General features: G+C 36.9%; 3 protein-coding genes across 3 annotated transcripts; 1 reads left to right on the top strand and 2 right to left on the bottom strand.

The window, feature by feature from the left end:
• The first annotated feature begins 43,962 nt into the window (after window positions 1–43,962).
• On the top strand, window positions 43,963–59,288 carry LOC110928585 (ent-copalyl diphosphate synthase, chloroplastic). The gene is made up of 14 exons (XM_022171606.2): window positions 43,963–44,081; window positions 44,522–44,584; window positions 50,676–50,761; window positions 50,853–51,159; window positions 53,179–53,362; window positions 53,475–53,689; window positions 53,802–54,035; window positions 54,251–54,477; window positions 54,556–54,671; window positions 56,031–56,129; window positions 58,114–58,362; window positions 58,456–58,567; window positions 58,660–58,851; window positions 59,009–59,288. The coding sequence occupies exons 1-14, from the start codon at window positions 43,991–43,993 to the stop codon at window positions 59,228–59,230; spliced, it is 2,397 nt and encodes a 798-aa protein (XP_022027298.1). The 5' UTR covers window positions 43,963–43,990; the 3' UTR covers window positions 59,231–59,288.
• Window positions 59,289–60,075: 787 nt separating this feature from the next.
• Window positions 60,076–60,934, bottom strand: LOC118490363. Its single transcript, XM_035987950.1, has 3 exons — window positions 60,627–60,934; window positions 60,393–60,519; window positions 60,076–60,319 (listed from the first exon to the last, which is right to left on the bottom strand). The coding sequence occupies exons 1-3, from the start codon at window positions 60,932–60,934 to the stop codon at window positions 60,083–60,085; spliced, it is 672 nt and encodes a 223-aa protein (XP_035843843.1). The 3' UTR covers window positions 60,076–60,082.
• Window positions 60,935–70,874: 9,940 nt separating this feature from the next.
• LOC110931175 lies at window positions 70,875–71,502 on the bottom strand. Its single transcript, XM_022174582.1, has 2 exons — window positions 71,406–71,502; window positions 70,875–71,320 (listed from the first exon to the last, which is right to left on the bottom strand). Exons 1-2 carry the CDS (start codon window positions 71,500–71,502, stop codon window positions 70,875–70,877), a joined length of 543 nt encoding a protein of 180 aa, XP_022030274.1.
• Between the last annotated feature and the right edge of the window lie 587 nt (window positions 71,503–72,089).

Raw genomic sequence — 72,089 nt, 5'->3', positions numbered from 1 at the left:
TTTCATGTTTAGGGTTTGGAGTTCTTGAGAGCTCCTGAAGCTCCACGAACACACACGTATGTGTGTTTGTGTGTGTGTGTTGATCTTTTAATTAGTAAACAACTTTCATTTGTTTCCACTTTAGCCCCTCGGGTTTTCCTTTAAAACATAAATGACACTACCTTTCATTACTTAATACTTTTGACCATATCCTTAACTATGTTAAATAGCCTAGTTATTTATTTCATGACGTGTCATAAAGGAACATCCGACAAATATTAACATTCAGATTTTGGGGCGTTACAGATGAATTCATTTGTCATCATGGTATCCCCATTGACATCATTTCAGACCGCGATGGTCGCATCACTTCTCGTCTTTGGAAAACGTTTCAATCTACGATGGGTACTCATCTCAATCTTAGTACCATTTTTCATCCTCAATCCGACGGTCAAACCGAGCGTACTATCCAAACTTTAGAGGATATGCTTTGTTCTTGCGTAATCGATTTTGGTGGCAACTGGGATATGCACTTTCCTTTGATCGAATTCTCGTATAATAACAGTTACCACACGAGTATTCAAATGGCACCATTCGAGGCATTGTATGGTCGTAAGTGTCTTTCGCCTATTTTTTGGCTCGAGATCGGAGAAGCTCAAATCACTGGTACCGAGCTTATAGAAGAGACGACTGACAAGATTTTACAGATTCGAGACAACTTGCTTAAAGACAAGAGCCAACAAAAGAGTTACGCTGACAAGCGTCGCAAACCTTTGGAATTCAATGTTGGTGACTTTGTACTTCTCAAGGTATCCCCTTGGAAGGGCATAGATCGATTTGGTAAGAAAAGGAAACTCGCACCACGCTACATAGGTCCTTTGAAGATTCTCGAAGGGATTGGCAACGTAGCATATCGACTGGACGTACCTCAAGAGCTCAACAATGTTCATCCTACCTTCCACGTCTCCAACTTAAAGAAATGTCTAGTTGAAGAAGGACTTCAAGTTCCGCTCGAAGATCTTCAAATCAACGAGAGCTTGCACTTCACAGAGAAACCTGTCGAGATAATGGATCGAGGTGTCTAGCAATTGAGGCATAGTCGAATTCCTATTGTTAAGGTTCGATGGAAAGGAAAATGTTGCGCTGAGTTTACTTGGGAACTCGAAAGTAAAATGAAGACTAAGTATCTGCATCTGTTCATTGCATCTTCCTAGATTTCGGGATGAAATTTCCTAAAGGAGGGGAGACTGTAACGCCTCGCTTTTTGTAACTTTCCGTATTTAGAAAGCTTGTCTTGTATTCTATTTTCAGAAACTTGATTCGTATTCCATTTTGAACAATTGTAATCCGAGACTTCGATCGTAACAAAATTGATTATTTCATACGAATTATACTTGTTTGTTTATACATGATTATACCTTTGATCCATATATACAATTGATACACATCCATGAAACTCGTAAACACGTGTTAAACCTACAAACAACTAACTTAAAAACACAAATACATACGCTTATTATGTGCAAACTCTTGGTCATTAATTCACAATACTTAAAATTATGTTTTTATACTTGATTTATACTAAAAATATGTTTATTATACATAATATACCATAAATCATACCTAATACCAAACATCAGGGGTCATTTGTGTCAAAAAATGAAAGATTCACGGCTGGTCACTTCAGGCGACAGGCGCACGGGGTCTAACCGCCTTCCGCAACGCGTGGCCTGCTTCGATCCGTAGCCAGCCATAACAAGCCTGCGCATTGGTCAATCTTTGGCCTTCAACTCCCAACCAACTCACTTTAATCCACTCCCAACTACTAACCCTAATCCCCAACTCTATATATAGACCCTTCCCCACACTCATTTTCACTTTCAAATCTCTCAAACACTCCCAAATACTCTCAAGAATCCTCTAAACTTTCTGATTTTTGGCAGAAAACATTCAAGACTCAAAGTGAGTTCTAGCTCAGTTCCTTATCTATTTTCTACTTGTTTCTTCTTCCATATCACTTGGATAACATCTAGGAAGGTTTTCACATGATTACCATGGTGATCTAAGGTGAAACCTCACCACATTTGAAGTCCAAAAATGAGTGGTATTTTCTGTTTTGTTTAAAGTTCTTGTAACATCATTTTCTTTGCTAAAACTTGGTAGAATCTTAAATCCACCAAGCTCACAACTTAACCTATAGTTATGGGTTTATGTTGAGATTGATTCCCACCAAGTTATGAGTTCAAAACTCCTTATTTTCAGTTTATACATATCATAATCCAAGTGACGAAAACAAGCATGATTCATCATCTTCCATATGATGAACTTGTGACTTGTGAAGTGTGAACCATGGGAGCTTGGGCTTTCCAATCCATTTCCACTCCTTCACTTGTGAACTTTGTGTATAAACAATCAAGTGGTTTCCTAGTATTAAAGTAACATAACCCCGCCTAACCTCTGACAGTTAGAATTACCTTTCCATGTCGTGTTGGTTCACCCGGGTTAAAGACTTACTTGGCAAGTTGTGAATGTATTAGTTAGTTTATTTCTTGTTATTCATGACCCCCCGAATCATCCTCTTGATCGTTTATTTCTTGTTATAATGAGGTTAAAACCTCCATGCTTGACTTACATGATAATCTATGATATCTATGATGGACTTAGCTTAGGTTAATATTATAACTATATAAATACATACATATATATATATACACACAAGATGTGGCTATATTTATGATGATAATCGGACCATGATTATTCATCCTAAACTTAGGCTACTTTATCTACAATCTAAGTCTCTCGTTAACGATTCTAATGGCCAAACTAGGACCCATGAAACCACATACAACATAATATTTTTATACATATATACTTTTCATACTTTAAATTCCAACCGAATCTTCCATTCAAAGTCATTACTCACACACCTTCATTTTCCCCCATGTATGGTGACTTTGGTGTTCCATCATCCAACTAACAAAACTATTCACGGGATTTCAAAGGAAGCTTTCAAAACAGTGAGTACACTCGAATACCCCTTTTACATTTTACACATTTTGGGTGCAATATGTTTATCTTATTAAAATCACAAACACATTATACTTTATGCAATGCAAAAACAATCCAAATACATGCATACTTGTTCGTTATACTTGATTCATATCCTTGGGTGATTCTTATGTGATAAACATGTCATTAACTTCGTACGAGCCTCCATTTAACATGTATAGCGCTACAGGAGTAACGCACCACCCGTGAACGAGAGGTCATGTTAAATTCAATTCTTGCGGTAATCAGAGGGTTGACTTAAATATTGCATGCCAAAGATATGTTAATCTTGATAACTTAGGTTGTCATGTGGATTCGTTTAAGCATTTTTATCTTATGCTATGTATTAAAACTTGTGTACTTGCTAATGCATTTTGTGTTGAACTATACTTTTAAACATGTTGCAGGTTAATGATGATGATTATGACGAAATCAAGTAGGGGTTGACCTAGAAACACACTTAGAAATGCTAGATTTCATTATCGCATTTGTTATTAAACATTGTCGTGTTTGCCTTTCCAAATGTTGTACTTTGAATTTCCATGTTGTACTTGACAATTTATGCTATGAAATGAAATCGTTTTGAATTAATTATTGTCACAAGTAGTGTTATGTTTGATGAGCAATCTATTTCGTCTCACTCCGATGTTTCCGCCATCGGTTGGGTTGTGACATCATGATTTAGAACTTGTAGTCTGAGGAGCGATGAGTGTCCTGGAATGTGTTGCTTGATGAAATATTAATGTTACGGTTATACTTTTAAACAATTTGGTTTCGACTGTTTAACAATTACAATTACTTCCGCTGAACGTATACTTTGTTGAAACATTTATTTACGAAATGCACTTTTCATGTTAGACATGATGGTTGTGTTAATATTATCTACTGTTAGTTCGACCTGATTAGTGGCTAGATCCTAGTACGTCACATGCCTCGCGGTGTGTAACACCCCAAAATATTTATATATGTTATTGTATAAAAATAACTAGGATTATGAACCTAGTTAGAATAAAAACAAGTTTTAAATTAACATAAAAAGGAATGAGCCAAAAATATAAATGACCAAGCTTGAGGGACCAATATTGAAAAGGTTGAAAGATGATTTAATAAAACTAAATTTAAACACAAACACACACACACACACACATCAGTTGTGTGTGTGTCGACTAGAGCTAGGAGAATAACAAGCAAAACCCATAACATCACAAATCTACAAAATTAGAAGGGAAATTGAAGTTTAAATGTATGCATGAACAAAGATTTATGATGACCTAAGTATTCTTAACACCAATTAAGTCAAATTTAATGTTATAGTGATGTTTGATGAAATGGGTTATGTATAAAATGTGAATGTTACATGGAACTAAACATGAATGCTAATTAAAATCAATGTGTAGAAGTTGTAATGGGCTTAATTTTGATTATAATGATGATTTGGGGTCAAACCTACTTGTATTTGTAGAATAATGAAGTTTAGTGAAGTTTATGTATGAATTGGTGTAATGTTGATCTTTGTGGTAGTGTTGTAGAAGGAATTTTGATAGATAGTTTGTTATAGAACAAAAATTATACAAGGTTATGATGATGATTTGTGAAAATTGAATGATTATGTTAATCTATGGATGAACTAGAAAAAATGTGCTTTAACTACTTGTATATTATGCTTTATTGATGGTACGCACACCAGATGTTTGATGAAAAGCCTTGATTTGATTTATTTGGGTTTTGACACCAAAACTTGTTGAATTGATGTATTAATATGGGAATGGAATTGTATGCGGTTGATTAACGCCATAATAGATAGTTGAAGTGTACGTATGCAATGGATAATGTGAAAGCTAAATGTGAAATGTTTCACCTTATTGGGGTGAAGAAAGAGGAAGGTACAAGTCAAACCAAGGTGCTAGGAACGCAAGATCCCGGTAAGTTCATGTGAACTTCAATCTATCCTATTATAGATTATGAAATATGTTTTGTTATATTATTGCAAGATTGTAACTATTAGTTTAGAATTATGGCATATGCGATATGTAGAATATCAAAGAATGTGAAGCAAGCATGATCACCCATTATGAACGGGTCAAAATGAATGAATAACAAGAAATAAAAATGGGTATGTATCAATTCGTTGTAAACGGGTCAAACTGGGTGAAGTTTCATGATGACGAAATGATAACATTGGTCCGTTACGAACGGGTCAGAAAAATTTTGAGAAGGAACGGCAAATGTAATATCCGTTTTCAACGGATTTGCTAGTAAGAAAGGAATGAATGGTAAATGGTTGAATCACCATTTTGACCTTATGAATGGGTCAAATACGAGGTGGAATGATGGATGAAATTGTTATTCTTAAAGAACTATACTAATGTATGTTTCTATTTTTGGATGATAGGAAAATCTCACACTTGATGATGGCGAGCTTGGATCGAACACGTCTCACCGCCCTTCACGCACTTCTAGTTTATGTTCGCCACTCATGGGTCAAAACACTTTTAGATTGTAAATGCTACTTTAAAAAAAGCCTAGAACTTTTGTAAGAAGATTTTAAGTTTGTATGTTGATGTAGTAGTTCGGGCTAAAACTTGTGACAAAACTTGATGGTTGTGTTTTTATTTCAACCCACCTTAAGGGTATTTTGGTAAAATATAAATTGGAAGGAAAGTTCAAATTCTTGACGTCTTCGTTTGTGGTTTTGACCTTATGTTTATATGGGCGTTAGAAGTTGGTATCAGAGCCTAGGTTTGAGAGATTCAAGCAATTAGAGTGCTCGGACTCAAACCGAAAGCTCGCAAGAAGTTGTGTGTTCGCTCCAAGACGCAAGAAGAGGTAAACTTGTAAGATTAGCAATAATTGAAGACAAATAAATATTGAATAGGAGCAAGTTTGGAAGTCTCAAGGCTGGCTTAATCGAAAAATATTCGAAACGGGTCAAAAGAATTGCAAATGAATAAAAATCAAGTAGCTGTACTGGGCTCTACCGTAGCTTACGGTAGCTACCGTAAGCTAAGCTACGGTAGGTGTTGATGGCCAGTATATTCACCGTAAGACAGTTTGTTTGCAACGTAACTACTTTAATACCACCGTAAGCTATGGTGGCCACCTTATTTATATTCCCACATAAATTATTCCTTGTAACACAAACACGTGACATACTTAAGTTCATAAAATCTCATTATGTATTATGCTACTTCTGGAGTTTATTGGGGCCCTTGTGTAAATCTTAGGAAGTATCGAGGTTCAGGACTCAATAACACATTAAATTGGAAATTTCTTTTGTTGCCTAAACCACACCGTAATCTACGGTAGCCACCGTAGCTTACGGTGGAGACCAGATGCAAAAGATGTTACCGTAAGCTACGGTAGAACAACCATAGCTTACGGTGGGGTTTAGGCAACAAACAAAATTTCCAATTTAATGTGTTATTGAGTCCCGAACCTCGATATTTCCTAAGATTTACACAAGGGCCCCAATAAACTCCCGAAAGTAGCATAATACATAATGAGATTGTGCGAACTTAAGTATGTCATGTGTTTGTGTTACAAGGAATAATTGATGAGAGAATGTAAATAAGGAAGGGTAGAGATTTTAATCACTATGATCAGAAATTATGCATAGTATAACCCATCGTGACCATTGATGATGATAATGAATAAGAAATGAAATGTCAATAGAATGTAATCACGATGGCATGAATTAACATGTAATGAAGTAAAGTATATAAATTAACAAATGTGATAAATGTTTATGTAGATGAAGGACGAAATAAATGTGAACGATAACGAAGTGGCACGACAAGAAGCAATGAACGAAAAGATTGCGGAAGAAGTTGGTAAGGCGATTGAGGCTAGTATTCCCCAGCTAGCCCAACAAGTAGAAAGTCATGTAGTAGAAGTCGTAGAAACAATGATGAGAACAAAGATGGAAGAGTTGAAAGGGATGATTAGCGAATTGCAAGGGAAGAAAGGGGCCTGTAGATGCACCTACAAGGAGTTCATGGCTTGTAACCCCTTACCATATAAAGGAGAGATTGATACAATAGCGTGCCAAAGATGGATCTCGAGTACGGAAGCAGTGTTTACAAGAAGTTGATGCGAGAAAGAAGGTCAAGTGATGTTTGCAACCGGCATACTCCAGCTCCAAGCTTAGGATTGGTGAGATGCCTATTGTAAAGAGGTGGGAGAAGGTAAGATTCAATCTTTAACATGGCAAGAATTTAAGGAACCCTTCTTAAAGTATCATTGCCCGCAATCCGCTATTGATAGAATCCAAGAAGACTTTCTACATTTTTGCTAAAAGATGAATCAATCGATGAGATCACGAATATTTTCCTCGACAAGCTAAAGTTTTGTCAAGAAATAGTGGGAACAAAAAGGATGAAGATTATCCGATATCAATATGGTTGTAAAACAAGGTTTCCAAGGCCGAGTACTCCCCGAGTAGTCGCTACAAGGTAGGCTGCCGAGGCGACGTTCTCTAACTCCGCCTAATTACTCGGAATCGATCAAACGCGGTCAAACTCGGCCAAAATCGGATCTAATAGGTCAATTTGGGCCGAGTTTGATTTAAAAAATAATAAAACATAATTTATATGACTATCATATTAAATAATAAATAATGAATATCATTTTCACATATTTTGTTAAAAATATTAGTAAATTTGTGTTATTAGACTTATATTTAATTTCTGAAAACTAATTTCTTTATAATTTAACATGCCCGAGTACTCCCTGAGTACTCTCTGCCTATGCCGAGTACTCTCAACTCCCCGGTCGACCGACTAGGGAGCGCCTAGCGACTTTTACAACCATGGATATCATGACATGTTGGAGGCTGAGTATCGAGAGTTCATAACTCCCTCCAAATGTGAAACGTTGAATGAGCTCATAAATTGGGCAAGGGATAGGGAGATTGAGCTAAAGAGACAAGTGGAACGAGGGGAGAAAAGGCCAATGGAGAAACCTACCAACCCAAGCCCATCAAAGAAGTTAACGTTCCAAGACCATGGCAAAAAGGAGAAGTCGAAGAGTGGAATCCCGAGTTGTAAAACTTGCGGGAAACATCACACGGGTAAATGCTTACTTGGTAAGAAGGGGTGTTACAATTGCGGACAAGAAGGGCACCCATACTACAAGTGTCCCAATAGCCTGAAGACATGTTATAATTGTCACCAACCGGGGCATGTTAAAGCCGAATGCCCAAAACTTCAACTAGGAGCAAAAAGGGAAGGAAAGAAAGAGGAATCGCCTAAGGCACGTGGAAGGATGTTCCAAATGACATCCATGAAGCAAAAAAACTCACCCGGATGTGGTCTCAGGCAGTGGCGGACCCAGGATTTTTTTCCAATGGGGTCCATTTTTTCGGTGTTCAAAATTTCATAACAAGACATTAAAATTTTTGGGTCGGTCCTCATTCGATTCGGGTCAGACCGAGGTTTGAACTAGATTTAAAAAAAAAATAGGCTATACAAGGATTGAACCCATGACCTCTTGTTGTTAAAGAGGGAGGTTTACCACTACACCAGCTTTCCTTTTCTTTCTATGGTGTCCACCTAATTATAATTATGGGGTCCTTATAAAAATTAATATACTGGATCTACTATTTTTTTTAAAAACATTGGTGTCCGGGGACCCCGACCCGTTCAATGTGGGCCTGCCCTGGTCTCAGGTATATTTTTGGTTAATTATATACCTACGTATGCGTTGTTTGATTCTGGGGCTAGTAAATCATTTGTTTAAAATGAACTATTACATCACCCTTCCTTTATGATTGAAAAGATGATAACGCCCCTAGAAGTGGAAATAATTGATAGTAAAAGTTATCTATTGCATGAAGTATGTAGAAATTGTAAGATTTTAATAGAGAACGAAGAGTTTTATATTGACCTTGTTCCATGATCTTGGGGGAATTCAAAGTCATGGTGGGTATGGACTAGTTAACTCGGCATAGTGCTGAAATCCAATGTGAAAGCAAGACCATTCATGTATGGTCGCCTAGTGGTAAACAAGTAACTATATACGGTGAAAGGGAGATTAAACCTACATTGTGCACTCTTTTACAAACGGTCAAATATGTCCGAAACGGGAATAAGGCATACTTAGCTTAAGTGGTGGATACTCACCATGAGGCCCCAAGTTTGGAAGATGTGAAAATTGTTAATGAATATCCGGAGGTTTTTCCGGACGATCTACCGGGGCTTCCACCCGAACGCGAAGTAGAATTTCAGATTGAATTAAATCCGGGTGCGAAGCCGGTGGCTAAAGCACCTTATCGGTTAGCTCCAATTGTAAGAATTACTTGATAAAGATATTATACGACTGAGTGTATCACCATGGGGGAGCACCCATTCTTTTTGTGAGGAAGAAGGATGGCGTGATGCGCATGTGTATCGATTATCAAGAATTAAACAAATTAATGGTCAAGAACCGATACCCATTGCCTAGAATTCACGATCTTTTCGATCAATTGTAAGGAGCAGTTGGTTTTTGAAAATCGATTTACGATCGGGGTATCACCAACTTCGGGTACGAGAAGAAGACGTAGCAAAGACTGCGTTTAGAACCCGCTATGGACATTACGAGTTCTTGGTAATGTCCTTTGGGTTGACAAATGCACCAGCCGCGTTCATGGATTTAATGAATTAGGTATGTCGAAACATGTTAGACAAATTCGTGATAGTCTTCATAGATGATATATTGGTATACTCCCGAAATGAGTCCGATCATGCTTGCCCTTTGCGTGAAGTGTTAAAAACGCTTCGTAAAGAAAAGTTGTATGCTAAATTTTCCAAGTGCGCATTCTAGCTAAGAGATGTGCAATTTCTCAGCCATGTGATAAATGAAGAAGGTTTTTTAGTGGACCCCTCGAAGGTAGAGGCCGTAACACAATGGGTTCCTCCAAGGAACCCATGTGAAGTAAGAAGTTTCCTAGGCTTAGCCGGCTACTATAGAAGATTCATTCAGGATTTTTCTAAGATAGCCTTGCCCATGACTAAGCTAACGAAGAAGAACAAAAAATTTGTTTGGGGTACGGATCAAGAGAAGGCCTTTCAGACTTGAAGGAAAAACTTTCAAGTTCACCGGTGCTAGTATTACCTGATGGTGCGGAAGATTTGGGATGCGTTTTGAAGAAAAGGGGTAAGGTCATCGCTTATGCCTCTAGACAACTAAAACAACATGAGAGTAACTACCCAACTCATGACTTAGAGTTAGCGGTAGTAGTATTCGCCCTGAAGATATGGAGGCATTACTTGTATGGAACGAAGTGCGTGATCTACTCAGATCATAAAAGCCTCAAGTATTTCTTTGAGCAAAAAGATCTGAATATGAGGCTTCGTAGATGGTTAGAACTTATCAAGGATTACAATTGTGATATTCATTGTCATCCCGGGAAGGCTAATTAGGTGGCAGACGCTCTAAGTCGAAAAGAATACCTGCCCCCAATTCGGGTAAAATCAGTGAAGATGGTAGTCACACCCAATCTCTTCCAAAGTATACAAGAAGCTCAATTCATGTCGCTAAATGCGGATGTTCCCAAGAAAGAAAGAACTAAGGGATTTGCACATAAGTTAGAGAAGAGTGCTAATGGGATTAAAACAAGGTATGCCTGAAGCTGGATACCTTGGTGTTGTGATGTAAAAGAGTTGCTCTTTGAGGAAGCCCATAAATCCCGGTACTTGGTTCACCCGGGAGCTACAAAAATGTATTGAGATTTAAGAAAGAATTATTAGTGGCCGGGAATGAAGCGGGATATTGTTAAGTACGTTGCGAAATGTTTGACGTGTTCTCAAGTAAAGGCGGAACATCAAAATTTGTACGTGAAATTACAACCTTTGGAAATCCCAGTATGGAAGTGGGAAGACGTGACCATGGATCTCGTAACTAAGCTTCTGAGGACAAGGAAGGGGCACGATGCTATATGGTTCATTATTGACCGCCTCACTAAAAGTGCCCATTTCTGACCTATTCGAGAAACTTATTCCTCGAAAAAGATGGCAAAATTTTTTATGAATGAAACTATATCCCGTCACGGTGTGTCTGTGTCCATAGTATCAGATCAGGACACGCGGTTTACTTCTTGTTATTGGCATAAGTTTCATAAAGGGATGGGCACTCAGTTGCACATAAGCACCGCTTATCATCTGCAAATGGATGGTCAGTTCGAAAGGACCATCCAAATGCTTGTGGATATGTTAAGAGCATGCGTTATGGATTTTGGAGGAAGTTGGGATGAACATTTACCATTAGTGGAATTCTCTTACAACAACAGTTATCACAATAGCATCCAAATGGCACCGTATGAAATGTTGTATGGGCGTAAATGTAGAACACCCGTGTGTTGGGGAGAGGTTGGACAAAGGGAACTTGCATCAAAGGATGTGGTAGCTAAAACAAATGAAAAGATCGACCTTGTATGGGCACGTATAAAGGCGGCTCAGGATCGGCAGAAAACATACGCGGACCATAGGAGGCATTCTATTGAATTTAAGTGGGAGACCGTGTTTTTCTAAAAGTCTCCCCTTGGAAGGGTATAATCCGTTTTCGCAAATGGGGTAAGTTGGGACCACGTTATATAGGACCTTTCAAGGTCCTAGCACGAGTTGGGAAAGTAGCTTACCAGATTGAATTGCCCTCAGCATTAGATGGGATTCATAACACCTTTCACGTGTCATAATTACGAAAGTGCCTTGCGCACGAAACGGCATGCGTGCCCTTGGATGACATCGAAGTGGATGAAAGATTGAATTATATTGAAAGGCCCATGGCAATAAAAGATTACAAAGTGAAACAACTTCGCAACAAAGCCATTGGACAAGTTTTGGTCCAATGGCAACATCGAAAAGGATCGGAACTCACAGGGGAAACGGAAGATGATATACGGGAAGACTACCCAGAATTATTTGGAACTTATCCAGGTTTCGAGGACGAAACCTTCTTTAAGGGGGATAGACTTGTAATGCCTCAAAATATGTATATATGTTATTGTATAAAAATAACCAGGATTATGAACCTAGTTAGAATGAAAACAACTTTTAACTTAAGATAAAAAGGAATGAGCAAAAAATATAAATGACCAAGCTTGAGGGACCAATACTGAAAAGGTTGAAAGATGATTTAATAAAACTAAATTTAAACACAAACACACACATATTAGTGGTGTGTATGTCGACTAGAGCTAGGAGAAGAACAAGCAAAACCCTTAACATCACAAATCTGCAAAACTGGAAGGGAAATTGAAGTTTAAATGTATGTATGAACTAAGATTCATGATCACCTAAGTGTTCTTACAATCAACTAAGACGAATTTTATGTTTTAGTGATGTTTGATGAAATGGATTATGTATAATATGTGAATATTACATGGAATTGAAAATGAATGTTAATTAAAATCAATGTGTAGAAGTTGTAATGTGCTTAATTTTGACTATAATGATGATTTGGGGTAAAACCCACTTGTATTTGTAGAATAATGAAGTTTAGTGAAGTTTATGTATGAATTGGTGTAATGTTGATGTTTGTGGTAGTGTTGTAGAATGAATTTTGATAGATAGTTTGTTATAGAACAAAAATTATACAAGGTTATGATGATGATTTGTGAAAATTGAATGATTATGTTAATCTATGGATGAACTAGGAAAAATGTGCTTTAACTACTTGTACATTATGCTTTATTGATGGTACGCACACCACATATTTGATGAAATGCCTTGGTTTGATTTATTTAGGTTTTGACACCAACTTGTTGAATTGATGTATTAATATGGTTGATTAACGCCAAAATAGTTAGTTGAAGTGTACGTATGCAATGGATAATGTGAAAGCTAAACGTGAAATGTTGCACCTTATAGGGGTGAAGAAAGAGGAAGATACAAGTCAAACCAAGGCGCTAGGAACGCAAGATCCCAGTAAGTTCATGTGAACTACAATCTATCCTTTTATAGATTATGAAATATGTTTCCTTATATTATTGCAAGATTGTAAATATTAGTTTAGAATTATGGCATATGCGATATGTAGAATATCAAAAAAAAAATGTGAAGCAAGCATGATGACCCGTTATGAACGGGTTAAAATGAATGAATAACAAGAACTAAAAATGGGTATGTATCGATAAGTTGTAAACGGGTCAAACTGGGTGAAGTTTCATGATGACGAAATGATAACATTGGTTCGTTACGAACGGATCATATAAATTTTGAGATGTTAACGATGAAGGAATGGCAAATGTAATATCCATTTCAACGGATTTGCTAGTAAGAAAGGAATGAATGGTAATGGTTGAATCACCATTTTGACCTTATGAATGGGTCAAATACGAGGTGGAATGATGGATGAAATTGCTATGCTTAAAGAACTATACTAATGTATGTTTGTGTTTTTGGATGATAGGAGAACCTCACACTTGATGATGGCAAGCTTGGATCGAACACACATCACCGCCCTTTACGCGCTTCCGGTTTATGTTAGTCACTAATGGGTCAAAACACTTTTGGATTGTAAATACTACTTAAAAAAAGCCTAGGACTTTTGTAAGAAGGTTTTAAGTTTGTTTGTTGATCTAGTAGTTCAGGCTAAAACTTGTAACAAAACTTGATGGTTGTGTTTTTATTTCGAACCACCTTAAGGGTATTTTGGTAAAATATAAATTGGAAGGAAAGTTCAAATTATTGACGTCTTTGTTTGTGGTTTTACCTTATGTTTATATGGGCGTTAGACGGTGAAATTTGCATATTGTATTTTGGGAGTGTGACAATGTAAATGATATGTCCTAAGATTGATAGACTTTATAAGTCTTAATCATTCACAAATTAAGTCCAAATGTACATAATTAAATGTATAAATATTGATTAAGTTGTACGGAATTACTTTTTTTCGAATGTCAAAATATATGTATACATATAATTATAAGATAATCCATTTACTCAATCACAATATTTTGGGGACCTGTATTCTATCTTATTGGGTCATCTTCTCAAAAATCTACTACCTAATAAACTGAATATAAAATTATTTCACCTCACTATTTTTTTCTAGTCTAAACCCTCCATAACATTAAATACAGGAATATTTTATAAAACGTGAAAGACTAGCTTAACCCTATTTTATTATTTTATTAGTTGTATATTTTAAAAATCAGAATTAGTAATAAATTCAATGGAAATAGATCAGATGCTTATTTTTCGATACATACATCCAGACACTTAGAAAGTCTTTTAGAATTATTTATTATTATTATTATTATTATTATTATTATTATTATTATTATACTCTACCTAATAAATGAATACAAAGTTGAACATGTGTCACCACCTTATTTCACATCACTAAGTTTTTTCTTTCATGATTCTAAATAAAGAAATATATAATAAAGTCTAAAATTGTAACTTAATCCTCTTTTGATATTATTATTAATACTTAATCATTTATAACATGTTAAATTAAACTTTAGTTATGAAAATATTTTCTTTATTATATACAAACCGTTAACTTAGATCATAATTTTATAATAATTAATTATTAAATTCGGATAGCAATTCTTAATAAGAATAACAATAATATTATTTTTATTTATTTCAAATATAATTCTTATTTAAAAGATACACAATTATAAAAATAATATTATTATATGTATTGTTATATAAAATTTAATACGTGATTTCAGTCATATAAAGAATATATATATATATATATATATATATATATATATATATATATTTGTGTATTACATATTTTCCAATATTCAACACGTCTTATACAAAGGCTATAAGGACATTTCAGAGTAAACAATTAACATAGGCCGGTTTTTTGATAAATTAAAGTCATCTGTGTGAACTATTAAATGGTAATAAAAAATATGTCCGCTATATTAAGGTTTTTTACGTCTCATAGAATTATATCATTTATATTATACAATCCTGCATAATACACGAGTCTATAACTTAGACTGTCTCCAACGCGTCCGAACCCTCCTCGCCTGTGCCACGCTAGAGCAGCCCTTTGCATTGGAGATCCGTGTCAGATGTTGTCTGAAGATGTGGTTCCTGTGTAGAAGGGCATGGATTTTGTAGGATCTTTGTTTGACCCGACTGAGTCGTTCAGAAGAGCTTTGTATCTGTATCAAAGGCGGAATCAGTGAAACGGACGTGGAAACAGCTTGATACTATAATATCTATCACTTATATTGATTATAACACTGTTTACAACCTGAACAGATTTTGGCAGCACTTCGTTACAAATCCTGAAGCGTCGTACCAAATGAAATGTCAAATGCCCTATTTATAGTGTTGGGATTCCGCTCGAAATGACATGGTGCATTTTGGAGCGGAATCAGAACTTTCTGATTTCCCACGAAATGGCACCTTGCACTTTCGAGCGAAATCAGCACTTAAGATCTGAAAAACTGTTTCTCGAACCTCGGGCACTAATAATCCTATTCTATCCTATTACATGATACAAGACGAAGTCAATAGACGTAATGCACTAACAGACACCCCCTCGGATATTGACGAAGTCTTTAGTGTCTAATCTTCAACATGACACAATTTCAGTCATGATCATTCTGCCTTCTCATTTAAGTTGTAACATTATAAGCATCCATTAATCTTTCCCTTCTTCCATCAGCTTTAGGCTCCCCCTTTCGTCAAGCTTCCGTGCTTTCGGATCGACACCTAGCTTTTCTTCCACAAGCTCCCCCTTGCTTCAAGCTTGTCTTCAGACTCCCCCTTAGATTCTGCTCTCGGGATCGTAGTCTGGACTATCTGCAATCACTCAAACATTTATAAATATGAAGTTTTCAAATTCAATTACCCAGAAATTGTAAACTTGCTCTTTTAAACTCTTTAACTACTTCCCCTATCAACAAACTAAATGATTTAGCAGTATTAAAGAATCCAACTCCCTCACAGTTAATCATCCAAGTCCAAATTAATGACCTTGGAGATATCACCAAACTGTTTTTGATTTTTTTTTATAAAGAATTTCAAGTTTCAAATTAATGAACTTGTTTTATTTTCAGAAACACAATCAGCTTACTCAGATTTTGAAACTCAGCATTTCAGACATCGGTTGTCGAAAATAAAGCATAATCAAAAATCTTTTTGTATTTTCTGAAATATAAAGCAGTAAAGAAATATGTACAAACATATTTACAGACAATATTTTTGTTTGAGTATGCGTCAGAGGATCATATCAGTTTATGAAAAGTCACAAGTACCGTTGAGCTTAGTTATACATTAAGAATTAAACAATTCACTTAGATTGTCGATATATTGATCCACTTAAATTTTCACATAAATTTCAACTAATTCAGGATACGAATTAGATGTTTTAAGAACTTAAACTCATTCATGTGTCCCACCTCTTGAATATACTCCCATATCCAGATCCCAATATTCAGTCTTACAGGTGAGTATACCACAGATGATATCTGTCAGGGGTTAAATGCGAGGGCCGTGAGAGCTCAGGTCGATACTTCCGTATACGCAGAGAGATGACGGCTTCGACTTTTCAGTGTGTCCCCTTTAGAGGATCTTTTTGTTTCAACAGCACACGATTAGCATTTTGCAATGTTTCATCGTTTTTTATGCTGAGGGCGATGCTATGTTTCAAGCAATGTGGAAAGTATTATTCGGGGACTAGGTCAGAACTTCCATTCAGCAGAAGTCCCGGAATAATACCCCAGATATCACTGAGTATAAAGACCAAGTATTTCAGAAAGAGGGGTCCTTCAAACGAGATTTCAGGGGTTACCTATATATCCAAGTAGTGTTCCCCACGAAATAAGCAAATTTGAATTTAGGTTTATATCCCGAAAAAGTTTACTAAATGTATAAAAACCTATCGGCATATCATCAGTGAGACTTTTTAACGCTATTTAATCATTACATTTCTTTAGCATACTGTAACTGTCTACTGATGTACTATCATTTCCTCTTTTTACACAAAAACTCAATTTTTGTATTTTATCATGTTTTTGGCTTTTTTCAAATTTTCTAATGTTTTTGTATTTTCTGACAATTTTCTCCCCCTAAAATGCAAAACCATTAAAAGAAAAATTTGACAACACGATACTGATAGCTTTGTCTCGCCATCCATTTTCTGCTTCTCGTGTACTGAATTACAGAAAATATAACATACCCCCATGATTTACAACCCATTGATTTTCGACAGTTTGAAAACCGTTTTTCAATCTGATGAAAGTAATCATGTTTGTTCAGCCGTGAGGGTTTCGGCGTATTCAATCAACACAAATTTTTGTAATTTTCTATTTTTGACAAACATTAAAAGCAAACATATTTTTGGTTTTTCAAATTTTAACAAACTAAAAACATATTTTTGGTTTTTAATTTTTCAAATTTTTAGGATTTTTGAAATATTGTTTATTTATGTACAGAAAAACAAATAAACTCCCTGTTCAACCAAACCAGGGTCCAGCAGCAGCCTCTTCCTCCTCTCCATGTGCCAGGCTGCTCCAGTTTCCATTTTCACAGTCTTTGGTATTCTTGAGCATCTGCACATTCAACTAACTAAATTACCTGAACAATTTAGCCCAGGTCTGTTGGACCTTAGGCATTTCAACACAATAATTCTCAATTAATGCTGGAAACTCTTTGTCATCATTCACAATTATTTTATCAATTTTGACTTCAGCTTTCTCATCTTTTACCGAAGTCACTTGTTTCTTAATAGACCATGTTTGACCTTTCGGAGTACCACATTTGTAAAGATGTGAATCTTTTTGAACACTTTGATTTTGAACAACAACTTTTGGTTTCCAAAACTGTTGGGGTTTTGTCATATCAACTGAGGTTTTCCAACTTTGTGTTGTTCTGAATCTGGGTGTGTGAGAATTCCAGGTTTGTCTTAAATCGAACCTGTTCTGGTTTGATTTCCAATTTTGATTCGAAGCAAACTTGTTTGTGTTGTGCCTCCAAGTTTGTTTTGAATCAAATCTGGTTGACCTTTGTCTCACATTCTCAGATTTTTGTTTCTCAGCATCAATCTTCTTTTTGTCAACATCCATAGGTTTTAGATTTGGACACTTGCGTGCAAGATGTCCTTTTTGATCACATTTGAAACATGTTCTCCTGGACACATCTTTGACCTGTGGTTGTTGCTTTTTCTTTTTAACAAAGAACTCATCATTGGACTATCTCATTTTGAGTTCCTTTTCTTTAGCTAAACTATTTCCTTGAACAAAACTCATTTTTGCCTGATAATTTCGCGTTTCAATTTTGTTTCGATTTTGTTTCTTTTTATAACCCAACCCAGCCTTCATGTTTTTCTTCTTGAAACCAGGTTTGTTATACGAACCTTTACGACTCTTACCAACAAACTTTGAAATATCAGACTTTTCAATCTCAACCATTCTGAAAACTTTATCAACCTTTTCTAAAATCACATTCTGAATCGGAAATACAACAATAATTTGTCTGATCCAATCATGGTATAAACCAATCCCTTTGAATCATCATTCAAATTTTTCTCGGATTTTGTGTTCTTCAGATATCCATCATGAAGATTTCCTTCATCTTCATCCTGTGATTCAGATTTACTTGTATCAGCCGACTCTTCTTTCAGCACACTTTCAACGACTTTACCTACCACCTCTGAATCATGAGAATCATCAGATTTGGAATAGGTTATGTCAATGTTGTCTGGCAATTGGTCTACCATGTTGAAAGCTTTTTCGACCTTTTCCTCATCATAAAATACAAACTTTTCCGGTGGTGGAATTTGATGAAACTCTGAGCCAATGCCTTTCTTGTTTTGCTCAGACTCACCATCTCCCGATTTTATATTAAAAATTCGTTCAAGCACATATGACGACACGTGATAACTTTTTAACTTGTTGTTATCCTGTTCTAAATCAGCAATCTGTCGCTTTAGCTTAGCAACATCCTCAATATAGGAATTAACAACATCTTGTTTTATAGAATACATTCGTTTAAGCTCTTTAGTTGTTTCAGAAAGATAATTCATTCTTGATTGAGCATATTTCATTTCATCTTTCACTTTCTCATATGACTCTTTTGTAATGTGATATGCTAATTTCATTGAGTCATATTCCTTTTCATTTCTTGACAAGCAATTTCTTTTTGAGAACATTCTTCTGTCATTTTAGAAACATTTTCTTTCAAAACTTCATTTTCTTTTTCTATCTTTTTACATTTTTCATAAAGTTTTTCATCATTTTCTTTAAAAACTTTTTCTTTTTCTAGCATTTCTTTGCATTTTTCTTTGAAAATGTTTTCACTTTTAGTGAATTCAAGATCTCTTGTTCTGAATTGCTCATCTCTTTCAGTACAAGCTCTGCACGGTTCCATGCATTTCTTGCACTGATCAATCAGTTTCAAGTTTTCGGAATCAGAATGTAGCTCAGTGATTGGCACTTCGGTGTTTGATGCAGTTGCCTCAGTTTGCTTCTGATCAGCATCATCTTGCTTCTTTTCAATACTGACTTCATCACCAGCTTCCAAATTCTCATTCTTTTCTTCTTTTTCTTCTTTCTTCAACTCTTCTTCAGTCTGCTGTTCTTCAGTAACAGCTTTCTCTACTTCTTCATTTTTGATTTCCTTCACAACCTCCACTTCAACAACTTCTGTGTTAACCTCTTCAGCAACCTTCTTCAGATTGTTCACCATCTCTTCAACACTCTTCTTCATTCTCTCTTCATCCCTTTTTCTTAGACACGATGTCATGGCATATCTGATCTCCTTTTCAAACCTTTTAGCATATGTGTCATCTTTCATCACATTTCTATAGTATTCGGCTCTCAACGGAACTATGAGAAGAACATCATCAAAGATTATGTCTTTCTTTGGAACAACCGGTTCTCCTTCTCTATTGTAGTAACACTCTCTCTTCTTATCCCATCTTCTGTTGCTGACAGCACTCTCATACTCTTCCTGCATGTCATCCATTCTGTTGTAAACCACATTTCTTTCTCTGTAAGTCTTCTCACTCAAAATCTCTTCTCGAGTTTTCTCTTTGACCTCAACTTTTTCTTCACGGATTTCAGCAGTTTCTTTGTGTTTGTTTTCATCTTGAATCTCAGCAACAAAAACAAACTTTCTTTCCTCTGTCATAGCTCTCCCATGAGCTATTTTTTGAACATTCTCCAAACGATCTTCTTCTGAACAAATCGAGCTCCAGTCAAAACCTTCATCATCGTGAATTACAGCACAAGCTCTTGATTTTTCTCTTGGTTTATCTTCAATCATCTTTGGCTCTTCTCTGCTTCGGTGGTAGATTGCCTTTCGATAGTAATCATCATTGAACGGATGTTCATTTCCACCAACTGCAGAATTAGTGCATTCTCTCTTGAAATGACCTTTCTGCTTACATTTGAAGCAGATCACTTTGGATTTGTCGAATCCAAGCTTCGTTGACGCTCCTCCAAGAGATTGTTTCCCAGTAATTTCCATATACCTCTGCGCTCTTCGAATGCAACTTGCTAAACACCAATGAATGTCAATGAGCTCCATCTCTTCCGGATCAATCTGGTCGTAGTCTTCTTTGGTCAATTCTGAGTTTCCAATTTTGCCAGCTACAAGACCTTCATATGATTCCAGAACAGACGCACAAAAACTCATTTGCTGCTTAGCTGCATTAATGCTCATTGCAGGAGAATTCTTCAGTTTGAGAGCAATGTTGCACAATATCTCCTCTGCATCTTCAGAACTAGCTTTTGAAGCTGATGAATGATAACCTGGATCATAACTTGATGAGCTCTTCTCGGGTTGTTTTGTTCTCTCACCACTGAATGTTGTCTTAGGTGAACTCACAACTTTCTCTGAATGTAAAATGCCTTTGTAGTACAAGCCAACATTCTGTTGTTGTGAAGAACTGCTCATCTTGTTTTGTTTCTGCAATTCAAGCTCATGAGTTTCAATCTTTTCAAACAATTTATCAAGAGAGATTGTTTCATACAAAACATCATTTTTCAGAATAAAAACAAACGTTTGCCACTGATCAGCTCGTGGTAACGCTTCAATCACATTGTCTATAAGTTCCTCTCTCGTTTTCATTATCTCAAATCTCTCAAGTTCAATTTTAAGATGACAAAATCTTTCTATCATTTGCCTCACCGACTCTCCTTTAAAACTGTCAAATAAATTGAATTCCTTTTAAGCAATGCAATTTTGTTCTTTCTAATCTGTTTCCCCCCCCCCCTCAGCTTTAACACGTAAAGTTTCCCAAACAGAGTTTGATGACCCATCATGAGTAAGCAATGCAAATATATCATTCCTAATTGTTGACTGGATCAACGCAATCATTCTTTGTTCGGCAGCAAACTTAGATTTATCTTCTCTAGAAAATCTCTTGAACGGTAGTTCTTCGCCTTTATCATCTTTTGGCCGTTCGTATCCAAACTCTAGACAGAACCAGCTTTCATGAGCATACGCTTTCGCCCAATTAAGAAAACGTTCTTTCCACCATGTATAATCCTCAATGCTCTCCTGGCTTTGAGTGCGTTCCGTAAAAGTTATCATGCTTGATGTTCTCACTGATAGCTTTTGTGATGGTCTTTGGTGTAACATTTGTAATCTCGGACGATTCAGATGTGAATGCGTTGAAAAACGTGTTGTAGAATTCTTCAGCCATGATGTTAATTGCAAATAGCCTGAACAGATTCAAACAAACAATCAGTACACTAATATCAAATAATCTGAAAACAAACTGGTAGTCGGTTGACATGAAATGTGCTCGACACAAAATATCCAATTTCAAGCGAAATAATGATTTCAAGCGAAATCACTTTTGGAGTGGAATCAGAAATTTGCACTTTGGAGTGGGATCAGAAATTTGCACTTTGGAGCGTAATCAGAAGTTTGCACTTTGGAGCGGAATCAGAAGTTTGCACTTTGGACCGGAATTAGAAATTTGCACTTTGGAGCGGAATTAGAAATTTGCACTCTGGAGCAGAATCAGACCCAAATTTCGAGCGGAATAGCTGTTTCGAGCGGAATCTAGTGCTAATTTCAGGGGGAACTAAAAGTGTTCGTTCGAGCGGAATCAGGTTTTTGTCCAATTTTTGTCATTTTTAGTCCGTATTTTGATCCCAAACTTTTAAGGCTTTGTTATTATACAATTATGCACATTCGGTGAAAGTTTCATTCCATTTTGACCGTAGGAACTTGTCTAGATTGAAAAAGAAGGTGTAGAAGTCAGAATAAAGATGATATCAAGCTAAACTCTTCTTCCTGAGCTCTGATACCACTTGTAGGATCGTTGTTTGACCCGACTGAGTCGTTTAGAAGAGCTTTATATCCATATCAAAGGCGGAATCAGTGAAACGGACGTGGAAACAGCTTGATACTATAATATCTGTCACTTATATTGATTATAACATTGTTTACAACCTGAACAGATTTTGGCAGCACTTGGTTACAAATCCTGAAGCGTCGTACCAAATGAAATGTCAAATGCCCTATTTATAGTGTTGGGATTCCGCTCGAAATGACATGGTGCATTTTGGAGCGGAATCAGAACTTTCTGATTTCCCACGAAATGGCACCTTGCACTTTCGAGCGGAATCAGTACTTAAGATCTGAAAAACTGTTTCTCGAACCTCGGGCACTGATAATCCTATTCTATCATATTACATGATACAAGACGAAGTCAATAGACGTAATGCACTAACAGATTTGCCTTAGTCCAAATGAATGGGTGGGCCCAATAGATCGGTCAAAGTCTGTATCCCTTTCGTTGACATCCGGGTTGGCGAGTTCAGGTCTTGAATAACGGAAATTTAATGGTTGCTGGTCTTGAACGGTTGCTGGCCTTGAACGGCGACGGTTCCATCTAAAGGTGATTGATGCGCGTGTGGTGTTATAGATTTTTATATATACTTTTAGCCCTTTTTACACGTTAGTTAAGTATTAAATTTATAAAACACGATATTTTACTAACACCAAACACACATATGGGCAAGTGCACCCATCGTGAGCGTAGTATAGTGTTGGTAAGATACCGATGTCGTCCAAGGACACAAGAGCTTTTAATACCGGTTTATCCTCAACGTCTAATAAAATCAAAAGTTTAGAAAAAGGTTTTAAACTAGAAAATAAAAACTAAAAATGCTGAAAAATAAAAATAAAAGTAAAAACAGATAGACAAGATGAATCACTTGGATCCGACTCATGTTTAGTGTAACCTTTGATTATTTCCGCACTTTTACACTATTTAAGAGATTATCTTAATTATAGTAGTAAGCCCTCATTTGAAGGTGACGTTACCCTCAACCTAGTAGTTTGAGTCAGCAAGGATACAATCCTAAAGGGTTGGATTATTGAAAGATAATTAATTAAGTTATTAATGCGTAATGTGGTAGGCCCCTCTTTTGAAGGTGACGTTACCCTCGGCTAAGTAGTCCGAGTCAGCAGGGATACAGTCCTAAGTAGTCGGGTTAATGTTTTAATAGTAGCTTACATATGAGGGGATCAAAGAGTTTGGACCCCCGCCATCCAATATAGTGGGTATTGAAGGAGGTCCTACTAAAATTGACCCAGGTCCTTGTAGGATCTATACACTGAACAAGGCAAGACTCTTACCAAACCATTCCCTTAACCCCGACTAGGTAGCCAACATATCTCCATATAGACCGTGGAGATATGAATGGTGTAAATCTTTTATTTTATATAGACAGTAAAATAACGCCAAGACACCACGGACAAATGATAAGGAAGATTCACCTTCAACATAAGAAACTAGTTATTAAAGTCATTAATACATAACCAGATAAAAAGTGCGAAAAGATTAAAAATAAAAAGTATTACACTAGACACTTGTCTTCACCAAGTGATGTAAGAGACTTAGGCAAACATGGTCTTTGATTGTCAAGAATTCTTACGATCAGTCTTTACTCACACACTCTATGATGGAAGATGGATGATGGTGGTGGATGTGGGTTGTAATGGTGGTGGTGGGTGGGTGAAGTGTGAGAGAGGTGGTTTGCCAAGGGATGGTTTGCAAATGAGCTAAGCACCCCTATTTATAGCCTTCACAGAAGCCCGGACACGGCCCCGTGTCCACCCGTCTTCTCTTTCTTCATTAATTACAGTTTATCTGCATTAGTTGACCACGCCCCCGTGTCCGCAAGGCACGACCCCGTGTGCAGAAGCGTATCTGTACTATCAAGATTTTCCTAGATTCTGCGAATCTTAGAGTTGACCACGGCCCCGTGTCCGTTGGGCATGCCCCCGTGGTGGGTGATAGAAGCTTCTATAACTTTGTCTTTTCTGCAGACACTTGGGCACGCCCACGTGCTCATTGAGCACGGGGCGTGTTCAGTCTTCTGTTCTCTTGTTTTTGCTTGGGAGGATGCTGTCGAGGGGTCGGGCATGCCACGTTTATTCCTTTTCTTGTATTTATATTAGATTTAGCTGCCCTTTTGCTTCTTTTGTTCATTTGAGCTCATTTAATCCTGAAAATACAAAAGGAAGACAAAAACACACTTTTTCCAACATTAATACTAAAAAAGGGTTAGTTTTATGCCACATTTGATGTAATTTATATGTTGCATTTTGCACACATCAAATACCCCCACACTTGAATCTTTGTTTGTCCTCAAGCAAAACTCTTTATAATGTGGCTTTACACTCCCAAATGGAATGGGTAGAAGAGAAGGTTTTGTGCTTGTCATAGAGTGTCGGGATTTCCAAGATTCTTTATAAGTTTTATTTTTATTTATTTACAATCCTATTCGTCATGATTTATTTAAAACATTACATAAGATAAATTACTTATTAGGGCATAACATGCCTTTCTAAAATTTCATTTATATACAAGTTCACATACCTCACGGGGGATCACTCAACACTCGGCCGAAGATGTATTTTAGTGAAACACTCGAGAACGGCATGGAACTTACTCCTACCATAAGCTTGCCAAACAATCAATCCTCCTCCTTTATAACTATATACCTTTGTAAATATCAAGAGGACTTTTGGGGTGAAGGGTTAGGCTTGGGTTAAAGGTAGGTGGTTGGGTTAGTGGTTAGTAGAAATGGGCGAAAGGTGTAAAAAACGTCGGTTTTCGTAAGACTTTTTATTACAACTTTTTATTTAATGAAGCATTTCTTCAAACAAAGTTCTTTTTGATAAACTTGTTTGTTTATTTCTTTTGGCTTCATCATCATTTTTTTTATAAGAAGTCATAAGAAAAACCGAGCTTTGTTACTAAAATAAAGGGTTTAAAATGAAAAAGGGTTTTAGGTGGGTAAAAGGGTGTTTGAATTGGGTTAAGAAATGAAAAGGTTTAGGCTCAAAGGGGTTAACTAAGGGGATTTTGGGTAGGGGGTAAAAAAAGAAAAATAATGGTGTAGAAATAAAAAGGGTTAGTCCTAATGCATCCATCATTTACTTACTTGGGTTTAAGTTGGTAAGGTCCGGGAATGTATCGTCGTGGCAAGTTCTAGAGTTGTAAGAACCAAGCGGCTATTCACACAAGAAACGAAAAATGAGCATTTAGTTTAAAGATGTATATTTGTATGCTCAATAAAGGCTCACAACTCACTTTTTGTGGGAATGGGTTTTTATGTGATCAAGTATATATAATCAAATTTTAATTAGACTTGTCATGCCGTTTCATAATTTTCTTATGTTGGTTCTTTTTATCACGACGCTAGCGGTTGTAAATTTGTAAAAATATAACCTTTTTAGAATTTGAAATTCCTACATTAAACCTAGACAAGTAAAAAAATGAAAAATTTTTGAAAAAAATTGGGGTATTTAGTGGTTCCAATAGAGTTTTGTGTAAGGCTTGTAATTAGGACTTGCAAAATTCAAGGTTTTAGCATCCCCCCACACTTAAATTACACATTGTCCTCAATGTGTCCCAAAAATAAGTTTTTAGGTTGATTGACTGTGTAAAAAGATGTGAAAAAACAAAAATTTATGTTACTGGGCGTCTGGACACGGCCCCGTGGTGTCCGGGCACGGCCCCGTGTTCAGATCGCCAGTAACAGAAACTAGTAAAAAGAAACGGAAGCCTGGGCACGGGGGCATGTTCAGCGAGCACGCCGCATGTCCAGTTACCTGAACTGGGCATTTTTCTGCAGATGGTTGAGCATGGGGCGTGTTGGTTGAGCACGGCCCCGTGCTGAACTTGCTGTAATGAAGAAAAATTGTCGGGTGGCCCTGTTTTTGTGCATGGTGTGCTGGTTCAAGTTTCCCTTAGTATCCTTCACCATCCCGAGTGTGTTTTAACCATTACAACATCATCCAAACACCAAATTAATTAAAACCATCATTAATTCAAATAGAGAAAGTTACATAATAATCCTAACAAGTTAAAATTTTAGATAAATAGGTCAAAGGAAACACAAGAAGTCTAGACCAAGAAGTTCTAGCCTAAAGTTTATTCTATTAGCAAAATTTCCAAAAAGATAATTCTCTCGGTTGGATGCGGCTCGAAGAACTTCTTCCTTCGGACATGGGTCCCTCACACATCGACGAGCCATTCTTCTATCTCCCTTGGGAGAAGAAAGGTGGGCTCGTTGGTATCAGTTTGTGGGGGTGCAACCTCCACCGGGACTTCTTGCAATTCGTCAAGAGGAGGCTCCGCTGGAATGTCATCCCATCGGTGGGATTGTTGACTCCAAGTGCTAGGTTCCAATCCTCTAAAGGGAGGATTGGCTCCATGAGAGGTGTCACAAGAATGTTCAACCTCTGGTGCAAGAGGTTGATTTCTTGAAAACTGTTTTCCAACCCTACCGTAAGATAATTTATACGATCTATGAGGATCTCCTCTACCGATGTCATCTCATCAAGAGCTTCACGTAATGCCATCACGTAGCGTACGAAAGTTGCTTCGATTGAGGACCTCCGTTCTCTTCGACTGTTTCTGGAATGTGCTGACGAAGTTCCACTGTTTTGGCTTGACATTCTACGAAAATAAACTGAAAAAAGTTCATTTAAAGAAACAGTAACCTCGGACACGGCCCCGTGCTCAATGAGCACGGCCCCGTGTTCAACTTTCTGCAGGTTTTGGAACAAGGAATCTTGGAGTTTCAAATTATTTTTCCAACTTAAGAAACGTTTCTGAGGAGAAATAACTTAAAGCAATGTTATAAAACTTATTTTTAACAAGATTCCTTGCACAAAAACATAACAAACATCACAATAAAGCTTGGAATCATGGTGATCTCAAGCTCTAATGGAGGTGTTGAGGTAAAAAAAATGAAGAAGAAGGGAATGGAAAAGAGAGGAAAGGACAAGATGGTTGTTGAGAACCTTCTTTTAGAAAATACCTAGGATGGTATGTGTGAAGATCCCACCAAATCTCTGTCCCTGGAATGGTCCAAATGTGCAGGATTCTTGGCTGCATTTATAGAAAACGACAGCACGCTGCACATGGCCCCGTGTCGGATGGACACGGCCCCGTGTGCAGACAAGGTCCTGACACATTTTGTCCGTATTCTGACAAAAAGTCAGAAAGGAATCTTTTGGTGGACACGGGGGCGTGCTGACCTGGACACGGCCCCGTGTCTAGAGGCTGTTTATGAAGTTTCATCTATTTTTAAGGAATTTATCCAAATCGGGCGGTTCCTTACTGGATGGAACAACCCCAAAGTGCCTGAGATACCTTAATTATTCTAGATTAAGACGAGAACACAAGAGGTTGTCGGTGAGGGTGATTCCTATGCTAAATGTAGGTGGACAAGTCCAACCCTTTCCCGGGCTCTCGTTAAAGAATGTGTATGCCGAATCACTCAGGTCTATGTATGCACCGAACGAAGTCGATGGGGAGTCCTTCACGGCACAATCGACACAAGGACGAATATCGCTCAAGTCTTCGCTAGAGTTATAGGTAATATCGGGAACAACGAAGTTGTTTTTATTCGAATGCGATCCCAACAAGTCTTCTTGGGTATCGTCTTGAGATGGAAAGCCCAACTCAAGTTCTTTTAACCAATTAAGAATTAAATCGTCTAGTTGAAATAATTCATCAAGAAGCATTTCTCCTATAAGATTCGATTGAGAGCATTCGAGGGAGAGATAAGGATTATTTTTACTTTCGCCCCTCTTAAGGCTACAGGAAAACAATGGGTCTATATAATGGGGCTTATAATTTAGAAAATAGCATTCTAAATCCTTATGGGGGCCACCACATATTTGACACCACGTACCATAAGAGTGCCGAAAGTAAAAAATATCAGTATCACTCATGTTTGTGCAGAAATTACCAACCGTCGGGATCTTACGGTTCTGTTTTCAGTAACAGATACTTAGGCACGGAGCGTGTTGAGTGGGCACGGCCCCGTGTTCAGCTACTGTCTGACTTAAAACAGGATTGCCAGAACCAAAGATTGGGCACGGGGCGTGTTCAGCGGGTGTGACACTCTAGGTTTTTTTCCGAACGAACACCTTGTAATAGGTTTGTGTATATATATGTTATTAAATGAAAACGTGATCTTTATTTGCATAATGTGTGTTGTATGTACGTATTATATATATATCTAGTGAGTCGAGACCATGACTCGCAACCACTCGGTTGCGAGTGGGCCACTCGGTTTCGAGTGGGCCTCTTGGGCCGTAACCGGTTTGGGCCGAAACCCCAAGCCCAACTCGAAGATCCCTTGTATATAAATCCCACCCTTCCCCACTTTCCTTCATTTTACACAAACATATCCACACACTCCTTAATCTCTCTCACTAGAAACCCCAAACAACAACCCATTCTCTTCTTCTTCTTTCGGTTCAAGCTAGGATCTCGATCAAGAATCTCGGACAAGATCACCACTCGGACACTTCATCTTCCCTCATTTTCTTCCTTTGTTTTCGGCTCCTTCTTCACAAACCGGTTAGTGTTACATATGTGTAATAGATGCCTTGTATGCTTGATGAATGAAATGTTTATGAACTAGAAAATGCTTGATTAGTAGTATTATGCATGATCTTTAGGATGATTTGTGAAGTTTGACTATGTGTAAACTTTTATGTGTAAAATACTTGTAACATGTTTAAAATGGCTAGAAAATGGTAGTTTAAGAATGATTATGGCCAACCAAACTATGCTTCATTGTTTCTTGCAAAATGATGCTGTTGAACATAAGATTTCGGCTACAAAATGTATGTTTTCTTGTTCTCGCAAATGATCTTGTTAAAAATATGTGATTTTGGTTCATAAATGTATGGTTATGTTTGACATGAAAACCCTAGAATTGATGAACTTATGATGAACATTGTTGAATATGGTTTAAAGATTTCAAAAAGGGCAATGTTTGATCTATTTTACTAATAGACTGATTAGGAAAAGTTGTTAGTTGAACCTTATTGGCTATTACTCGATTTGGGCCTGATTACATAGTACAACTTGGACTGATGTACCTGAATCAACACGTGAACATGAAAAGGACAGCATTACGACTCGCAACCACACAGTTGCGACTCGCAACCACAGCGTGATAACTCGAAACCACACGGTTGCGACTCGCAACCATAGCATGACAACTCGAAACTGCAACGGTTGCGACTCGAGATCACACGGTTGCGACTCGTAACCACAGCGTGACAACTCGAGACCACGCGGTTGCGACTCGCAACCACAGCATGACAAGCCGAGACCTCATGGTTGCGACTCGAGACCACCTTGTTGCGACTGGGCTGTCCACTTTGGTTATTGGGCCAGAATGTGTTAATATGGGCTACCTGTTAGACTGGACTGTGTGTTACTGTTTGATTTCGTAAATGTTAGGGCCGGCCCAATAACCCACTGTTTACTTATATGCATGATACGTGGTAGTAATGTGTAAGTTTTTACGTGAGTGCTTGTACACCGAACCTGACCTATACCGGTAACCATGCTAGGACGTGGTGACCAGCGTGTTTGACAAGTGACCTAATCTGCCGAGCAACCCAAGGTGAGTTCACACACTAAAAGCATGCGTCCCGCGGAGGGACACGGACCAACTACCAAACTTTGGGAAAACACTTATGACCCATTACTCCGGGGGAAATCAGAATGGGTAATTACTATCTCCGGGGGAGATACGTTTGGACACTATTTATTAATCACAACTAGCCATGCTAAACGAAACTCTATCACTCTAAGTCCCTGCTTACAATACCGATTAATCGCCGGGGGCGAACGGGTTATTAGTTGATAGCGCTATTAGGTTTGACAACCTCACACCGTGACCGGGGGAGATCGGGCGTGAACTAGTAGACCTTGCAACATGGTCAATGACGATAGACATTGACTCGGGGCACGATAATATTCCGTCAACAGTTTCGGTATCTACAGTTTAGTGAGCTTACAGGTGGGGTAGCTCCCCACAACGTGATTATAAATGCTTTATCTAAACAACTTAAGTTTTTGGTAAACTAAAACTGGACAACTAGTGAACTCACTCAGCATTATTGTTGACCCCTTACTGCATGCTTTGCAGGTAACCAGTGACTCAGGAGCTGCTGCTTGGGGATGCGTAGTGTTCGTCAAAACCCGTGTGTTGGGTTTAACTATCTTGAACTAAGGACTACCTTTAAACTATTTGGTTTATGCTTCCGCTGTTTTGTTAAACTAATTATCGAACTTAACTATGGTGTTGCTAACTACTTTGGATATTAAATATTTCTACTATTAATTCAATGCTCAGTATAATTGGTGGCTGGATCCTGGTCAGTCACGCCCTCAAAGCGGGTGTTATCCGCAGGTGGATTTTGGGGGTGTGACAGATTGGTATCAGAGCCATTGGTTATAGTGAACTTGGTTTTAAATAGGGGAAAATCTTTTTGGGAAAAACCAGACTATAACCTGTGACTCGCGACGACACTACACTCCAAGTGCAAGGCTCGACACATTTGACCTCATAGCTCGGACCAATGTTTACTTGTTTGCTTACCTTATGTTTCCTGTTTTACTATACGTACTAGTGTGCCTAATTAGATAGATACACCTCTCTCTTCTATCTCATTCTCGCTACATTACGACATCACACTCATACTGTGTTTTCTGGTTATGAAGACAATGAGTGGACGCGGAAGAGGAAACATCAACATGACTCAGGCTCAATTCACTAACCTGCTTAACACGGTGGCTGCAGCTTTCGCAGCTCACCCTGGAGGTAAACTCGTTACCCTAGGATGTTTAGATCCTACCGCCACATCGCCTTTTATCCCTAAATCTGTACGCTTCGCTTCTCACGAACAGGTCAGCATGCACCTGCGCAACCACCCGTGTGTACTTTCAAAACTTTCATGGATTGCAAGCCTCTCCCTTTCAACGGCACTGAGGGTGCCATAGGTCTTCTGCACTGTATTGAGAAAGTTGAAGCTGTCTTTGCTATCTGTGAGTGTCCCCCTGCGAATTGGGTGAAGTTTGCTACTGCTACGCTTGAAGGAAACGCGCTTTCCTGGTGGAAGGCTCAAATTCAGATGTTTGGATTGGAAACTGCTAATGCTACTGCGTGGGAGGATTTCAAGGACATGATTAAGGAGGAGTACTGTCACCGGGATGACATCCACAAACTTGAGAACGAGTACTATGCGCTTAAGATGGTTGGGTCAGAGATTGAAACCTACACCAAGCTGTCCAATGACTATGCTGCTCTTTGCCCAAACATGTCTCGACCCATGTATCGAAGAATCGAGTTGTACGTCAAGGGTTTGGCTCCAGAAATTCGAAGCCATGTAACTTCAGCCAACCTCACTACCATTCAGCCGATCGTTCGACTTGCTCACAAACTTACTGATCAGGCCGTAGAAGAGGGCAGGTTGCCCAAAAGGATCAGTGCTACTGTCGGAACTTCTAGTGACAACAAGCGTAAGTGGGAAGGAAATCAAAGCAAGGATGCTAACCCCACTCAGGCCCCGGCACAGCAAAGGAAAACTGAAAACAACAAGGGCACTCAACAACAGGGTGGCTATCGCGGTAACCACCCCAAGTGCAACAAGTGCAATCGACATCACAGCGGGCCGTGTGGGAAAGGTCAGTGTCAGCGATGTAATAAGATGGGGCATGAGGCCAAGGACTGTAGGAGTCCACGTCCCGTGGGGCAGAACCAGCAGCAGCAACATCACGGGAACGCTAAGGGATGTTTCCAGTGTGGAGCTGAGGGGCACTATAAGAAGAATTGCCCTGAACTAAACCAGAACCGCAACAACAATCAGGGAGCTGGAAACAACGATCAGAACAACAATGCTGGGAATGGTGCTAGAGGAAGGGCTTTTGTGATTGGAGCTGGAGAAGCAAGGAATGACCCCAATGTCGTGGCGGGTAAGTTCCTACTCGATGATCGTTATGTTTCCGTATTATTTGATTCTGGAGCCGATGCTAGTTATGTGTCCCTACGTATTAGTAAGAAGCTTAAGCGTCCGCTTTCGTTACTAAGTTCTCCTCATATCGTCGAGTTAGCTAATGGTAGAAACATCGAGGCCTCACATGTTATCAAAGGCTGCAAACTGGAGTTGTCTGGTCAGACATTTAGTATCGATCTTTTCCCTGTTACACTTGGAAGCTTCGACGTCGTTATCGGCATGGATTGGTTATCCAAGCATCGCGCGGAGATCCTCTGTCAAGAGAAAGCAGTTCATATTCCCCGTCGTTCTGGCAAACCCCTTATTGTACAAGGTGGCAAAGGTGGAGAAATCTCCGGCGTTATCTCGTTCTTGAAAGCCCAGAAGTGTTTACGAAAAGGGCACACCGCTATCTTGGCACTTGTCACCAACACGCAGGAAAAGGAAAAGAGGATTGAGGATTTTCCGGTAGTGCGTGACTACCCTGAGGTATTTCCTGAAGAACTACCTGGACTCCCTCCCCACCGTCAGGTCGAATTCCAAATCGAGCTAGCTCCCGGAGCAGCACATATAGCTCGTGCGCCTTATCGACTAGCCCCCGCAGAATTGAAAGAACTCTCTACTCAACTACAGGAACTATTGGATAAAGGGTTTATCCGCCCTAGTTCATCACCCTGGGGAGCACCGGTACTCTTTGTTAAGAAGAAGGATGGCACGTTCCGAATGTGCATCGACTATCGTGAGCTGAACAAAGTTACCATCAAGAATCGTTACCCTCTCCCGCGGATCGACGACCTATTTGATCAGTTGCAAGGATCGAGCTACTACTCTAAGATTGACCTGCGATCGGGCTATCATCAGCTAAGGGTCCGTAATGAAGACATCTCCAAAACTGCATTCAGAACTCGTTATGGTCATTATGAATTCCTCGTTATGCCCTTTGGAATGACCAACGCGCCCGCGGTATTCATGGATCTCATGAACAGAGTGTGCAAACCTTACCTCGACAAATTTGTGATCGTGTTTATAGACGACATCCTGATCTACTCGAAAAGTCAAGAAGAGCATGAACAGCACCTACGCCTTATCCTCGAACTCCTTCGCAATGAGCAACTGTATGCCAAGTTCTCGAAATGCGACTTCTGGCTTCGAGAAGTCCATTTCCTTGGGCACGTGGTTAACAAGGATGGAATCCACGTCGACCCTGCAAAGATCGACTCAATAAAGAATTGGCCTACCCCTAAGACTCCGACCGAAGTCCGCCAATTCTTGGGACTAGCGGGATACTATCGAAGATTTATCATGGGATTTTCAAAGATCGCTCAGCCTCTCACGGCTCTTACCCAGAAGGGTATGGTTTATAAATGGGGTGAAGCTCAGGAAACCGCATTTCAGAAACTAAAGGATAATCTCTGTAGTGCTCCTATTCTCTCGCTGCCTGAAGGCACTGACGACTTCGTGGTTTACTGCGATGCATCCATCCATGGGCTCGGTTGTGTGCTAATGCAACGCGACAAAGTTATTGCTTACGCCTCTCGACAACTTAAGACGCACGAAAGGAACTACACTACGCACGACTTGGAACTAGGAGCGGTGATCTTTGCGCTTAAGATATGGAGACATTACCTGTACGGTACCAAGTGCACCATTTACACCGATCACAGGAGTCTCGAGCATATCTTCAAGCAAAAGAATTAAACATGCGACAACGTCGATGGGTCGAGCTCCTGAATGATTATGAATGCGCCATCAAGTACCATCCGGGCAAGGCCAATGTCGTGGCAGACGCCCTCAGCCGAAAAGACACTACTCCCAAGCGCGTGCGAGCGTTACAACTTACCATCCAGTCTAACCTCCCTACCCAGATTCGAAATGCTCAGATTGAAGCTCTGAAACCGGAAAACATCAGGGCTGAGTCCCTGCGAGGATCGAGACAACGACTAGAGCAAAAAGAAGACGGCGCCTACTATGTGGCAGGGCGCATTTGGGTCCCACTTTACGGAGATCTACGAGAGCTTGTGATGGACGAAGCCCATAAGTCCCGTTATTCAGTACATCCTGGTTCAGATAAGATGTACCACGACTTAAGGACCACTTACTGGTGGCCTGGCATGAAAGCCCACATAGCAGCTTACGTTAGCAAATGTTTGACCTGCGCAAGAGTCAAGACTGAGTATCAGAAACCAGCAGGCCTACTCCAGCAACCCGAAATCCCGAAGTGGAAATGGGAGCAAATTTCCATGGATTTTGTTACGGGGCTACCTAGATCCCAACGCGGGAATGACACTATTTGGGTGATAGTAGATCGATTGACCAAGTCCGCGCACTTTCTTGCTATTAAGGAAACAGACAAGTTTTCTACCTTGGCGGAAATTTACTTAAAGGAAGTAGTTTCGAGGCACGGGGTGCCAACTTCTATTATTTCCGACCGAGACGCTCGTTTTACTTCCGAGTTGTGGCAAGCTATGCACAAATCCTTTGGCTCACGTTTGGACATGAGCACCGCTTATCACCCACAAACGGATGGGCAGTCTGAACGCACCATCCAAACCCTGGAAGACATGCTTAGAGCATGTGTGATCGATTTTGGCAAGAACTGGGAGAAACATCTACCGCTGGTGGAATTCTCTTACAATAACAGCTACCACACTAGCATTCAGGCGGCACCTTTTGAGGCCTTGTACGGTCGTAAATGCCGATCACCTCTTTGCTGGGCGGAAATAGGTGACAGTCAAATCACAGGCCCAGAACTGGTGGTAGACACAACGGAAAAGATTGCCCAGATAAGGCAACGCATGGCGGCAGCTCGTGACCGTCAGAAAAGCTACGCTGATAAGCGTAGGAAACCGCTAGAATTCCAGATCGGGGACCGGGTTCTACTTAAAGTCTCACCCTGGAAGGGTGTTGTTCGTTTCGGTAAACGAGGCAAGCTGAACCCGCGATATGTTGGACCATTCGAAATTACCGAGAAAATCGGTAAGGTTGCTTATAGATTGAACCTGCCTGCAGAGCTGAGTGCAGTGCACAATGTCTTTCACGTGTCTAATCTAAAGAAGTGTCTGTCAGATGAAACACTCATAATTCCTTTCAAGGAACTCACTATTGATGAACAGCTACACTTTACTGAGGAACCGATTGAGATCACGGATCGAGAGATCAAAACCCTCAAACGTAGCCAGATACCTCTCGTGCGAGTTCGTTGGAACTCACGACGTGGCCCAGAGTTTACCTGGGAGCGGGAAGACCAGATGAAGTCCAAGTATCCCCAGTTGTTCCCTAATGAAAACCCCAGCACTGAAGCTACAACTGAATTTCGGGACGAAATTCCAAACTAACGGGGGGATGATGTGACACCCCGTTGAAACGCGCTAGCTTGGCAGTGGCTGCCTTAACTTTCGGAACGAAAGTTCTTAAAACTTGGGGATAATGTGACACTCTAGGTTTTTTCCGAACGAACACCTTGTAATAGGTTTGTGTATATATATGTTATTAAATGAAAACGTGATCTTTATTTGCATAATGTGTGTTGTATGTACGTATTATATATATATCTAGTGAGTCGAGACCATGACTCGCAACCACTCGGTTGCGAGTGGGCCACTCGGTTTCGAGTGGGCCTCTTGGGCCGTAACCGGTTTGGGCCGAAACCCCAAGCCCAACTCGAAGATCCCTTGTATATAAATCCCACCCTTCCCCACTTTCCTTCATTTTACACAAACATATCCACACACTCCTTAATCTCTCTCACTAGAAACCCCAAACAACAACCCATTCTCTTCTTCTTCTTTCGGTTCAAGCTAGGATCTCGGTCAAGAATCTCGGACAAGATCACCACTCGGACACTTCATCTTCCCTCATTTTCTTCCTTTGTTTTCGGCTCCTTCTTCACAAACCGGTTAGTGATACATATGTGTAATAGATGCCTTGTATGCTTGATGAATGAAATGTTTATGAACTAGAAAATGCTTGATTAGTAGTATTATGCATGATCTTTAGGATGATTTGTGAAGTTTGACTATGTGTAAACTTTTATGTGTAAAATACTTGTAACATGTTTAAAATGGCTAGAAAATGGTAGTTTAAGAATGATTATGGCCAACCAAACTATGCTTCATTGTTTCTTGCAAAATGATGTTGTTGAACATAAGATTTCGGCTACAAAATGTATGTTTTCTTGTTCTCGCAAATGATCTTGTTAAAAATATGTGATTTTGGTTCATAAATGTATGGTTATGTTTGACATGAAAACCCTAGAATTGATGAACTTATGATGAACATTGTTGAATATGGTTTAAAGATTTCAAAAAGGGCAATGTTTGATCTATTTTACTAATAGACTGATTAGGAAAAGTTGTTAGTTGAACCTTATTGGCTATTACTCGATTTGGGCCTGATTACATAGTACAACTTGGACTGATGTACCTGAATCAACACGTGAACATGAAAAGGACAGCATTACGACTCGCAACCACACAGTTGCGACTCGCAACCACAGCGTGATAACTCGAAACCACACGGTTGCGACTCGCAACCATAGCATGACAACTCGAAACTGCAACGGTTGCGACTCGAGATCACACGGTTGCGACTCGTAACCACAGCGTGACAACTCGAGACCACGCGGTTGCGACTCGCAACCACAGCATGACAAGCCGAGACCTCATGGTTGCGACTCGAGACCACCTTGTTGCGACTGGGCTGTCCACTTTGGTTATTGGGCCAGAATGTGTTAATATGGGCTACCTGTTGACTGGACTGTGTGTTACTGTTTGATTTCGTAAATGTTAGGGCCGGCCCAATAACCCACTGTTTACTTATATGCATGATACGTGGTAGTAATGTGTAAGTTTTTACGTGAGTGCTTGTACACCGAACCTGACCTATACCGGTAACCATGCTAGGACGTGGTGACCAGCGTGTTTGACAAGTGACCTAATCTGCCGAGCAACCCAAGGTGAGTTCACACACTAAAAGCATGCGTCCCGCGGAGGGACACGGACCAACTACCAAACTTTGGGAAAACACTTATGACCCATTACTCCGGGGGAAATCAGAATGGGTAATTACTATCTTCGGGGGAGATACGTTTGGACACTATTTATTAATCACAACTAGCCATGCTAAACGAAACTCTATCACTCTAAGTCCCTGCTTACAATACCGATTAATCGCCGGGGGCGAACGGGTTATTAGTTGATAGCGCTATTAGGTTTGACAACCTCACACCGTGACCGGGGGAGATCGGGCGTGAACTAGTAGACCTTGCAACATGGTCAATGACGATAGACATTGACTCGGGGCACGATAATATTCCGTCAACAGTTTCGGTATCTACAGTTTAGTGAGCTTACAGGTGGGGTAGCTCCCCACAACGTGATTATAAATGCTTTATCTAAACAACTTAAGTTTTTGGTAAACTAAAACTGGACAACTAGTGAACTCACTCAGCATTATTGTTGACCCCTTACTGCATGCTTTGCAGGTAACCAGTGACTCAGGAGCTGCTGCTTGGGGATGCGTAGTGTTCGTCAAAACCCGTGTGTTGGGTTTAACTATCTTGAACTAAGGACTACCTTTAAACTATTTGGTTTATGCTTCCGCTGTTTTGTTAAACTAATTATCGAACTTAACTATGGTGTTGCTAACTACTTTGGATATTAAATATTTCTACTATTAATTCAATGCTCAGTATAATTGGTGGTTGGATCCTGTTCAGTCACGCCCTCAAAGCGGGTGTTATCCGCAGGTGGATTTTGAGGGTGTGACAGCGGGCACGGCCCGTGCTGAGTTCTGCAGAAGCTGAAAAGTTTACGAAAAATCCTAAAAAAATAGAAAGATAAGAAAAACGATTAGGCCGTTGATTTCTAACTTTCTTAAAATCCTTGTGTCCCCGGCAGCGGCGCCAGAAACTTGATGCGCGTGTGGTGTTGTAGATTTTTATATATATTTTTAGCCCTTTTTACACGTTAGTCAAGTTTTAAATTTATAAAACACAATATTTTACTAACACCAAACACACATATGGGCAAGTGCACCCATCCTGAGCGTAGTATAGTGTTGGTAAGATACCGAGGTCGTCCAAGGACACAAGAGCTTTGAATACCTGTTTATCATCAACGTCTAATCAAATCAAAAGTTTAGAAAAAGGTTTTGAACTAGAAAATAAAAACTAAAAATGCTGAAAAATAAAAATAAAAGTAAAAACAGATAGACAAGATGAATCACTTGGATCCGACTCGTGTTTAGTGTAACCTTTGATTATTTCCGCACTTTTGCACTTTTTAAGAGATTATCTTAGTTATAGTAGTAGGCCCTTCTTTTGAAGGTGACGTTACCCTCAACCCAGTAGTTTGAGTCAGCAAGGATACAATCCTAAAAGGTTGGATTATTGAAAGATAATTAATTAAGTTATTAATGCGTAATGTGGTAGGTCCCTCTTTTGAAGGTGACGTTACCCTCGGCTAAGTAGTCTGAGTCAGCAGGGATACAATCCTAAGTAGCCGGGTTAATGTTTTAATAGTAGCTTACATATGAGGGGATCAAAGAGTTTGAACCCCCACCATCCAATACTAGTGGGTATGGAAGGAGGTCCTACTAAAATTGACCCAGGTCCTTGCAGGATCTATACACTGAACAAGGCAAGACTCTTACCAAACCATTCCCTTAACCCCCGACCAGGTAGCCAACATATCTCCATATAGACCGTGGAGATATGAATGGTGTAAATCTTTTATTTTATATATACAGTAAAATAACGCCAAGACACCACGGACAAATGATAAGGAAGATTCACCTTCAACATAAGAAACTAGTTATTAAAGTCATTAATATATAACCAAATAAAACGTGCAAAAATATTAAAAATAAAAAGTATTACACTAGACATTTGTCTTCACCAAGTGATGTAAGAGACTTAGGCAAACATGGCCTTTGATTGTCAAGAACTCTTACGATCAATCTTGGATCCCGAGACTACTCACACACTCTATGATGGATGATGGATGACGGTGGTGGATGTAGGTTGTGATGGTGGTGGTGGGTGGGTGAAGTGTGAGAGGGGTGGTTTGCCAAGGGATGGTTTGCAAATGAGCCAAGCACCCCTATTTATAGCCTGCACAGAAGCCCGGACACGGCCCCGTGTCCATTGGGCATGGCCCCGTGTCCACCCATCTTCTCTTTCTTCATTAACTACAATTTGTCTGCATTAGTTGACCACGCCCTTGTGTCCGCTGGGCACGACCCCGTGTGCAGAAGCGTATCTGTACTATCAAGATTTCCCTAGATTCTGCGAATCTTATAGTTGACCACGGCCCCGTGTCCGTTGGGCACACCCCCGTGGTGGGTGATAGAAGCTTCTACAACTTTGTCTTTTCTGCAGACACTTGGGCACGCCCCCGTGCTCATTGAGCACGGGGCGTGTTCAGTCTTCTGTTCTCTTGTTTTTGCTTGGGAGGATGCTGTCGAGGGGTCGAGCATGTCACGTTTATTTCTTTTCTTGTATTTATGTTAGATTTACCTGCCTTTTTGCTTCTTTTGTTCATTTGAGCTTATTTAATCCTGAAAATACAAAAGGAAGACAAAAACACACTTTTTCCAACATTAGTATTAAAAAGGGGTTAGTTTTATGCCATATTTGATGTAATTTATGTGTTGCATTTTGCACACATCAGTGATGAAGAATGAATGATCCAAGGCTAGAGAGAGAACAACTTATGAACAAGAATAGATGGCAGAAATGGTGGAAATGGTAGCGAACTAGCGACAGAATTGAACAGATCTTGATGAATTCAATATAATTTTAAGGTAGAAGTTAAATGGGCTAATGTACTCATAACTTATTCAACAACACATGGGGGTGGATTATGGATTAGTCTTCGTAATTGGCAGACTAGCAATAAATTGCTATTTTTATATTGGATAATTTCATATATATCTTTACATACTATAAAAATTTCATATATACCCAATCAAAACTAAAAATAATCATATATACCTAGGGCTGTAAACGAACCGAACGAACACGAACAAGGCTATGTTCGTGTTCGTTCGTTAAGGAGATTAACATGTTCGCGAACTGTTTACGAACGCATACCGAACATAAGTTTATGTTCATGTTCGTTCGTTAAGTAAATTCAGTTGTTCACGAATAGTTCGTGAACACTGGTCTCGAACAAAACGAATGCAAGCAATTAAAAAAAGAACGCAAACGAACATTTAACTTGAAAATAAAAAAAAAATAAAAACATTGGTATCCTTAAACATTGGATATAAATTGTTAAATACAACTATCAAATGATAAATCAAAACACAACTAGTCTACTACACCACCAAACGATGAATCAAAACTTAGAGCATTCATAATGGATCCTCTATATGTATGTGAGTGTAACCTCTATATTTGTGAGAGTGGTTGTAAATTGTTAATTGTTATACATGGAGGAGAGAGAAAAAACAGAAAAAGTTACTGTTCATCAGTAAAAATTTGGAGAAGATATTATTCACCTCTATAATTTTGTAATATTTTTGAAAGTGGTTGTGAGTGAAGGAGAAAGAAAAGGTAATGGTAAAAGTATAAAAAAATATTAATTAATTGAAAAGAAGAGAGAAAATGTAGTGTTTTTTAGTGCAATTATGAAGATGGAGTAAGAGATTTGATTGTGAATGCTCTTAGATATAATTATCCCTATAAATGTCTTAGAATGTCCAAATTTTAGCTAACTAAGAAAAAATAGGGTTTCAAGCTTTCAATATGCTTAGATAAAAGGTTTATTGTTTATTATTTTTTAATATAATCAAACGAACACGAACGAACGTAACCGAACATATTACCGAACGTTCACGAACGCAGTCGAACGAACGAGACTTGTGTTCGTCTTCGTTCGCTAAGCTAACCGAACGAAATTATTTGTTCTTGTTCGTTCGTTAAGCTAATCGAACGAACATAAACGAACTTCCCGCCGAACGGTTCACGAACTGTTCGCTGAACCTTCGGTTCGTTTACAGCCCTATATATACCCAATCAAATCATTTTACCCTTATTTTTTGAACTTCGAGTCTTTGTACATACTCATCTTTTAACTTCATATTTTTATATAACATATTTTAAGCTTAAAATTATTTTATCTATTTTTATTTTTTTAAACAATAGTATTCTTCATAGCGGTCAACACAGCGTTAGAGAGAAAGACCGACATCCGATTCAAACCCTTTACTCTGAGCGACGATTAGCGCTTAATAGCGGTCAACACCCCCGATAGAGGTCAGCGTAGACGACAACAACTTTTGTTCGTGATCAAGGTCATGTGACTACCGTTGTTTATTTGTTTTAGGGGTTTTTTAGCAGAGAGAATTGAGGGTGAGTATGAAGGAGAGAAGAGAGACGATGAAGAATGATATTAAACTGCGATGTTTGGAGGGTTTGATGGTGATTCACTGATTTGTTTAGGCTGGTGATTGCTAGGGTCTGAATGACAAACACATTTGTTGTTTATGTCGTTTGCGAAGATGAAGGTTAGGGTAAAGAAAACTGAATTAAAAGGGTAAAGAAAAAAAAGAAAATGGTCTAAGATTCTATGGAAAATGAGAAAAGGTCAAATTAAATTCAAGTTAATAACGTTGTTTCAAGTCCGAGTGTATATCAAATATAGTTATGTATTATGTTTTTTCTTTTATTTACAATTTTAAATAATTATCTTATTACTATTTTCAGTCTTAAAAAAGAGTGTTATTCCACTTCATTGATAATTCTGCAAATCATACGGCTAGAAGCATAAAAAATGTGCCATAATTTTACTATATCGCTTTATACTAAAGTTTAATTTTTAATTATATAGTTTTTTTATATAAATGCTATCTATCGTATTATCATTTTTTCCCTAAATATGAAATATACGGATGGCGTTTTATGTTTAACTTGGAATTTTATTATATATGGATATCGCTATTTATAAGTCCTCCCAACTCAATAACATTGATTATACAGGGTCTGCATTTTGCTGAATTGATCGAAAATCGAATATGTAAATTAGGAGCCATTTTGATTTGACAATGTTGTTGACTTGTTGTCATTCAAGTACTTTTGCTTAAGTTTATGCACATATTTTGTAAGCTTTTGAAAGCAAAAGGGGAATTGGCCTGTAATAATCACACCTAGACCTTATTGGCCATTAATAATCCCACCTCAGAATATTCCCCCCATCAGTCCCACATTTCACCTATTTTTCCTACAATGGTCCCCCGTTAAAAAAACTTAACGGAGTTAAGCTTTTTTCCAAATTACAAACATATTTTTAGGGCTTTTGATCAGAACGATGATACGAGTCCATTGATGTAAAACTTACTTCGAAATGGTGCTCCAAGTGACTTGATTTTGGTTAATTGGAATTTTAAACACCCGAATTGAAGTGCCGTTTTCATCGTTTGGAGCACCGTTTTAAGGCAAGTTTTACATCAATGGACTCGTATCGTCGTTCTAATCAAAAGCCCTAAAAAATATGTTTGTAATTTGGAAAAAAGCTTAACTTCGTTAAGTTTTTTTAACGGGGGACCATTGTAGGAAAAATAGGTGAAAGGTGGGACTGGTGGGGGGAATATTCTGAGGTGGGATTATTAATGGCCAGTAAGGTATAGGTGGGATTATTACAGGCCAATTTCCCAAAGCAAAATATGGCACTCATTGTTTTTGTATCTAATCCTAAATGTATTTTGTAAACTTATGAAATATTTTTACATTTTTGTCTAAATTTGATGAGTTAACACTCAACATTCTGCGTACGTGGTTTATCGTTTTAATGTCTATTTTTGTTTGATTTGATGGTCCGGCTGTAGCACGCGGCTCCTAAAGCCTCGTATAATATATAAACTAAATAAATTAAGCTAGAACTATGTAAATATAATATTTGAAATTAAAGGTCGCATATAAGATTTCAAAGTTTTAGAAAAATAAGGGTAAAATTGTCACTTATTAAATTGTCGCTTGTGAATTAGGTATATATGATATTTCTACTACTGTGTAAGGATAAATATGGTATTTATAATTTTTAAAGGGTATATAAGATATTTTGCAAGTTTGTAGAGGTATATATGAAATTGCTCTTTTTATATTTAAAGTATTTATATTGTTATAAAGTTTAGTTTATAATAAAAAAAAAAAATAGGTGATAAGATGAAGGATGTAAGGATATTTGTTTGATTGGAGATGAAATTAGGGGATTTTAAGGATTTGTAAGAATTTTTAAGGATTTGTGAGGATAAGATATGTCCGCTGATTAGGCAGTTAAGGACACCTAACAATGCTTTAGCATTGGAGATAGTTTAGTAGTTTTATATAGAGTAAATTACTCTTTGAGTTCTTGTGTTTTAATGGTTTTAACCATTTAAGTCCAAAATCAAAATGTTTAACGTCTTGAGTCTCTAGATACTTTTTTATAACCATTTGAGTCCCTTTAAGTCCAAATTTTAACCTTTTGATCCAATTTTATTAATAAAATTGGACTAAAACCGTTATATAATAAACAAAATTGAACTCAAAACGTTATAAAATAAATTGCTAGAGACTCAGGACGTTAAACTTTTTAATTTTAGACTCAAATGATTAAAACCACTAAAATCAGGGACTCAAAAGGTAATTTACTCTTTTATATATGTCTATAAATATTCAGGTGACACGAGTACAAAAACTTCATTGGGTGATCAAACAACAAATCCCTTCTACATACCCTTCCACCATGAAGACGACGGGGGTCATCTCTCCGGCCACCACCTTCCACCACCGCTCTTCTTTGGTGGCCACTTCTCATTGTCTTCCTCCGTCCACCAGTAATGCGCTCTCTCTCTCTCTCTCTCTCTCTCTCTCTCTCTCTCTCTCTCTCTCTCTCTCTCTCTCTCTCTCTCTCTCTCTCTCTCTCTCTCTCTCACACTTGCATCAAATGTATGATTGTATGTATGCATATGAATACCAATGAAGTCAGATTGGATATCGAGTTTCTGTAAAGCATTAATATATATGATAAAAAAAAATGATGAAGAAGAAACAAGGCAGCTTGGACAGGCTTGTTTGATTTAGAGAGAAAGGAAAAAAAAGTTTATAATTGTGATCTTTCTGAAATCTATGTGGAATCTCTCTTTGAGCATGGGTTGGATTCCACTGTTTAAATGAAGCAGATAATACAATAATCTTATTCATAATTTTAACTTTATTCCTTTCTGCTTTGATTTCAATCACTTAATTAATCTCCAATTATTGTTACGTATTGCAGGAAGTGTACCTCTTAGAAACAACAATTTCCAATGCAAAGCCGTATCGAAGTCGCGTACACAAGGCATATTCATCCTCCGAAATTCAAAATCAATTTTAAATAACATTAACAATTAGTTATACATGTTATTTTGAATATCATACATACAATTAGTTATAGTGTTATTTTGAATATCATACATAATATAGCATTATAATAAGTGGCGGATCTAAAAGAAACTTTAAGAGCATTCTAAAAAACTTTTTCCAAGACCCGTTCCTGAGAATTTGAGGGCCTCTGTACCGGCTAGTAAAAATGGGCCCTTAAGTTTTTCTTTTACTTAGGTTCATCACTATCACTGAGAATTCGAGAGCCCTTAGGGACACAAGTTATATAAAAAAATATATAATATTTAGAAATTATAATATGACATTTTTAGATAAGATATAATTAAAATTATGTATTAATATGATGTTGTGAAACTAGTATTAAAAAGCAAAATTGTTAATCAACCTTTTCTAATCCATACTTTGTAATATAGTGTCACTCTCTATTCAACTTTTTCTAATCCATACTTTATAATATAGCGTCTCTCTGTCTAATAAAGTAAGAGAATGAAAACAATTTAATTATAGAATCCAAATATAATTAAATTGTTACATTTTAAAGCACACGTTGAGTATATTTGTCTTATTAATGGGGTACCACACACACGAGAATGTTATCAATTTTTTTATAAAACGTTAAATGTTATTTAGAAGTTTTATAAACAATATTTAGTTTGCTATAAAATTCTTCAACAACAAAAGGAACCGAAAACTCATTGTCCTTCAATATTTGTTAAAGCATGTAATCTTATATGAATTTAATCCTAGGCTTTAGAATGAATCGTATCTAAGACCTTTATTTTAATTTCATACAACTAGAGTTTAAAAACTTTCTTATACATATATTCGTATAATCTTTTAGATAAAATATTCATTTTTCTTGATATTTATATAATATTTTTTCATATTTAAACACAAAATATAATTTATTAAATCATATAGTTAAAAAGAACTATTTTAATATTTTTTGATGTATTATTTTCACTTTTATCCTTTTTTGTTATTTAGAAAAAAAAATACCATTTGTAAAAAATATGTGTTCATATCATTTTCAGGGAATCTCTTGTGATAATAAACAAAGTGATAAAAAAGTTGCAAATAAGTAATGTTTACAATAAATTAAAACTAAATGCTGAAGTATGACTAAATGTAATTTTTGACTTTTGTATAGTATTGTTGCCTTTCCATTTATCATCCCTAGTCTCATATTATTATTATATTAATACATCTTCATATTCTTCCTTCTTGAACATGCCGCTCAGTGGCGGATCTTGCCCCTTGAACGTGTCAGGGCCGAAAGACACGGGGCATTCCCGATAAATAAAACCGAGATCGAAATGAAAAAGTACACTTCACCAAGAAAGTTGAGGGTTATCTCGTGCAACCCCTCACCACCATATAGATCTGCCCCTGTTATAATGGTTATGCCATGTCCCTCTAGCTACATACTATTATATTCTAAGGGGTGTTCATCGAATCGAATAACGAATTTTCGAATTATTTGAATCGAATTTTTCGAACAATTTTTATTTTTGCTTGAATTCGTATTCGATTCAAATTCAATTAAAACTGGTCAATTCTTATTCGTATTAAAACTTCAATTCGTATTCGTTTCGAATTTGATCAAAATTTCGCATTCGAATCGAATTCGAATAAATTCATTTTGATTCAAATTCTAAAATATGTAAATTTATTATGGGCTATTTGGGCTTGGTAATTGGTTATTTTAGGACATAGATAAAATTTATAGATTAATTTATACTATAGCTCCAATTAAAGTTATATTATATAAATATGTATAATTTCAAATCGAATCGAAATTAAAATTATAAATTCATATTCAATTTACTTGGCTTCAATTCGAATTGAATCAAATTATAATTCTTGATAATTGACTCGAATTATTGATGATCGGATTTTGAATTTTTTTGAATCTGAATCGAATTCTGAACACCCCTATTCTGTGATTATGTTTTATATAAGTTCATTATACAAGTTTTACATAATTTTAATTAAAAACTAGGTTCGTTAACATCGTGTGTTGCGACGAAACGAAACAAATGACAATGTAAAACAAACGTTATTTGAAATTGAAGCATGTTGTTTAGAAAGGCAAACCGTCAAAATCGGTTTTAATTTATCATCAAACCGTGTTACGACACCAAATAAATACTTTATTTTGAATACAATTTCATTTTAACAAAACTTATATCGAAATGTAGAGGGAAATAATTAAACACAACTGGTACCTAAGTTTTTAGATAAAAATTAACAAATGTAAATTGTTAGAGAAATTTGAAATTAACTGATAATTGGAAATATGATTAAAAAAAGAAAATGAATTGCTAAAAGCAAAAAAAAAATGGTAAAAAATATAGTTTTAAAAAAGTAAAATAAAACCAAAAGTATGTTAAAACTTAAAAGTAAATATAATAATAAACTATTATAATATTAAATAATAAAATAATAAAAAACTATATATTATTATAAAAATGAAATTATTGTTTATGGTCTTAGAAAAAATTAACGTGCATAAGTTATCAAAGAAATATCAAACTAATCGAAAACGAAAATATGATTTTAATGAGAAAAATAAATTATAAAAATAAATAATAAATGAAAAATAAAATATGGGTTTACAAAAGTAAAATAATAATATAAAAATATGTTAAACTTAAAAGTGAATATATTATTATAATATTAAATAATAAAATATTAAAAAGTTATATATTATTATAAAAATAAAGTTACTATTTATGAAAAAATAAATTGAAAAACCAAATAAAAAATGAAAAATAAAATATGATTTTATAAAAGTAAAATAATAATATAAAAATATATTAAATTAAAAATGAATATACTATTATAATATTAAACAATTAAACAATAGAATAATAAATAGCTATATATTATTTCATATATAAATAACTAACTTTTTTGTGCATTAGCATTTGTAACTTGTGCTTAGGGGATTTTTCAAAAAAAAAAACTTGATTTTTTAGTTTTAACCCAAAAGGTTTTTACCTTTTACAATTTTAACCCTACAAAATTTGTTTTTTTTTAACTTTAACTCAAAACTTTTCATTATTTGCAATTTAACTTCACAACTTTTGTTAATTATACTTTTCGTCTTTGGTTTAACGTTTTTACGTTTCGTTACATATAGTTCTAAATTTTTCGAGTTAATACGATGCAACGTACGAGTGTGGTTCAACTTTTTTATGTTTTGTTTCAAATTTTGCAAGTTAACAAGGCGCAACGTGCATGTGTGGTTCAACGTTTTTATCTCTATTTTTTCATGTTTGACAGGTTCGTCGCAACACACAGATCGTAGGTCGAGTCAGTGTTGGTGGTCGATCACGGTTGTGTGACATTAGTACCATTTGACACTGTTTTACGCCCCGCCGCAACGCGGGGTGTGCTTTGGGGGTTCTCAAAAGAAAAAATGGTTATGCATATGGTTGTTGTAACCTTGTCTTTAGGGGTTTTCCAAAAAAAATTGATTTTTTATTTTTCACCCAAAAGTATTTCATAAATTACTTTTAAATCAAAACTATTTGTTTTTTTTTTCTTACTTTTGACCCAAAACTTTTTATCTTTTGCAATCTAGCCTCACAACTTTTTTTACTTTCAACTTTGATCCTTTATAGTTTTCATTTTCCGCAAATTTTCCGCTTTATGTTTGGTTCTAAATTTTGTGACTTAACACATCGCAATGTGTGTCTTTGGTTTAACGTTTTTTCGTTTCGTTCTAAATTTTGCGAGTTAACACGACGCAACGTGCGTGTATGGGTGAACGTTTTTTACATCGTCTATTTTTTCCGTTTGACAGGTTTAACATAACGTGCGGATCCTAAATCAACTTAGTTATAACTAAAGAATCCCCGCCGCAAATGCGGCGGGTCTCAATTCTAGTTATTATTAAAATAAAATAAAGTTACTAGAACAGTATATATATAATATATAATGGTCGTAGAAGTCAAAAAAATATTATTGATAACAATAACTGTTAGAAGAACCCAATAATAATTGATAACAATAATTGTTGGAAGAACCTAATAATTGCTCCCTTGTTTTGGTTATTTTCATTGTTTTGCTTCAATGGCTTAAAATAACCATTTTCCTCCCTGATCTTTTGAGTTTGTCGCCAGTTTGCTCCGTGGCTCTAACTCAGCTAAAACATTCAATTAAAAGTAGGGGTATTCGGTAGTTTACTCCCTGGCTCTAACTCAACTAAAACGTTTAGTTAAAAGTTACGGTAGTCGTGGTCGGTAGGTGGTAGTTGCAGGTGGTGGTGGATGGTTGTGGATGGTGGTGGCCGGTAAAAGGAGTGGTTGGAAAGATGGGGGATCAGAAAAGAATTACTTATATACATGTAAATAAACAAGTTATAGATTTATTTAGGTGAAAAGACTTACATGCACTTGCTTTTATCTATAAAATTACCAAAATACCCTTCTAGTTATTGGATTTTTTGGATAGAGTTAGAGGCGGGGAGCAAAATAACGATAAGTTAGAAAAATCAGAAAGGAAAATATCTATTTTTAAACTATTGGGACAAAACTATTAAAATGATCAAATCACAGGAAGCAAAATAGAAGTTAACTCGTTACTTAATTTGTGATTAAAAATGGTTTTAGAAGTCAAAAAAAATGGAAGAACCGTGTAATAATTGATTTTGTCATTTATTATATCATACTATATTACTTAATTTGTGCTTGCATTTGTTTCAAAAAAGCCCTATAGATACGTCTGTTTGGTATGCGGTAATGGAATGGACGAGGGAATGGAATGAACAAAGGAATGAAATAGATCATTACTATTCCATGGTCTTGTTTGTTACCATATGGGAATAGAATGAATCATTACATTGTGTTGTTTGGTAGGCAGCAAAAGACGAAGGAATAAAATCGGCAATGGGTGGCGGTGGCAGTGGCGGTGGTGGTGGGTGGTGGCGGTGCTGGGGTGTCGGCGGTGGGTGATGCATGGTGGTGGCATGGGCAGCGGTGGCGGGGAGGGTGGCGGTGGTCGGTGGTGGTGGCGGGTGGTAGCCGTGGTCGGCGGTGGTGGAGCGTGACGACGACGGTGGGTAGCGGTGGTCGGGCGGTGGTGGTGGCAGGCGGGTGTCAGCAACGACAGGTGTTGGTGGTTAGCGTAGGCGGCGGTAGGCAACATCAGCGGTGGGCAGCGGTGGTCGGTGGTGGTGGCAGGCGGTGGCCGAGGTCGGAAGTGGCGTTTATCGGTGGTGGCAGAGGGTGACGAAGGCGGTCGGTGGCGCGTGGAAGCGACAAGGGGTGGCGGTTGGCGACGGCAGGTGTTGACGGTGGTGGCGGTGTTCGGCGTTGGCGCCGGTGGTCGGTGGCGGAGGGTGACGGCGGGGGTGGTCGGGCAGCGACACGGGGTGGCGATGGTGGGTGTCGGTGGCAGGTGATTGCAACGACGGTGGATGATGATTGTGGCGGGTGGTGGTAGTAGTGGGTGGGATGTTGATGAAGAAGAGTGAGAGGGAATGGAATGGAAAAGTAAGGGGTGTTGGATAGAGTGAATTTGAGGGAATAAAATGGCTTTTCATTCCCTCGTAATAGTCCTTTTCATTCCGTTCCTCATTCCTGCGTACCAAACACTACTTCTGATCGCCTAATTATAATATTTTTAGAAATACCAATTTTGAAAACAAAAATGAATTTACAACCTCGACCAACAATATCGCCAAATCTCCATATGTTGAAGGGTCTTCCACAATAATCAATACAACAAAAAAACCAATAATTAATACTAAAAAGCCAATAATCATTACTAAATTATTTACGGGTTATTGTGTATTCCTGTGTGGGTTGGGTTTTTTTTTTTTTTTTTAAACAGCGGAAATTCTATGAGTATAGAATACGGGCCAGCAAGCTGTAAAATCCAAAAGTACAAATACAATGAAACAAAAACAACGAAAAACAGAAAAATAAGTACAGATACAAGATTACTTGATTACATCTCTGATGTTGAAATCCTTCCACCTATCCCAAACCAGATTTTTTAGCTTTGATCTCTCTTTAATCCTGTGTGGGTTGGTACAGAGTACTATGATGCACTTCACAAGAACGAGGCTCCATTAATCAACTGGGACGATGACAACGTAGGAGATCACGTCGACACAAATAAGGTTGTTATTTGATTTTCCTTTTAAAGTGTTACATTTTGTATTTACTAACATATATTACTACCTTGCACGTTATGCATCACGATATCAAAAGATTTGGTATCCAAATGGCGAGATTAAACAATTTATTGAGACAATTAAAGCAATGTTCGGTTTGATGAATGATGGAGAAATAAGTGTGTCGGCATATGATACGGCTTGGGTTGCACTCGTGCAAGATGTTAATGGTGGTGGTTCCCCCCAGTTTCCATCAAGTTTGGAGTGGATCGCGAATAATCAACTGCCTGATGGGTCGTGGGGGGACCGTGTGCTGTTTTTAGCTCATGATAGGATCATTAATACGCTAGCTTGTGTTATCGCGCTAACTTCTTGGAACGTTCATCCTAGTAAATGTGAAAAAGGTAAATCTTTGTTACAGTTAATGTTGTTAACAACATGTGTCTTGATATAACTATATGTTGACGTCATGTCCCAAGAAAGGGGATACCCTTAAACACGAATAAAAAGAGGTGTCATGTCACCTTTTAGGTCACTAGGTTTACTTTAAGGTGGTGTTTGTTTTTACAAAAAAGATTTGTGCAGACTCTTCTGTCTGCCTGTGCAGACTCTTCTGTCTGCGATGCGTAGATTACGCGCAAATATTGTCATCTGCAGACTATTTGTTTTTCCAAAGACGTTTCATTAAAAAAACGTTTTTGTCCAACCGTGTGTTACATCAGTGATTTAGTGATTTATGCTTTTGTGGTGGTATAACGACTGTCAAGTGGCAGCCGGCGGTATGGGAATGCCCAAGCCAAACTCTGAAGCAAGCATGGGCCCGGTTAAGACAACATAGTCTGGCCGGAGTAGGACAATAGGGCTCTCCAATTTTGGGAATACGCTAGCTTAATCCAACAAAAGTCGCCGTTCCAAAAAAAATAGTTTTTAATAAATTAATTCGTATGCAAGAAACAAATATGATTTTTTTATAATTTATAATGTTTTCAAAAATGAATTTATTCTTAAACTAAGGTTATGTAAAAAATAATAATGTACAATCAATAGAAACAAAATATATTTTTAGCATAAATGTATATGTATAAATATTAGTTTATAATGAATCCTTTATCATTTTCTTAATTAAAATTTTAATTTTTCGTAAAATTAATAAGGGAAAATGTTACACTAAATCATATAATGCATCCTTTATGCAAAATAAAATTGGTTTATAATTAAATGAAAATAATTGTAAAAGGTTGTTTCTAAAACACTGAATTGAGTCCTTTTCATGTAGTTTTAGAAACACATGAAATATTCGGTGGCATACGCATGGCACACATAAAGTGCCATTAGAAACACTTGAATTTTTTAATGAAATATGGAAAGTGCCATTAAAAACTTAAATTTGTGGCATAAAAGCTAAATGGAGAGTTTAAATGAGAAGAAGTTTTTTGTAAGAAGAAAAAAAAAAGAAGTTTCAACCAATAATAAGAATGTTTCATTTTACTTCATTTAATATTTTCATTTAATTTTAATATAAGGATATATTGGTAAACTTACATAAATCATTAATTTGTATTCTTCTCCTTTAATAACTAACTAAATTAAATTTGTAACTCCTTTTCAAAATATACTTGTTCCAAATTAAAAAAACAACGTAATTTAAAGTGTAGAATAAATAACTAGTTGTGTAGGATAAATTACGAGTTGTGTAGGATATATTTCGAGGTGTGTAGGATAAAATTCGACTGTGTAGGATAAAATTCTATAATGTGTAGGGTATATGTAGGAACATTTTGATATGTGTAGGTTTTGTAGATTATATGTAGGATAATTAATGATTAGTTGACTAATTAATTAAAGAGAGAAAAATTAATGACATGAGTTATAAATGAAATAGTATTTTACTAATATATCATTTCTTATTTTTCTTCTCACATTAAATTTCTTCTCAAATGAACCTTCCCCTAAAAGCTAAATACCGCTAAAAGCATGTTCTAAGCAAATAAAGTGCCATTAAAAGTCTAATATAGTGGCACACAAGCCAAGTGTCATTAAAAGTGTGTGCCACTATATGGCATTTTTTTGTAGTGAGACTTGGCTCAACCACTTCTAAGATCTCCTAAGATCTTTAGAAAGTTAAACACTACCACTGTCCACACCACCACTGCCCACCACCCACCGTCCACGTCCACCACCCACCGTCCACGTCCACCACCACCACCTACCACCATCGTCTGTACACCGCCACCAGATTATTTCGAGTCTACATACGTTATGAAACAAACAACATTATTCTTAGAGACTGCAGAGGTTTGGTCCACCTCTTCTTCTACATATGTCTCCGCAAATAGCAGACAAATTTTAACTCTTAAAAAAACAAACTGCACCTTCAACAAAAAAAAAAAAAATAGTCACTAATGCTTGCCTGCTACACCCAGGAGTGAAATTTCTTAAAGAAAACTTATGTAAACTTGAAGACGAGAATGAGCAACATATGCCGATCGGTTTTGAAGTAGCGTTCCCTTCGCTTATAGACATCGCAAGGAAGCTAAAAATTGAAATCCCGGATGATACTCCTGCCTTGAAAGAAATCTATGCGCGACGAAAACTAAAGCTCACAAAGTAAGTACTTTTATGCGCTTTCTTTTTAACGATCAATAGCAAATTAGGTTGCTTTCATAGGCCATGACACTTGAAATGAACATATTTGCGATACTTTATTTGTTACGAAAAGGATACCGATGGAAGTTTTACACAAAGTGCCCACAACTTTACTTCATAGTTTGGAAGGAATGACAGATTTGGAGTGGGAAAAACTTCTAAAATTGCAATGTAAAGATGGGTCATTTCTCTTTTCTCCATCATCTACTGCTTTTGCACTCATGAATACAAAAGATGAAAAGTGTCTTCAATATCTAACAAATATTGTTACCAAATTCAACGGTGGAGGTATGTTTAATTAGTTGGTGGTTTATGGAGTTCAAACTTTTGTAGTTCTTGAAAAGGGAAAGTTTGTAATTATGGAATTTTATGAAGTTATTGTGTTTTGATTATTTTCTAGTTCCAAATGTCTACCCAGTGGATCTTTTCGAGCATATTTGGGTAGTTGATCGGCTTCAACGACTTGGTATTTCTCGTTATTTTGAGTCCGAGATTAAGGATTGTGTTGAATATATCTATAAGTATTGGACAAAGAATGGGATTTGTTGGGCGAAAAACTCAAACTTACAAGATATTGATGATACCGCGATGGGATTTAGGGTGTTAAGAATGCATGGTTATGAAATTACTCCAGGTTAGAGATCATAGTAGTTTTGTTAGTGATTACCAATGGATTTCCAATGCCATTAAAAGTTTACTATTTACTTTTTCTTGGGATTTTGTATGGTCCGATGGTAATCCGTCGGTAATCATCTATAGCTTTTTTGTGGGTGAAATTATGTTTTCTACTAACGCGCTAGACATTGTCTTTAGGAACGTGCTAAAATTAACTTGTGTTTTTTGTGACAGATGTATTTCGACAATTTGAGAAAGATGGTCGATTCGTATGCTTTGCTGGCCAATCAACGCAAGCGGTTACCGGGATGTTCAATTTGTATAGGGCTTCTCAAGTGCTCTTCCCTGGAGAAAAAATTCTTGAAGATGCCAAGAAGTTTTCATATGATTATTTGAAGGAAAAACAGTTGATAAACGAGCTACTTGATAAATGGATCATCGCGAAAGACTTGCCCGGCGAGGTGTGCTAGAAACAGCTATTTGTGACAAGTATTTCTACAAGCTTAAGAATGCTAACTCAATGGAATGTAAATCAACAGGTTGGATACGCGATTAACATACCATGGTTTGCGAGCTTACCTCGACTCGAGACTAGATGTTACTTAGAGCACTATGGGGGCGAGGATGATGTTTGGATTGGGAAAACCCTATACAGGTATTACTTCTAGTTTGTTCAGATGTGTTACTCAAAGTTTATGTAGATGTAAATAAAACTTAATAGGAAACCAATATTATATGAACATGTAAAAGTTTTAGGGATAAAAATATAGAAAACAATTATTATGATAATAATAAAAAAAATGTTGATTTTCTATTTATCTTTTTTATTTTGAGGACAAATATACATCCTCTTTTTTTAAACGGTAAGAATCTTTAACTTATTGTGAGAGAGATCTCACACCTTCCTAATTCAAATCCTATATATGATATAGGTTATGGCTGGCATATTCATCTTAGAAAATTTGAAATACGGTTGGAAGAATAAAAATTATATAACAAATGAGTAAAAGTATATGCTATGTCATAGCTATATTTGTTTTGGCCTGAAATACCACTTTAATTTAAATAGTTTTTTTTTTCTCAATTTGTATATGAGGTTTTCAATTTTGTTCATTTTTGTCCAACATCTTAACTCCATCCAAAAATCTTAGTGGTATTTTTGTCATTATACATTTTTTTCATTTTCATCCAAACTGTTTTTACACACACACACACACATATATATATATATAGGGGTTGGTACACGTACAATATTCTTTAGCGTACGATGTGTACGAGATGAAAATACGAACGTTATAAAACTCAAAAACCCTAATCACGCATGTTGAAAATCATAATCACGCATGAACATAATCACGCATGTACAAAATCAGAAATCACGAATGGGGTAAAAAAAACCTAATCACGCATGTTATAAAACTAATCATGCATGCTATATTTTCACAGCATACGCGGCGTACGTTAAACAAAATTGTACAATACACTTTCACTATATATGTATATATATATATATATATATATATATATATATATATATAGAGAGAGAGAGAGAGAGAGAGTAGAATACAATAGTACCTTATCGTGCAAAGATACGCGAATAGAACATTGAGACGCTTGTCATTCAGACGGTTTGATTCATTCACATGCAGTGCGTTCAGTTCGAAAGTTTATGTACATGCATTATTGGTTGTTGCTTCAGCTACAATCCTATGTGTTCTAATTAATCAAACAATAAAAATGCTTTTTGGTTACTAGTTTTTTTAACGACGAATATTACAAAAATCCTACTCCTGAATTACATTAAATTAATTATAATCTATCACGTGTCTGAAATTAAACTTTGGTCTTCTTCTCGAAAGGCATAAGCACCTAGCTAAAGCGGGAATGACTTTTGATTTATTCAATGGTTTTCAATTAAACCACCATATGTTTTAGATAGGTGGTGTATGATAACGGATTGGTTTTTATCATTATTGTTAATGTTAATGGGGTCTCTTTCTTACTTCTAATGCAGGATGGGGAATGTGAGCAATAGTAAGTACCTAGAAATGGCTAAGTTGGACTACAATAACTGTCTAGCCATCCATCAGCTCGAATGGAACACAATTCAGGAGTAAGTTTGCTATTTTGTCACATAATTTTGTTACATGACAAAACAACCGATTTATTTGTTCCAGCAGGTTATGACACCAACCGCTTGAACTACCGAACCATAACCATCTTTGAACCAAATATTCTTTTTTTTTTAACGGCAAAGATTACATAATCGCTACTCATAAATTACACCAAATTTACCTTATGCCAGGAATTTAACCGTGGTCTCTCTCCAAGAGACACAAAGCGAAGTGGTGATCTTTGAACCAAATATTCAATTAAATGTTCTATAAATATTGAATTTACTAATTTATTTTCTACTTTATACTTTATATTTTGTTTATTCCAACCCCACATTTGTTAACATTTCAAATCCACCCCAAAGATAAATTAATTACATATTTTCTTTCAAATTAGTTATGAATATTTTTTAATTGAAAATTATCTATTGAACTAGGGTGTAAACGAGCTGAGCTGCTCGTGAGCTACTCTAGATTACCTCGTTAAATAATCGAATCGAGCCGAGCTTAAACGAGCTTAAGCTTGAGCTTCACATATTGAGCTCAAGTCGGCTTGCGAATCTAAATGACTGTTTATTTTTATATTTTTATCTAAAAATATTAAAATATATTTAATAATAATTACTATAGTGTATAAATTATGACAAAATAATCAAATAATATATATTATATTATATATCAAAACATAATTATAAATATATATGAAAATAATTATAAAAATATAATTAAAAAACATTTAAATAGTCAAGCCCGATCTGAGATCGATCTTTATATACCAAATTTACCTTATGCCAGGAATTTAACCATGGTCTCTCTCCAAGAGACACAAAGCGAAGTGGTGATCTTTGAACCAAATATTCAATTAAATGTTCTATAAATATTGAATTTACTAATTTATTTTCTACTTTATACTTTATATTTTGTTTATTCCAACCCCACATTTGTTAACATTTCAAATCCACCCCAAAGATAAATTAATTACATATTTTCTTTCAAATTAGTTATGAATATTTTTTAATTGAAAATTATCTATTGAACTAGGGTGTAAACGAGCTGAGCTGCTCGTGAGCTACTCTAGATTACCTCGTTAAATAATCGAATCGAGCCGAGCTTAAACGAGCTTAAGCTTAAGCTTCACATATTGAGCTCAAGCCGGCTTGCGAATCTAAATGACTGTTTATTTTTATATTTTTATCTAAAAATATTAAAATATATTTAATAATAATTACTATAGTGTATAAATTATGACAAAATAATCAAATAATATATATTATATTATATATCAAAACATAATTATAAATATATATGAAAATAATTATAAAAATATAATTAAAAAACATTTAAATAGTCAAGCCCGATCTGAGATCGATCTTTAGAAGTAGCTAAAGATCTAAATGGGCCCAAGCTCTCTTAATTGTTAAACGAGCGAACTTGAGCCTAAACAAACTCTAACTCGGCTCGGTTTGACTCGTTTACATTAGGTTAAATCGGTTAAACCAGTCTGACCCATGGATCAGTAAGACTCAGGGTCGGCCCAAGGGTAAGCCAAATGAGGCTTTGGCCTTGGCCCACCAAAACTATAGGGCCTTCACAATTTGATGAAACCATAGTCTATTTATAAAAGATTTAGGGTGTGGGTTATCAACATATTAATGGTTGGTAGTGTAGTGGTTTTGTGTATGTACGGATGTTGGTGAGACCCGGGTTCGAATCCCTGGTTCACCATTTTTTTTTCTTGTTTTTAAATTTTAACACAATCTTTCAAATAATTACACTTGTGCCCTTCAAGTTTAACTTTCAATCACATACATTTTTTTGGGAAAGAGGCCACAAGATTTTACTTCGCCTTAGGCCACCAAAATGAAAATGGTTGAGCCGGCCTGGTAAGATTACTAATTCCCTGACCATCCGGTTGCGAAAATACCTCTTGTAACAACACTTTATGCTTTACCAACGGAACCTAATTAATTTTTATGTATGCAGATGGTATCATAAGTCTGGCATCGAAAAGTTTGAGACTAGTAATATTACAAGTCTTTTAGTCTCATATTACTTGGCTGCAGCCAGCATATTCGAGCCAGAAAGGTCTGCGGAGCGAATCGCGTGGACCAAAACCGACATATTAGTCCACACCATCTCCTCATATTTCGACTCGTCACAGCTCTCAAATGAGGACAGAACAGCTTTTCTTGACGAATTTAAAAACAGATCGTCTTTCAAACAACATTTCAAGTACTCATTTTTTCTTTTTAAAAGCGTCTCTTGTCAATTTAATGTCGTAAAACTTTTAGCGACGATTTAGATTATCTCCGTCTGTTTACACAGAAATGAACCATGGTACAAGGTTATGGTTGCACTACAAAAAACTCTACATGAGCTTGCTTTGGACGCACTCATGGCTCACAGTCAAAACATCCACCCACAACTCCACCATGCCGTAACCTCTCGATATATCCCTTATAGCTCTTGTGACAAGCCATATATTGTCGCCAACGATACTAACAATCGTTTTTTTATTTTTGGAATTAGTGGGAGATGTGGTTGACGAAGTGGCATGATGGAGTAGAGGTGACAGGAGATGCGGAACTGATGGTACAAACGATAAACATGACCGCTGGCCGATGGGTATCGAAAGAGCTCATAACTCATCCTCAATATCAACGACTCTCAACTGTCACTAACAACATTTGTCTTGAATTATCTAAGTTCCATAACTCCAAGGTAAAAATATTTTTTCCTACTAGATTTGAAAGGGAATTAAGATTCTTTCATTATTCACTTTAATAATAATAATAATAATAATAATAATAATAATAATAATAATAATAATAATAATAATAATAATAATAATAATAATAATCATCTTTCTACCTTGTAGGAGAACCGCACCACATGTGACAATGGGGTTAGAAATTACACTATGATAGATTCGGAAATGCAAGAGCTGGTGCAACTTGTATTGGGCGACTCACCCGATGGTCTTGAACAGGATCTGAAGCAGACGTTCCTAAGTGTCGCAAGAACCTTGTACTACCAAGCGTACTGTGACCCAAAGACGATAAATGCCCATATCTCTAAAGTATTTGAGATTGTAATTTGACTGCATTTGTAATCCCATATTTACTAGTATAATAAAAGAAATATGGTTTACGGTTTAGGAATACTATTAGGAAATTTATGCTATAAAACTGGTTGTTTGTGGTCGTTCAAGTGTCATCTTTTTGAAACAAAACAACAAAAACATGTCGCTAATCCATTTTGTGGTTAAGTTGCGACCTGATCCTGTTTAGCAACAACTTGCAAAACAACCTTCTTTGGGAACGCTTTGTTTTGCAACCAACTTGTGACCACCATTTTGCGGTGAAAGCCACATGTTTTTGTTGTTTTGTTTAAAAAATAAGACAACAGTTGAACCGCTGTTTCTATTAAATATTTTTTTTCCTTTTAAACACTATAAAACCATAATAAATCACACCACAATCACATAAATTTAACCCCATAACAAATCACACCAGAATCACATAAATTTAACCACAAACTCTGAAATGCTCTAAATACATTCATTCACCCACAATATTTTTACACCATGTCTTACGAGTTTTTCACTCTACCATTCAAAATCCTGAATGTGTTATTATCAAACCGATAGTAGTCTACAGTATTTATTGGATGTCGCCGACCGAGCCGAATTAGAAGACACGGTAACATCTAAAAAAAGATTTGTGCGGCATGATCGTGAGAAAGCAAACAACGTTTTGTTTCAAGATTATTTTTCCGATGAGCATAAATACAACGAAGGTTTATTCAAATAAAGGCTTTGTATCTCTAAAGATAATGATATTAACAACGTTTACCACTTTTCTTTTGGCAGTCACCTAGGTTTGTGACCCGAGGTTATGTTTGCCCCCTTTTTATTCAGTTCTGTTTTTTTGTTTCTTTCAGACTTCGCTTTCTATTCGGGTGTGTTCCAGATCTCAATCATTTGTTTCCATGTCTCTGTTTTGATCCATGGTGGTTTAAAATCAATAAGAACAGACATATCGTCTTCAACTTGTACATCTTTACTTTTCGCCGTCTCTTTAGCTTGATCTCGTACCATACACAACAAATCCGGAATTTTACCAGCAATGCACCGCTCCCAGCAACTATATATTTCACCATTCCATTTCTCCTCCCACTGAAAATAACACTACAATAAAGAATTTTTTAATAAACATACAAAATGGTTTAATAAGTTACATTAGATTTGTTTAAGTACACACATGGAATCGTTCAAACAACCGCTTTTTGTCCTCATTAGGAACATCTTTCCAACTTTCCCATGGACCGGACCACATACCCTTTAGGTTTACTCCAATAATCCGCGTAGACGTTATTTGATTATTAAATCTATAAAATGGAAGCAGTAAATGAAAACCACATTAGTATCATTTTTATATCCACATAAGGGTGTAAGGGGTGCATGCCTAATGAGATGGGGCAAACTTTCCACCCACCCAATCATATTGTGCCATGTCATTTCCCCTCTCATTTTCCCTTCTTGCCCAAAAACACAAGGGGTGGTTTCCTCCAAACCATTTTTTTTAAAAGATGATTGGTTAAGAAGATATTGGGCCCTACCACTTACCCCTCTCCTCATCTCTGCCGCATGCGGCATTCTTTCCCCGCAAATCCTTTTACCGCGCGACAAGATCTTGATGGCGGTGGATATGTCGTGCGGCATATGCTGTTGCCGATACCTTTGCCTAACCCACCCCGTACACCCTAAAGGAACATTATTAATGCATGTGTACTTACTCTCCATCTATAATATAGATCCACTCACGGTTCACTGGTTCGGGTACTTGGACTTGGGAAGAGCCTCCCCGCTTCGTAGAAGCAACACGACACGAAGACACATCATCACCATCACTACCCTCAATGGGAGAAGACATCAAAGTATGCTGCTGATTTGAGTTTAGTCCAACGGTATCACTACTACCTAGATGGGAGAAGACATCCGACAGTCATCCGATCGGACGGTCATCCGATCGGACGGTCATCCGATCGGACGGCTGTTCGATCGGCGATTTGATGTTTTGCAACTTTTGTAAAATCAGCTAAGTTGAGAAGTTTTGTGGTTTAACTGAGACGGCATGACGGCGTGTTAAACAACGGAAACAACACCATGTTTGGCTAAGCCGATCGGATGGGAATCACCACATCCGATCAGACTTAACTGTTTAAGATGAAGTTTCTTGTTCAACCTGTGAATCAGTCGTCTCTTTGATAGTAATCCGTTCTCAGACCGGCACTTCACTAGAGAATGAGTAGAAGGCCTGAACGAGTCTAGTGTAACGCCCTGCGTTTTCAAACTTCCTACATTTAGAAACCTTACGTGAAATTCTATCTTTGGAAATCTTGTGTTCTTATAACCATTCTTTCATCGTAATCGTTGTAAAATACGGAACTTGCTTCGTAAATAAAACTTGTACATTACACTCTTTACCTAGTTAAATCATGTTTTATTTCATATTTCACCTTGTTACAAGTTAGGGGAAACATTGTTGCACATTATTACACAACTTAACTAACAAAATTACTCATTATAATGTTTTAAGAAAATAAAAAAATAAAGAAATATGGCAGCCCCAATTCAGCAAAATTCAGCCCATATAGTTGGGTTTTGTGGGCTAGTTTCAAGGTGTAACCCCTTCTAAACACTTCCAAAGCCCAACCCATTGAAACCCTAATCCTTCCCCCTATAAATACCACTTATAACCAGCCTCCCTACCACTTTTGCAACCCTAAAAACTCACAAAACATCCACCAAACCGTAGCTGAAAGCAAAGGTTCGAGTAGATTGACACCCCTTCACGAAAATGAGCATAACTCACTCAATTCTTATCCGATTCACTCGATTCTTTTTCCTACTTGCTTGTATAATCATGGGGTTCGATTCCTAGACTTCTCCTTGGAGAAATCAGACCTGGAAATGCCCCGAAATCGTCCATAAACTTTCTGTTTGTTTTTATGTTCATCAAAAACTTGTTTAAACCTATGCAACTTGTGTCTAACACATCTCATGCCTATGTCCTAATGCTTACAACTTATCCCATGGTTGGTTAAGCTTAAAAACAAGGTTGAGACATTTGAAATCAGAGGATTAAACCTCATAAACTTGGTGTTTTGTCTAGGGTTTCAACCCATAAATCATGTCAAACATAGTCTTTGATACATGAGTGATTATGGAACAACTTGGGTTGTCCAAACATACAATCCTCACATGATTTGATGATTTCTATTAGTTAGTTTACCTTACATACATGTAAAGACCTTAGTTCATGACCCTCCTTGGTTGTTTTTACATCAAGTGTAGTGGTGAACATCAAAGGGGTACCTAAATGGAAGCCTTGTCTTCCTACCCCATCCATGACACCCATGACTCAACTTGAGGTACCTAAATGAAGATGTAATCTTCTACCTCTTACTTGAATACTTGAACATTTGGACTTAATAATATGTGTATAATATACGACCTACATACTATCTATGTACACTCGAATCTTTGATGTTGAAATCATATTCATTTGTCAAAGTAGTAGGTTATCATCTAAGGACCTAAACCTTGTTATGATTCTTATGGGTGTTCAACTCATAAAATCATTATAACCCATGAGGTTACCAAGTGTCATACAAGTGTTATGTGTGAAGATGAATATTTTGATGTAATATTTTCATGTCACTTTCATTTCAAATCTCGACTCTAAACATGCTTGAACTTAAACCCTTACGCATTCAACCTTCCAACCTCGGCAACTTTGTCACATTGGATAATCGGAAAACATATGCAAACTTTGTGAGTATACTCGTACTTTTCCCCTTTTTACTTTTACTACTTTTGGGGTGTAACATGTTTACCTATTGAAACTTACACATGAACTTTTGTCTAAACACATGAACATTCCTATAACATGCTTGTATATGTGATGACTTGATACTTTAAATTTGGGTGATTCTTATGTGTTGAACTTATCATTAACTTCGTACGAGCCAAACCTTGACATATGTAGCGCTATAGGATTAACGACCCGCCCGTAAACTTGAGGTTATGTCTTGAGCATATTGCGTTTTCTTGGTTTGATATGTTAGACACATGCCATATTTAATGTTTATCTTGAATCATATGCTTGCCATGAGGAATTGTTCACACTTTTTATCTTATGCTATGTACGTACTAAACTTGTATACTCGCCTTTGCTTTTGCATTGAATTGTATTTTAAACATGTTACAGGTTGATGATGATGCTATAAAAGAAGTAGCGTTGATGCCTAGATACACATATAGACGTTAGGGTTGAATATGTTGTATCAAATTTTGTTATGTTATCATGTTGTATTGGTTAAACTTGTTGTATTTGGAATTTCTTGTAATGTTGACTAGTTGAAGTTATGAAATGAAACTTGGATTATTAAATTATTGTCACAAATAGTGTTATGATGTCTCGAGCAATCTTCACACTTCGTCTCATCCCGATGTTTCCGCCATTGGTTGGGGTGTGACAGATTGGTATCAGAGCCATAACTATAGGGAATTAGGAAAAGTAGGAATGCTTTCACCTAGTCTATAGTTTTAGAGCCTTATTCATATGCTTTGCTTGGACTACTACATGATACCTTATTTGTTACTTATTTATGCTCTTTTAAACATGTATGTTACTCATGTGTAATATTTGACATGTTATTCGTACGCATCAAAGCTTGTTCTATTATGTGTTAACACTTGTTTTATCATTTCATTATTTAAGTACCATTCTTGATATGCTTTCTTATGTGTTTATACTTGCTTGTGTATTTCCTTCAACACACACTTCCTCATGCATTTTACTTGATTATTCTAAATCCGACAACACTCATATTGTACAAATGAGACGAATTCACCAAAATAGGCGTGAAACCCACAATTTAGTGAACGACTCTCAATCTATCTATTCTTCTTTTTACACGAGATATCGCCATTGAGCTAGGAGTGAAATCCACATCTAAATGGCAAATCTCAAATTTCAAATTCTAGTGGACCCTCGTCAACATGTCGAAATTTAAATTTTGACCCGACGAGTACCAACCACACTTAGGATACGAAATCGTCAAGATAGGGGTGAAACCCGCACCTTGTCGACTAGTTCCACTCCTTGATTTTTTTCATAAATCCCGCCAAGTCTCGAAATTTCGATTGATTTGGGACATGTAGTAACCGGAAGGGTAAATACCGTTAACCGACTTGTCGGCGAGAGTATTTTACCTATTAGGCCAAAGCATGCTCCTCAAATTCAAAAGACTTTTCGACCACTTTGGTTAGTCAAAGTTCCGTTTGGAACACTCCAAACTTTGGTCAAACATGTGTTTCTATTGTTCATTTTATACGATGCAATCTTTCAACCTCGAGTTTACCTTTGATTTCTCTTTTCACACGCACAACATATCAAACCTTTTCGATACATTTATATATGCATGATTTTCATATAATTTAAATTCATATTCTTTGTAACAACTAGTGGAGAGGTATCATCGAGATTGGAGTGACTTCCTTACCTTGACGATTGACTCCACCCCTCTTCCCTTAAAACGACCTCACCAACGAGTTAGGGGTGATTCCCTTACTTAGGTGACCGTTACCCAAAACTTCTCTTTCAAAATATTTTATTATCCAAACCCGATCATGTTTTATACCTAAATCATTTATCATTATTCAAAATACCTACTTATACCGATTTCAAAATACATTGTTTATCAAACGTACTTCTTATTCTACCATCCATTTTCACTCAAATCATATACACGAGATTCTTAATCATGTCTTTACCGTTTTACTACACGAATTTCCAAACCTTACGAAATGCTACCTATCAATTTAATCGGTCTAATGAATCTCTTGCCCATGAACTTCACATCTGATTTATTAACTGAAACACGTTCATATTATATCATCATACTAGAGACTTCCACTCTTAATCGAAATCAAACTAACCTTTCTCAATTACTTATAAGACCTCATAGATATTATATGATCGTTTTACCAAATACTCTTTCTAACATCAATAAATCCTTTGTTAAAATTATTTTTAAACAATCACTAAGTTCTTTTACTAAATTTCTTTTCTAAGGGTCGACGTTTTCACAAGAACTTTCAAAGTTCAAAATTTCATGTTTTGATGCAAATGAAACAAACCCGTTATTTAAAAAAAAAAAAAAAAAAAAAAAAAACTTCTCTACAACGCTTAACTCGTCATCCAAATTTCAAAACACGTGGGCTAGAAGACTTCATGGGGACCGACAATTTTCAACATACGTGAACTTCTTTTTTTTTTAAACAAAAGTAGCATTTCGATCATTACAAAATACGTTAAGCATGACCAATGAGTACTTTATGTTCCTTTACATATACAAACTATATTCTACCTTTCAAACCAAGCTCAATCTAATTTTGATTCGACAAACTCAACGTTTTGTTTAAACAACTATACATGCACATCATCATACACATTTTAGACGATATCTCGCGATAACATCATTTATATCGTTCGTATCTACATACTTAACTTTTTTTTTTCTCCACAATGTCTCAACGTACACCATATACGCAATATTTATTTTTCATACCTACACCTATGTTCATACGTTTTATGCTTGTACACATACACATACTACTTATACGTTTTACGCTTCTACTTGTACACATACAACTTACACGTTTTATGTTTATGCTCATACATACATGCGTATTCATACTTGAACTTAAGCTCATACTTTCATCCTTACTCATGATTCGTACATTCGTACCTATACGCGAGCGTAATCCGAGGGATTCGCTTACGTGGGTCCCATACATGCTTAAACATAAACATGCTTACATACGACATTCTTCTACGTACACATTCTTCTTTTCAAATTCATGTATACCTTGATTCATACATAACTAGTACAAGCTATGTGGATCATGCGACGATCAGTATAATCGCGGGTGCACACGGGATTATAGTGATAGGCGTATGAGAACCATAGAGTGTACTACTGTGTATGGTAAGACACGGAACGTAACATGACCCCGAGTAACGAAACGGACGTAATGTGGTTAAAACATGGTGGATACGCCGCTGGTACTTCCTATATATAAGTGTTTTCACCATGTTACCAAACTTTCGTAAAACGTGCCATGAGAAATTCAGTGTGTTGCAGACCTTTTGTACCTAATACAACTTCACGCAACTCACAAACGCATTATATCCGATTATTCATGACGAGACTTCATCCTTAACACACTATGTTCATCTATCCAACACTTATGCTATTCACATACTTGTACTCCTTAAGAGTCATTCGTTCATTCTATACTCGTATTATTTTATACAAAACTCGTTCGCAATCCAGCTTGTTTAAACATTTGAGTCCTAACTTACCTCGTTACCTATAAAATAGCCTCCCTATTCTTGATTCTTGTGAAACTATACTTAGTATACCTCTATTGCTTTATTTAAAGTAACAAACCTTTTCGTTCCTCTCAATAAACAGGTTTTACGAAAGTATGATTTTTTTTATACTATCCTTAAAAACTTCCCCTTGCAAATCTACCTTGATGTTCTCCAAAATTTGGTACTTTTCAAAACTTTCAAACTTCCCAAGTTTCAATTCTTAATGATCACCTTTATGCCAAAAACTCTTTCAAGCCTTCCTCTTGAATAAATTTCGGGACGAAATTTCCTAAAGGAGGGGAGACTGTAACGCCCTGCGTTTTCAAACTTCCTACATTTAGAAACCTTACGTGAAATTCTATCTTTGGAAATCTTGTGTTCTTATAACCATTCTTTCATCGTAATCGTTGTAAAATACGGAACTTGCTTCGTAAATAAAACTTGTACATTACACTCTTTACCTAGTTAAATCATGTTTTATTTCATATTTCACCTTGTTACAAGTTAGGGGAAACATTGTTGCACATTATTACACAACTTAACTAACAAAATTACTCATTATAATGTTTTAAGAAAATAAAAAAATAAAGAAATATGGCAGCCCCAATTCAGCAAAATTCAGCCCATATAGTTGGGTTTTGTGGGCTAGTTTCAAGGTGTAACCCCTTCTAAACACTTCCAAAGCCCAACCCATTGAAACCCTAATCCTTCCCCCTATAAATACCACTTATAACCAGCCTCCCTACCACTTTTGCAACCCTAAAAACTCACAAAACATCCACCAAACCGTAGCTGAAAGCAAAGGTTCGAGTAGATTGACACCCCTTCACGAAAATGAGCATAACTCACTCAATTCTTATCCGATTCACTCGATTCTTTTTCCTACTTGCTTGTATAATCATGGGGTTCGATTCCTAGACTTCTCCTTGGAGAAATCAGACCTGGAAATGCCCCGAAATCGTCCATAAACTTTCTGTTTGTTTTTATGTTCATCAAAAACTTGTTTAAACCTATGCAACTTGTGTCTAACACATCTCATGCCTATGTCCTAATGCTTACAACTTATCCCATGGTTGGTTAAGCTTAAAAACAAGGTTGAGACATTTGAAATCAGAGGATTAAACCTCATAAACTTGGTGTTTTGTCTAGGGTTTCAACCCATAAATCATGTCAAACATAGTCTTTGATACATGAGTGATTATGGAACAACTTGGGTTGTCCAAACATACAATCCTCACATGATTTGATGATTTCTATTAGTTAGTTTACCTTACATACATGTAAAGACCTTAGTTCATGACCCTCCTTGGTTGTTTTTACATCAAGTGTAGTGGTGAACATCAAAGGGGTACCTAAATGGAAGCCTTGTCTTCCTACCCCATCCATGACACCCATGACTCAACTTGAGGTACCTAAATGAAGATGTAATCTTCTACCTCTTACTTGAATACTTGAACATTTGGACTTAATAATATGTGTATAATATACGACCTACATACTATCTATGTACACTCGAATCTTTGATGTTGAAATCATATTCATTTGTCAAAGTAGTAGGTTATCATCTAAGGACCTAAACCTTGTTATGATTCTTATGGGTGTTCAACTCATAAAATCATTATAACCCATGAGGTTACCAAGTGTCATACAAGTGTTATGTGTGAAGATGAATATTTTGATGTAATATTTTCATGTCACTTTCATTTCAAATCTCGACTCTAAACATGCTTGAACTTAAACCCTTACGCATTCAACCTTCCAACCTCGGCAACTTTGTCACATTGGATAATCGGAAAACATATGCAAACTTTGTGAGTATACTCGTACTTTTCCCCTTTTTACTTTTACTACTTTTGGGGTGTAACATGTTTACCTATTGAAACTTACACATGAACTTTTGTCTAAACACATGAACATTCCTATAACATGCTTGTATATGTGATGACTTGATACTTTAAATTTGGGTGATTCTTATGTGTTGAACTTATCATTAACTTCGTACGAGCCAAACCTTGACATATGTAGCGCTATAGGATTAACGACCCGCCCGTAAACTTGAGGTTATGTCTTGAGCATATTGCGTTTTCTTGGTTTGATATGTTAGACACATGCCATATTTAATGTTTATCTTGAATCATATGCTTGCCATGAGGAATTGTTCACACTTTTTATCTTATGCTATGTACGTACTAAACTTGTATACTCGCCTTTGCTTTTGCATTGAATTGTATTTTAAACATGTTACAGGTTGATGATGATGCTATAAAAGAAGTAGCGTTGATGCCTAGATACACATATAGACGTTAGGGTTGAATATGTTGTATCAAATTTTGTTATGTTATCATGTTGTATTGGTTAAACTTGTTGTATTTGGAATTTCTTGTAATGTTGACTAGTTGAAGTTATGAAATGAAACTTGGATTATTAAATTATTGTCACAAATAGTGTTATGATGTCTCGAGCAATCTTCACACTTCGTCTCATCCCGATGTTTCCGCCATTGGTTGGGGTGTGACATCTAGATTCTAACGGTTTTGAGTAAAAAGTTAAGAATGTTGAAGAAAGTGGAAATCAGTTGGAAAATGTTTAGATTTAGTCGAAATCATTGTAAAACATGTGGAAATCCTTTAGATCCGAACCGTTCTTGATGAGATGAGGTCACACTTTAGTGTTCATAAGAACCCATGGTGATGTCACCCTAGAACAGTCCCAAATCAGATGATTTCACGGTGAAAATGTGAGATTTAATGGAGAAGATGATGAGAAAGTGTGTAATGAAGATGAAAGTACAACATTTAGGAAGAGAACTTACAAGAATCGCGAGGAATCGAGAGAAAAGAGGCTTGTGAGCGTGCTGGTCGGATGAGGTTGTCACATCAATGAACGGTTGATGTGACAGGTGAGTATTTATAGTGTGAGAGGGTGAGAGGCAGTGGAGGGTTAAGTGGGCTGGACAGTCGTTCTATCGGATTGCCATCCGGTCGGATGTCCATTCGATCGGTTGGGTCGCGCGGGTTAGTTTTCCAATTTTTCGTTTCGTGCGTTGAGCGTTGCGTTGCGTTTAAGCGAGTTGCGAGTAAGCGATGCGATAGCATTAAATAATAGTTACACAAATAACATAACTAACACATAAAAGCTTAACAGTTCGTGAATTTGCGTTTAGATTTTGCGATGAGATTGCGTTGCGATAGAGTTGCGATTGTGTTTGCGAATAACATCCCAAAATACATATAAAGCACACACAAGTAAGCACATAATAACACACAGAACAAATACCAATAGCTGCGATTCAAGTTGCGATGGCGATGTGATAGAGTTTAGACTAACATGCGATGTGATAAAATGCGTTAAATAGTATGCGTTGTAAATGCGTTAAATGCGATAAATATGTTTAAATAAGCATTATAAACGTGTGGTAAAACTCATAGTTTAAAATGTCGTCAACATATATATCGTCTATCGAATTTCGAGAGTACAAGCAGTGATTAAGTAAAAAATGACAGGTTTGAATGTTGACCTTTCTTGACTTTGACTTTGACTTGTACTTTGACTTTGACTTCGGAAAGTCGGGTTGTTACACCTTTGGGGTTGTAAGATTCAAATTATTAAATTTAGTCAGGTTTACTCATAGTTTGCTTTAATAATTTGAGGTGATTTATGTATTATAATAACTATATACAAGTTTTGTTTGTTCCTAAAAGAATCTCCTTAGACTCATTTAGTGCATGAAATGGCCTGCAACCTCATTTAACGGTTGCTCTAAGGCTACAGGGTGTGGTATAAAGCCCCTAGGGGTTTTATCATGCCACCTCACAAAGGGGGCTTTAAAGCCCCTTCCTTTAACTTGCATGCAATGGTCTAAAGCCCCCATCATCATTATCTAATTATTTTTTTATTTATATATTTTATTTAAATTATATGCCAATTTTAATAACTAGAAAACTTAAAAAAGAAACATAATTTCATTAAAATAAAATAAAACATTAAAAAGTCCTAAAAAATGCAAAGTTAAAAAATAAAGTACTAGAAAATAAAAATTACATATATTTCTTGTGCCTTACAAGCCTCCAAAATGACAAGGTCCTCCTCTGCTAGATGTGAAAAGTATTTCGCGAGAAATTCCATGTCTTTCTGGATTTATTTCTCCATTTTTAGTTCTTGCTCCTTTTCCTTCATCGAGAGAAGCTTGTTGAGTCTATTGTCGAACTCGTCCAACCTTGTTGGGCCATCCGATGGCGTTGAAGAAGACGTGTCTCGTGCTCGTGCAGCTACCTTACTTCTATCCCTACCCTTTGGTCATGGCAGCTCTTGCGGTTGTTCAAATTCGTCGAAGTCATCATTTAGATTAATAGTTGTACGAGCATCAGACTCGGATGGTTCGGTAGTGGATGTTGATTTGGACCGTTTTGACCTATGGGCAGTTGGGTCAAACGGCGGTACAAGATGCCACTTGAGAGATTTGCAAAGAAGCTCCCACGAAGGTATCATCGTAAACGGATGCCCATGATGCAATCTATAGTCGTTGTGGGCAGAGGTCATAACGTCCACGTTGCTTGAACCGCTTATTCTTCTAACATTGTTGGTGTAATGATTATGTGAATTGTTGAAATTGGTAATCTTGGTCCGCATTGCGGTCCACTTGCCTGAAAAAGAGTCGGCCGTACAATATTCACCACGACCCATTGCGGCGAAAAACTTCTCACATATACGCCTCAAAAATACTTTTATATCTTGGTCGTTTCCTATAAAAATGTTTAATTATAAAAATATATTTACAAAAGTATATTTATAAAAGTATGTAAAAAAGTTTATGGAGAGAAAATTTACCAACAATCTCATCTTCCGATACGTCGAGCCATGCTTGTGACAAACGCAAGTTCTTCCCTAGGCGTCCACTTTTCGACCGTCTTAGGAGCACATGCATCGGTCTCACCCTTCTTACGATGCCTTCTCGATCATCCACCTTTTGAGGAAATGGGTTCAGCTTGGGTTTTGGGTACGGATTCGGTTTCGGGTGTGTTTTAGGTTTGGGGTATGTTATTAGGAAAACTGAAGGTTGGGAATAATATCCGTAAAAACCGGGAACCGGTGGAGTGGTCGAATGAGGAGAAGTTGGGGTGCTAGGTGGCATCGGATAATATCCAAGCTCACCCGTCCGCGGGTCTCTTCGATAACGGTCTTCTTGCTCATTGTTGGGATTGTTTGGTGCACTTTGCCAAAATGGATGGTTCGGATCTCACACGTTTTGATTGTTGAGAAACATTGTGTGATTATGAAAAAAAAATGTAGAGATTAGGTATAAAGAGTAGAGGAATAAGGGATGAAAATTATAGAAAAGGATAGGGTATTTATAGGTAAATTATATATTTTAAAATTAATTTTTTTTAAATGTTATCGTTCATATAACGGTCATATTGACCAAACACACATCGATCCCCTCAAAAATTGCTCGTTAGCGTGCTGGCAATGACTCCATAGCGCCCCTGTTTAAATCCCGGGGTATGGTCCATA

The sequence above is a fragment of the Helianthus annuus genome, chromosome 3, assembly GCF_002127325.2.
Source record: "Helianthus annuus cultivar XRQ/B chromosome 3, HanXRQr2.0-SUNRISE, whole genome shotgun sequence".
NCBI lineage: Eukaryota > Viridiplantae > Streptophyta > Magnoliopsida > Asterales > Asteraceae > Helianthus > Helianthus annuus.
Note: the sequence above shows the minus strand (reverse complement) of the source record. Positions and strands in the feature narration are given on the sequence as shown.

Coding starts and splice junctions, on each gene's coding strand:
- LOC110928585 (XM_022171606.2), top strand. CDS start 43,991: ATGAAGACGACGGGGGTCATCTCTCCGGCCACCACCTTCCACCACCGC. Junction 53,363..53,474: donor CGAAAACTAAAGCTCACAAA/GTAAGTACTTTT, acceptor TGTTACGAAAAG/GATACCGATGGAAGTTTTAC. Junction 58,568..58,659: donor ACCCACAACTCCACCATGCC/GTAACCTCTCGA, acceptor TTTTGGAATTAG/TGGGAGATGTGGTTGACGAA.
- LOC118490363 (XM_035987950.1), bottom strand. CDS start 60,934: ATGGAGAGTAAGTACACATGCATTAATAATGTTCCTTTAGGGTGTACG. Junction 60,520..60,626: donor ACATGGCACAATATGATTGG/GTGGGTGGAAAG, acceptor TCCATTTTATAG/ATTTAATAATCAAATAACGT. Junction 60,320..60,392: donor GGTTGTTTGAACGATTCCAT/GTGTGTACTTAA, acceptor TCTTTATTGTAG/TGTTATTTTCAGTGGGAGGA.
- LOC110931175 (XM_022174582.1), bottom strand. CDS start 71,502: ATGCATGTGCTCCTAAGACGGTCGAAAAGTGGACGCCTAGGGAAGAAC. Junction 71,321..71,405: donor ATCGGAAGATGAGATTGTTG/GTAAATTTTCTC, acceptor ACATTTTTATAG/GAAACGACCAAGATATAAAA.